This window comes from Prunus dulcis, chromosome 4 (genome assembly GCF_902201215.1).
Source record: "Prunus dulcis chromosome 4, ALMONDv2, whole genome shotgun sequence".
NCBI classification, from domain to species: Eukaryota; Viridiplantae; Streptophyta; class Magnoliopsida; order Rosales; family Rosaceae; genus Prunus; species Prunus dulcis.
Genome location: NC_047653.1, coordinates 22957792 through 23029880, shown reverse-complemented (window position 1 = coordinate 23029880; position 72089 = coordinate 22957792). Strand labels below are relative to the sequence as shown.

The 72089-nt window shown below is 37.6% G+C and overlaps 2 protein-coding genes and 1 non-coding gene across 7 annotated transcripts in view; all 3 read right to left on the bottom strand.

Annotated features, from left to right (window-relative positions):
* Nucleotides 1–3926, bottom strand: part of LOC117624302 (cyclin-dependent kinase E-1) — a 9882-nt gene extending 5956 nt beyond the window's left edge. For 3 of the 4 annotated variants that reach the window (XM_034355457.1, XM_034355458.1, XM_034355459.1), the window contains exons 1-10: nucleotides 3447–3883; nucleotides 3079–3189; nucleotides 2881–2984; nucleotides 2747–2789; nucleotides 2542–2640; nucleotides 1295–1364; nucleotides 899–993; nucleotides 721–754; nucleotides 552–636; nucleotides 337–414 (exon numbers count right to left, since the gene is read on the bottom strand). In XM_034355457.1, coding sequence (XP_034211348.1) covers nucleotides 337–414; nucleotides 552–636; nucleotides 721–754; nucleotides 899–993; nucleotides 1295–1364; nucleotides 2542–2640; nucleotides 2747–2789; nucleotides 2881–2984; nucleotides 3079–3189; nucleotides 3447–3701 — 974 coding nt within the window. In that variant the 5' untranslated portion in view covers nucleotides 3702–3883. Of the gene's footprint in view, nucleotides 1–336; nucleotides 415–551; nucleotides 637–720; nucleotides 755–898; nucleotides 994–1294; nucleotides 1365–2541; nucleotides 2641–2746; nucleotides 2790–2880; nucleotides 2985–3078; nucleotides 3190–3446 lie in introns of all 4 variants that reach the window. The other variant, XM_034355456.1, reaches the window with a different exon arrangement.
* Nucleotides 3927–30147: 26221 nt separating this feature from the next.
* On the bottom strand, nucleotides 30148–43420 carry LOC117623791 (zinc finger CCCH domain-containing protein 13). 2 transcript variants are annotated; one of them, XM_034354772.1, is made up of 12 exons: nucleotides 43231–43420; nucleotides 41498–42942; nucleotides 40662–40669; nucleotides 38474–38646; nucleotides 37759–37819; nucleotides 37529–37627; nucleotides 36148–36242; nucleotides 35779–35892; nucleotides 33336–33403; nucleotides 32176–32286; nucleotides 30917–31148; nucleotides 30148–30440 (listed from the first exon to the last, which is right to left on the bottom strand). In XM_034354772.1, exons 2-12 carry the CDS (start codon nucleotides 42832–42834, stop codon nucleotides 30330–30332), a joined length of 2409 nt encoding a protein of 802 aa, XP_034210663.1. In that variant the 5' UTR covers nucleotides 42835–42942; nucleotides 43231–43420; the 3' UTR covers nucleotides 30148–30329. The 2 variants fall into 2 exon arrangements, with proteins under 2 accessions (XP_034210663.1, XP_034210661.1); XM_034354770.1 differs by having other exon boundaries at nucleotides 41498–43420.
* A 15752-nt stretch (nucleotides 43421–59172) lies between these two features.
* Nucleotides 59173–59279, bottom strand: LOC117626823. The gene has a single exon (XR_004585643.1). It is a non-coding gene; the product is annotated as a small nucleolar RNA R71 (small nucleolar RNA).
* Between the last annotated feature and the right edge of the window lie 12810 nt (nucleotides 59280–72089).

Here is a 72089-nt window from a genome sequence, read left to right as displayed (position 1 = left end):
AAAATAAGGGCACAATGGGAATTATAAGTTCAAATTTAACAGAAAATAAAATATAAATATCCATGGCCAGAGACCATCAAAGTAGCCATGACATAGCTAATGGTCATAGATTGGTACGATGGTAAGAGATGTACAGGAAAGAAAGGGAATGATGGTGAGAGCGCGAGAGAGAGTTTAATTCTTCTGTTTCAAATTGGAAAAATAAGGGCACAATGGGAATTATAAGTTTTTCGTTTATGGATAAAATTAGCCTTGAAATTAACATATCTCATTCTCTCCCATTTTGCTCAACAATAACAAAATGAAATTTATGTAAATTCAAAAGGCACCACTTACTCGAGCATCTTAGATAGGAGGTCATATGCAGGACTTTTTGGAGACAGGTGAACTACACTATACAGTGCAGTATTATCACTGTCAAAAGCATAGACCGAGAAAAAGAACTGGTTAGTTTGTTCATGGGGAAAAAAAACCAAAAAATGAAAAACGAAAATGAAACCACACATTGGAGAAATTAGACAAAAGTAATTCCTTCAGATGAGAAAACTTACTACTTATGCCCTTGAATGTGTTGAACGTCTTGTTGCCAGTGTGGAAGGTTTGCAAGTGTTGGCCACTTTTCTAGTGTAGGATGGCCTGATGTGATATATGGAATGTAAGCTAGCTCCATGGAGTATATAAAAGACAAATGGCCTCAAAAAGTAAAACAAAACAAAGTACCTAGGACCTTGAATATCTTGTCAAGTTGATCAAGCTGCAGAATTGACATTATTTGTTTTAAGACATAATAGGATCAGAAAAATATATTAAAGCTGCTGGTAATAAAAGTGTAAGAAAATGTAAAGACAGTTGAGGAAAATAGTTGTGAAAGAACATATTATACACAACGTTCCACAACCTGGAAAGGATTTGGTATAGCTTTGACTTCTGCCCCTTGAAATAGTGGCTTCAAAGTCAAAAGCTCGGCAAAGATGCATCCAACGGCCCACATATCTAAATTACATTTTAAGGAAACATTGGTTTCTAAATCAAATACAAAGCTTAATAGTTTTCTCAAAGGATTTAACCCACAACGAATGAGCACGTGTATGCTCGTAAACCAGCCTGCTGTCTGCTTGCACCGCATGCAATCAGTATTTTAAATTGAAGCAGTATCATAGATTTACAATTAAAGCAGGAAACTATTTGCACCCAAAAAAGCAACCAAAAAAAAACTCATGTATCTATGAATATGTGCTCATGACCGTAATCACATTGCTACAAATAGAATGAAAAACTTGGTGTCAAAGGATACCAACAGCACTTGTGTAGTGCTTAGCCCCAAGGAGCAATTCTGGTGCACGGTACCATATGGTTACCACAACCTGCAAGTAATATAGTTAACACAGTACACACTTAGTAATATTGGTTCAATGGAAGTGGATAATAGTGTTCAAGTAGGGGTTGGGGGCAAGGTTTGTTACTCAAAAACATAACAAAAGGCATTGGCCAAGTACACAAAATTTAACAAGAAAAAGCAGAAAATTTAAGAGATCTAACAATTCAATAATGGAAGAAAATGAGAAACAATTCACATAAAAATATACGAATGACAGAGATCTAACAACAAAGCAGCTTAACCACTGAATACTCAATATCTTTGAAAAATTCTTGCATTTTACTTGCTCTCAGATGCATCACACTGTCACAAATACAATCACATTTGATATCACCCAATTATTGTCTCAACCAAAGCGGCCTTTCAAGCAAGCAAAAGGATCAACAAGAGACATTTTGTAGCTTATCCCATATAAAGAAAACACAGGATTACAATTCCATGGAAAAATAAAATGCCAATCTTTAGGGATTTTCAATTTGCATAGAAATTCTTTTCCTCTTGGAAGTTATGGTTGTTGTGGAGATACAAATGCATTAGTTCCAAAAGGCATATAATTCAAGTAGGAGAATCAAAAAGGAGTGGAGAGAATCCAAGATTCGTATGATAAAAGTAACTAAAAAGATTAAAGCTCTAGATAGGATTGAATTCTAAATGGTACTCACTTCACGCCAAAAACACAAGCAGGAAATCAAAACAAATTTCATTTCTATCACTGTTCACTTACTTTCCAAAGCTTATAAAGTAGCTTTTTTATAAGGGCACATGCATCATTGAAGACCCAAAATGAATATACTTAGGGAATCTAGAAGACATAATTCATGACAATTTAGACTTCGATAATGTATTTGAAGAGAGTAAGGATACGACTATAAAATGCAGACTTAAAATACATGTACAGATTGCATTATCTAAATGAAAATTACAAAGAATCTCAATCAGGTGGTGCTTGTTACTTAAATGGACTAATTTATGAAACTTTGAACTTAGCTCCTGTATCAACTCAGTTATTTCGTATACCTTATGGGTACCGCTATTTAGCCTTTTTATTGTTATAAATTAGAAAATATTTTATATAAATACATGAGAAGTTAGAGAACATCACATACACTCTTAAAAAAACGATGGCAGCTAAAGAACAAACTAATAAAAACATGCTTCCTTACCCCGTTTTCAGACAGCGACTTAAGGGGAGCCTGATATATTCTTGCAAGTCCAAAATCTGCAATTTTAACAACTCCTTGTTCCTCTCCATCGCCCATAACCTAGCAACAAAAATTTGGGTAACATAGCAGCAACTTTTTGTCGGGAAAGCGAGTTTGTACAATAAAGGGGTATTCATCACATGAGATGAGAGAATGAAAATTATACCAAGATATTAGATGGCTTTAGATCGCGATGAATGATCCAATTACTGCAAGGAAGGTTCCACACAAGCATTCCAACAAGTAAGATACAGCAATTGAACTACACATGAGCAGAACAAAAATAAAAGCCATATATACCTGTGGAGATAATTCAGTCCATTGAGCAGCTGCCAGAGCAATGTCTTAATAGTGTACTGATTGATGGCATGACTAACTTTGTCTCTGTGGTGTCTAATAATTTCCTGTCAATACCATGTAAAGAACCCAGATAATGCTTTGCTCAATCAATCACATTTGGCCTTTCAAAGAAGAAATGGGAAAATACCATATACTCACATAAAGGTCATGTTCGGCGTAATCAAAAGCCAGATAGAGCGACATGTCTGCGTGGTTGATGTGAACATTCACAAGCTTCACCACATTCTCGTGCGATATTTCTCGCAGCAACTGAACCATCCAAAATATCTCATTTTTGTTAATACTTTCGAAATTTTCGTTAATGGGAAAATTCAAAATTAAGAGAATTAAACAAAAATAAAAAAGTGGGTGCTTGGCTTAAGCGGAGCCAGAACAAAATAGAAACGGAAAGAAACTTTGATGCCCCAAAAAGGCAATTTTTTTTTTCTAATCAAATTTCCCTGCTTAAATTTCGAACATTAACGTCTAGAATTCAAAAACAACACGGAAATTAAGAAGAACAAGACCATGATTTCGCGGATGGCGGTGGGGGAGACGCCATCCCCGTCCTTGGACTGCTTGAATTTCTTGATGGCGATGGATTTGCCGCGGTTGTTAGGAGGAGACTTGGTCCTGGCAAGGAAGACGAGGCCGTACGTGCCCTCTCCGATCTTCCCTATCAGATCGTACTGTTGCAGCCACTCGGGCTTATTACTATGACCACTATGGCTGTTGTGGTTGTTGTTATGGCCTCTGTTGCCGCTTGCGCTGCCATCACCCATGCTCTGTGCTTTCCACTGCCACTCCACCACCAATAACCAGTCACACAGATAGATATCTCTGCTCTCTCGCGCGCTCTCTCTCTCTCTCTCTCTCTCTCTCTCTCTCTCTCTTCACCTCCTCCTTCCCCGACTCTCCCTTTCCAAATTTTATTTTTCAATTTTCATCCAATTTTCCTTTCATTATTTTCTTTCCACTGTTTCCGGCGGGACCCAATGAATTTGGTTTAATTAAACTTTTTTTTTGGGTTACATTTTTCAAGTGAATGATTTCTGTATAAAACAAAGGGAGTGTCTTAGGGAAACCCGAGACTCTCATGACGACTTAAAGATTTTTTAAATTTGATTGTGTTTATTATAATTATTATGTTTGTCAAATGACTTTTCTATCCCCGCGTAAATATAGTGAAATATGAGGATGAAGTTGCTCTCATGTTGATTAGGGAAATTGGAAATAACGGACAAATATCTCGCAACATAATCTCACTACTATTCAGATATGGGTCATTATTTAGCCGCAGTTTGTGGGCTGAAGTGGGTAGTCCGAGGTTTAATGGGTTAAAACTTAATATGGCTCGATGGTTAGGTCCATTAGGTTCGTCCCATTCTAAGGTTGGGTAGGGCTTGAACTTAGGTTTTGAAACGTCCGACTCGCCCTCGTCGAGGCCTGAGTAAGCCCGCTCATTGCCTCCTTGTATTTTTTTTTTTTTTTTGATAAAACTTATTGTTTTTTATTTCCCCTTATATTGCCTTATTTTTATTCTAAACATTTAAATAAATGTCTTGTCTTTTTACTTTAATTTATTTTTATATTACTGCATTTACTTAAGCTTATAATGTAAATAAGAAAGTACCTCCATTTGGATTCAATAAAAAAATACTAGAAAATCAAATTCCCAACAAATCAAAATATAAAAATCCAGTTATAGTATAAGATACATTTTATACCAATATTGATACCTTAATAAGTCAATGTATACATTATATTAAAATCTCATAACAATTGTGTTTGATTATTTAAGATATAAGGATAATAAACCGCCAAAAATATCATTGAAAACATTAGTATTTCAAAAGTTCATTTTTCATACTTAGTCAAATTCTGATAGAAAACATTTTTTCAAGTATGATATGTAGTAATTGTATGTTATTTACAATTTTCCTTAACAAAATAGTATGAAGTTGCTCTCATGTAAATCACGGAAAAATATCTCGTACCATAATTTCACTACTTTTCTTTTCCTTTTTCAAATCCACTATTATTTAGAAGAATAAAATGTTTTATTAAGGCAAAAAGTCACTTTTGGTCCCTGTGGTTTGTTATTTTTATTATTAAGGTCCTTATGGTTTTGATTTGGTCCATTTCGTCCCTATGGTTTTCAATTCCAAGCAATTTGAAGACAATATCCAATTTATGTCAAAATCCTCTAACATCCGTTATTTATTAGACATGTGCCCCTCACGTGAAGGGCCGTTTCGGTCTAAGCTAACTAACTCTCACCCTCCCCCCTTCCCTCCCTCCTCTCCCCCTCTCTTTTCTCAAAATTAATTGTTCAATCTCTCTTTCTGCTCCCACAAAACCAAGCACCCCTTCAGCCATCACCACCACCAACCACCCCTCTCTCTTCCAAATCCCCATCCAAACCACCACATCCACATCCAAATCTCCCCCCTCCCCTCTCTCTCTCTCTCTCTCTCTCTCTCTCTCTCTCTCTCTCTCTCTCTCTCTCCCCTGATTCACCTTGCACACAACCAAAGACGGATCCATGAATTTTCCTTGCAGGGGTCAACATCTAAAAGGATAAAAAATATATATACAAAAATAAACTCATAAAAATGAAATGGTAATTTACAATTCGTAATTAATATAAAAAACCACATTACAATTGTCCACCATGAGTTTTCATATTCTGAAAACATCGCATTATAGTTTCATTATCAATACGAGCAAATACATCTTTCTCAATATAAACAAGTAAGCTATTACTCAACCATTGATCTTCCATTGGGTTGCGAAATGGACCTTTCACAACATTCATAGCAAAAAATGCTCTATCCACAAAAGCAGTTACAACCGATAAATTTAAAGCTAATTCCGCAAGTTGCTACTCAATTATTTAAATAAAGATGTCCACACGATAATGATGGATTTGTGTTATTCTAGGAGCTCTACGATGTGATCTCCATTGAGCTACATATGCATCATCCATGTTTGGAACTTCAATATTATGTTTGCCACAAAAGAAAGATACTTGATCAAGAAAGGCTTCAAACCCATTATCTCCCATGTTTTGTAGTTCGTCCTTGCAATCTTTGACTAAAGACATTGCATTCCCAATATCTTGGTATTTTCTTTGTAATGCTTGTGACAAATCATTTGTGGCTCCTAATAAAGATCTCATAAAAAATAGGTAAAATACAAAGTAAAAAGATTGTATTTCTCCTAATGACCTATTTGCTTCAAATGGAGCCATCCAAACTAGAAGTAGTTGATAACTTTCTCTTAAAGTATTGTTCCAAAAACTATATTGGTAGAAATAATCAATAAAGCATGAACAACCAATCCAACAATTGAACGGACAAAAATAAATCCAATTTGCCAAGAATATACAAGCATACAAACTAACAAATACAATCTATTAAAAAAATTCCTAATTTATTCAAACTAACCAAAAAAAAATCCTAACAACTAATAAAATAAAAATATATAAGAATCTTCGTTAATTAACAAACACTAAAACTAATCCAATTTACCAAGATATAATCTAAGCATATACAAATTAATCACAAAACCTAATTTATTAATACTAACTAACCAAAATAAAAACCCAACAAAACAGTTAATCAAGAGAAACAAAAACAAATAAGAATCTTTATTAATTAATTAAAGCATAAAGAGATTAGAAATTAGGATAACATACTTTCAAATTTAGGGACAATATCCGCCTTTGAAATCAAAATGAATTTACTTTTTTATTTTGTTGTTGTCGCCACTATGAGGATGTCGCTGTCGGCGCCGAATTGGGTGAAAGTTGGTTTGTAGGATTTGGGGATTTAGGGTTTGACATATAAAGAAATGAGCTAAAACTCATTTGGGGGAAGGGAGGAGATTATCGGGATGCCTGCCTCTATTAAAACAGAGGCTGTTCTCTTTTTATTTTTTTTTTAAACTTGAGCCAAAACGACGTCGTTTGATTAAACCTGAGCCCCATCCCTAGCTCTACCACCTTGACAGGACCCGATCCTAATTCCACTTTGGAATTCGGGCCGGACCCTGTGCGTGGCCGACACCTGGCGAATGTCGGGCACAATTGACCTTTTTACCCTTCCTGTTACAACTACGAATAAAACTTTCCTTAGACTCCTGCCGAAAATTCGGCAGAGTCTCCTCTGTAATTAGTCCAAACCCAAAACTTTTCACCTGTTAAACAAACAAATATTTTCACACCAACTGCCAGAATAACTCAAATAACCATTCACCAGTTCTGGTTTCCAAACCAACCAGATATCAGAGCAAATACTAAATATTTACAAGACTTTAAGTAGTTTACAACAAAATCCTACGTTTGGTGGGTGGCGCGGGAGCTAGGAGTGGCCCGTGGTGGATTTCTTTGCACTTCTACAGCCTGGGGGCGAAAAACAATTTGAAAGTGTGAGTGGACAAAAATAACGTTCGCAAATCAGTTTATAAACATAGTAACCCCCGGAGTAAAAATAAATAGGTATGTAAATCTAAAGTTCGTCTGTATTCAAATATAAAGCATTCAAATCAACATGTATATGTATACGTATCTCTGCAGATATGAAACAGGCACGAATATCGAGATAAAATGACTGAAAACAATAATTACATAAAAGCACTGAAATTCCTTTAAAACTACCACCTAGGTGTACCCCTGTAAATCCGTCAATTCCCCTGGCAGGTCTCGGCGACACACAGTCTATCCGAGCCGCAAACTGGCAGGATTCAGGGGACTATAGTCAGCCTGATCCGCCGGCAGGTCTCGGTAACACAAAGTCAACTCGAGCTGCTCTGGCAGGATTCAGGGGACCGTAGTCAGCCTGATCCGCAATCCTGGCAAGTCTCGGGGACACGAAGTTAGCCGAGCCGCAAATCCTGGCAGGTCTCGGGACACTAAGTCTGCCGAGCCGCAAATCCTGGCACTCACGGTCTGAGCGTCCCCGAAACTCGTGAGGCAATGTCAAGTGCACTGACTGAACTGAAAATAGACTGGATGTCGACATCTGTCCAACTGAGGGTAATCACCATAACTGGGTACGTGGTGGTTTAAAAAAATAAACTATTTAGAGAAGTCTGAAAAATAACTGAAATCTAAAATTATGCTGCTATCTTATCTGATACAAGCCTCAAACAGTGCTTTCTATAACTTTTTAACATGTGCAACTAAGCAGCATAGGATTATAGAAATATTACTGCACTAATCAAGCTCGGAAAACATTCACTAAAACTTATTCAAGATCAAATATGAAATTTAATTATAAAAACCGTTTAGAAAAGAAAAGTCCACTCACTGTTGGTCCGAGCTAGCTGGACCTTTTGAAGGTCCCTCATGTGGCTCAGTCTGGCCTCTGGTGCCTGATTAACCATAAATAATAAATTAATAAAACTGCTCAATAAAAGAATTCAATTAAAACTCTGACCCCCGGCTCCTAGAAGTGCGTGCACTCATTCTCAAGTCAATCTTATGCCCACTTTAACTTTTCAGACAATTACAACGGCCTTAAAAGATCTGAAGCTTTACTAAGCGATAAACTGCCAGACCGGCCGATCCGGAACCCCTTGGGGTCCACGATCTCCGATGGCCATTCTGGGATTCTCTAGAGGTTCCTCACAAAGAAAGACCCAAGTCCTGCGAGTTTGGTCCAAAATGGATGGTCGGATTAGCCAAAATCGCGTTATCGCTTAAAATCCAAACCCTAGACCCAGGGTTCGCGATTTCGGAGTATCCGGGACTCCGATTTGCGATCTGTTGGATCCTACACGATCCTGAAATCACGTAGAATGACATATCCAAAGTTGAGTGCGATCCAATGGCTCGACGATACTGCACCCAGGAATCGCGCAATATGGAAAATCCGTTCGGTGTTCAAACGGACTCCAAATTGAGATCCGCAAAATCCTACGCGCTCGTGACAACACAAGGATCGCAAAAATACACAGAGTCACTTCACTATCCTCACCCACGCGCTGCCACACGCGCCGGCAGTTTGGGTGTCCAAAGCGATAACGGCTCGCCGGAAAAACTCAAAACCGAGACTCCAAACTCCTATCCTAGGTAAAACACCCCATTTGGAGTCACTTTTGTTATTGGACATACCCGAAAAAGTGGCCAAAAATGGCCGATCACGGAGGCCGAAGTTCGACCGATTTTTAATTCGAAAATCGAGTGTCTACAGCTAAAATCGATCAAAACCCATCCACCCATCAGCTAGGGCACGAAAAATAGGTGAGAATCCATACCTTACTTGAACGATTTGGTTGAGAAACGAAGGAGAACGGAAAGCTTGAAAATCGGGTGAAAACCGGTCGGTTTTCGCCTGATTCCGGCGAGCTCCGGTCGGTGCAGGGGCTGAGACCGGTCGGGAAAGGACGGCGGTGGTGAGACGAAGCCGACCGTACCAGTGCCGAAGGTCGCCGTGCCCTGTGGCGGCGGCTGTGTTGAACGGAAGGGGAGGGGTGGCGACGGTTTCGCGCTCGGGACGTGGAGAGAGAGAGGAGAGAGAACTGAAGAGAGAGAGAGAGAGAGAGAGAGAGAGAGAGAGAGAGAGAGAGAGAGAGGAAAAGGGATAAAAATCTGACTTTTTTCCAAATTACCGTTTTGCCCTTCACGGTATTTTGACCGTATTTTCTTCGTTACAACTCCGATTCGAGTCTACTCCGTGTCTACGGACTCGTTTCGTCGTGCTCTACACAACGGTGTAAGCGGAATTGCCAAATTCCTTCTCGATAAAAAAATCAATTTTTTCCCTATTAAATAATGCGAGGGCAAAATCATCTTTCTTCTAGAATAAATTAATACTAATTTTTGGATATTTTGTTTTGGGTTATTACACTACCACCTTCACAATCTTCCCTACCATCACCTCCACCACCCTCACCACCATCACCACCACTACCCTCACAACCACTGCAACTACGACAACCCCCACCACCATCGAGACCACCACCACGCCTGAGTTGTTATTGTTAAAAGTTAATGCACACTTGTGTGATAAAACTAGAAAAATTTACAACAATTGAGAGAAGTTCACAAGTTAAAGTCATCTGATCTTTACAATAACCATCCTAATAATTATCTAATGTAATTGTAAGTTTAGCTAGCCCATAAATATGCATGCAGCCCACTTAGAGCATCTGTAATGGCTGCTCAACAGTTTATTTAAGTTCGGTTCAATAGTTCAATTTATTGAATTTTTTTAGCAGCCCACTTAGAGCATCTGTATTTGCAACTATTAGTAAATAAGGTCAAATGTTTCAATTCCGTCAGTTTCATTAATTTAAAAATATTAAACTAAATATAATTACTCTAAACCCTTAAAAAATGCAAACGCTGGCGACAGAGAACAACCCCAATCTCCTTGGTGTCTTTTGCACACGTCCAAGGTTCATGAGAATTGAGGGTTTTGAATATGTTCACTAAAATATACAACGATTTAGGATTTTCAACTTTGATTTTGGTGAAAAATCGACTCATTCTAAGTTTTCCAATTTATATATTGGTGAGGAAGATGGCATAGAGACGAATAGAACTTGGTAGAGGCTCAAACAACCCAAGTGAGAAACGACTTGGAATTTGAGTGTTTTTAAAGTTGGGCTGTCATTCATAGAGTTAATGAGATCAAAACTTTACTTATTAAAACTTATAATGGCACCGATGATTCAAAGGAGGGTGCAGATTTACCAATACAAAGGAGGCTACATTTGAGAGAAGAACCCCAAGCGCTCTTCTCTGTCCCGAGCATTTGGGTTTTTATTTTATTTTTTCAAGAGAGCTTGGATAAATTGACACTTCAAAGCTGTTTCTTCTCTTAACGGTTGAGCTGCTGGGAAAGCGATGAGCTTTGAATTAAGAGATTAAAGAAGAAGAGAAAGGGATTGATGGGTTGATGAGGCAAATTAGGTAGAGATAAAAGACTTGGTTGTTGGTCTACTTTTGCTGCAATCATGGTGATGATGAAATTGAAGGCAACATCAACTACTAATACAAGTTTTACAATTTGTAATGGAAAGTAAGGATATGATGGGTTTTGAGATGGAGCCCTCCATTGAAGTGAGGGTATCCGCACCGAGGATGAAGATGACGACACTTGCTACTGGAGCAGGATTTTTTTATACCAGAAATACCTCCACAGGTTCTTGACGGAAGTCCGCACACTTCCTTGGTTGAAAGAAACTCCAGATTACGTTTTCCGAGAATGAATGATGGAAATGCAGGGAGTATTTGTAAAAGCCACTCGAACGCTCAAGTCAATATTTGTGCAGTGAACTCTTAGTGATCAATTGAATTTCTTGTACCTTTGGTTAAGGCTCCATTGGGCTTTTATAATGTTCCAAAGCTTCACCTCCCTAGGTTTGCATATCATGTCTTCTATTTCACAATCATAGGAACTTGATCGGGTTACGCCTTCCTTGCTCCCACTTTTCTAGGGCGAGGGAGGTCCAACTGACCCACGTCTTCACTAGCTTGTAATCCTGACATGTTATTTGGGCGTTGTTAGGTCGCCATGAGTGGGGCTCCTACCATAACATAATCGGCAGATCCAAGATGTACTCTTACAAGTAAAGGGGGTTCATATAGATATTGGTTGTGTTTGAAGGGTTATGAATCGATTGACAAGTCCAATACCAATATCTTGATTTCTAACGGCAATGCATCGTGGGCCTATATATATATATATCGTCTGCTAATACATGGCCACGTGGGATATCATTTTTGGCCCCTATACTGCCCCTTTTTTTTCCCTCGATACACTAGTAGAGAGAGGGAAAAATAATTTTACTTAGATTTATTCTTTTGGAATAAAACCGTAGCTTTGATTTTTTCTTTTTATGTTTTTACTCTAGCCGATCCGGTGGAGCCTAATTAGTATTTGCACTTCAGCTGACCCCGTGAACCCCAACACCTTCAGTTTTTTTTCTTGCTCTTAAGCTGACCCGGTGGGCCCCAAGAGGTTTTGCAAGAGCCGTTGTTGACATCGCAACCCAACCCATGCAAGGTGGCCCCTATTGAATTTTTCGTTTTCTCACTCTAGCCAATCCGGTGGAACCCAAAGAATGTTGCACTTCAGCTGACCTCGTGGACCCTAGCGCCTTTGGCTTCTCTTCCTGCACTTAAGCTGACTTGGTGGGCCCCACGAGGTTTTACATGAGCCATGTTTGACATCTCATCCGAAACCCACATAAGGTGGTCCTTCTCTCCTTCCTTTGGACAATTATGGGGACATAACTCAGCCCAAATTGCATCCCATATTTTGAGATGATAAAAGACCACTTGCCCCCATTTTGTCATTATTCAATGACATGTTGTGGTCTCATGTACTGAACTAAACAATATGATTCCACAAGAATGAAATAAAACTACATGCCAATCTCTATAAATTTCAAAGACATTGAAGAATGGATTGTAAGGTGGAGCCCAAGTGAATTTTGGATTTCTTCCTTTGTTATTTTGCTCTTCAACTGATACCGAGTGGGCCTAGCTTTTGGGTCTTCTTTGTGCTAGCTGATCCCAAATAGACACCAAGTGAGCTTTGTGTCTTAGCCGATCCCGTGAACCTCAATTGAGTTTTGTGCCTCAGCTAATCCCTTAGACCCTAGGTGAGTTTTGCGCCTCAGCCAATCCTATAGGCCCCAGCTTGCTGTGGACTTTCTCTTCTCATTTCAGCTAATTCCACGCAAGCGGACTCTAGCTTTTTGGGTTCGTCTTCTCACTTCAACCGATAACAAGTAGACCCCAGCATCCTTAATTTTTATCTCAATGCCTCTTTGAATGCACTTCAACTAATCCCATGTGACCTCAGCCAGCTCACCTTAGTATGTGACAAATAGCAATCCCATGGCCATAGTGTTATGCTTTGGCTTACAACATGCACTTTGCAATTCCAAGTGTTGCAATTCCAAACTTCACAATCCAGTGGGCCATTGAAGTTTTGCATTTTGTCTTATACTGTTTTGGGTTTGTTGGCATGGCTTATACCATGCACTTTGGCTTTTTTAATTTGCCCTTCAGTCGATATGAAGTGGCCCACAGGCTTGGGTATTTTTTGTTTTTCTCTACTTTCTTTTGTTGATCCCAAGTGGTCCACCCCTACAGTTCCACCTGCTGATTCTATGTGATGGACCAAGGTGCTCCAAAACTCAGTCTTCGCGTGAGAAAGGGAATCAGCCTAGCTCTGTAGATGGTACTCATTATTTGGCATTATTTATTGCTTAAACCTGTTGCATTCTTTCGCCTTTTTGTCTGGCTAAGAAGTGCATGTAGCTTTCTATCAGAGAGCCCATGCGATGGGTAAAATAGCATTGATTGGTCATATCAGACCAGGCCTTTATCGCGCAAGCTTAAGGTGAATATCTGATAAATTTGATTTGCCCATATCAAGTCTCTTCCTTTCTTTTTGAAAAGAACTTCTCCTCGTGATTCTTTTGTTATATATTTTCCTCTGAAGCTTGCGCCTTCTGCTATAAAAGGTTAGGCAGTCAAAATATCTTTCATTCTCCAAAACCATTCATAGTTTGCTTTTGTTCCACAGATAAGCTCAAGGCATGAAGGGAAGGGAAAGCATTTTGTGCATCCGAAATTTTGTAGAGGTATGAAAAATCGTATGACTCTTTCGTTTCTTTATGCGAGTTCATGTGCATGCTTTCTCTTTCACTTTACTCATGTCTTCATTCTTCTGAATACACGTGTCAAGATCATACGAGGGCTCTCGTTATTGCTATTATCCAGTAAGTATTATTTCCATCTTACTATTTTCATGTCGATGCATGAGATTTGGCCTAAGTCAAATGGTACCCCACTGGGCTATGAGATGCTCAAGGCTCGCACCAAAGGATGTGTTCCCGACACGTGGGGATCGATCCTCTTCCTTTGGGGTCAGACATGTATACTGGTACCAGTATCCCTGAGGGCTCCTTAATTCTTTGCCGACCTATTTAGAGTACATTAGGTTTCTGCTTCACCCCATTTTTCATGTGCTTTTGTTCTACTTGGGTCTTCACCATATGCAATTGAACCCAAATTCTTATCTCCTCATATCCCTTTTTTGGTCGTCGGGTTGAAGTGGGGTGTGTCTCTTAGCTTTAAAGATTTCATCTACCTCCACGACTTAGCTTGTGTCAGGGGTGAAAGTCACTTTTTTTTTTTACGCATGTGTCTGGTAAAAAGATATTTTCTTGTAAACCAACTTCCACCAAGTATTGGAAAACCCAAACTCTCTTAATTATTGGGGAGTGGAGGCGCTTGAGATGTCTCACATGCTTATCCCATTGATGTTTGGCTCGAAACCTAGTATAATGATTTATGCTTGTATTTTTGAATATAATTTATTATGATTTCGCTAGTTAACTAACCTTTTCTCTTGGCAATGCTTTCTCTAGATAAGAGGTATATCATTCTTGAGGACCGGGTCGCTTGGTTGGAGGAGAACTTGGCAGGTCAAGGGTGGGACATTACTCGCTTCGTGGACCCTGCGACTCTTATCCGTATCTCCACTGCACGTTGCACAAAGATTTATTACCTTTTCATTCTAGCCAATTTGAACCAGCATGGAGTAGACTTGTTCAAGAACATTTGTTTTGTTGACTTCGAGCTTTGTCACACTGAGGATTCGACGTCCCTTATCCAGGCCAGTTTTCAAGAAAGGGATGCTTAGTTAGCTTAGCATAGCAGCTCCGAGGACTGTGCATTTGAGTTCGAGTCTAATCATTTAGATATGTTGGCCCCACGTTCAATATCAGTCATGGCCGGTAGGGAAAATAGATCGAGTCATCCGAGTTCAAAAGAAGTCCCGCCATGCTCCGTAGGTCGTCTAGGGTTTGAGTTCGCCCAATGCAGCATCTGCCTCGAGTACTGCTTTCTATCAACCTCAGCAAGTCCCTTGTGTTCCTCTTCTTGTTATCTCACTTGGTGAGAATGACTTCATGGCCATGACTGACGAGTGCGGTATGCTAATGTTTAGGGTTTGTGCGGATGTTGTTTAGTTGTCATGTCCTGTTATAGCTATCTAATGCTTATTTTCTTATGTCTCACAGATGGTTGGAATTTGCAACGCTTAAATGGAAGGGTTCCAGGCTATGAGCCATAGGATATGCGAAAAGACGGCGACCTTCGAGCTTAGCGGGAAGCACATGAAGGAATATGAAACCGAGCTTGTAGACTAGTAGGGAGAGCTGCAGAACTTGAGAAGTGGCCAAAGCACTACACTGATCGCCTTAAGCAGGAACTGGTGAATGCTTCACGCAATAGGGACATGGAGTATCAGGCCAACAATAAGCAAATCAAGGTCGAGATGGCCAGGCAATTCAGATACAGTTGGGTCCAAGGTTAGCAGCTCCCTAAGCACCAATTCGGGGGAGGGGGAGGGATCCAGATGATTATGATGATGAGTTGGGATTTGATCCCGTTAAGTATGAACTATTTCATCGTAGGACTCCACCAGCAGCTTTTCCTAGATCGACGTCCCCCTTTTAGGTTAGTTTTGATCGATGTCCTTGGCGCCGCTCCTAATGCTGCATTCTCCATTGCCAGCATTAACCCCGTCCTTAGATTCACACACCTCACATCACCTGCTAGACTTTCTACCTACGCTGGGCCTACCTTGGAGGCTATTCCTGATTTGCTTGATGATGCATCCAAGGTGGCTTATTTTTGTTCAATACTTGTTGTACTTTTCTCTCAGCTTTATCTTTGTTTTTTGTGTTCTTAATTATCGCGGGTGCGCTCCCAAAATTTCAAACTCACTTTACTAGACATTATGAGTTATTCTTCTCATTTAAATTTTACCTCAAAGATAATTACTCGAGACTAGCGCTATGGTTTTTCAAACCTGGCTAAGGGATAAAGCCTTCCAAACATACTCAAGGTCTTTTTAAGGAGAATTGCTATTTTCAAATTCAAAAATAAGGGATTGGATATCCTATCATCCCCGTATTAAGGCCTTAGCAGGCATTCCTCATTTAGCTACATATCTGGGTAAGTCACCATATAAAGGGTCATTTGATTTAAACCACACATGGCTCGAGGCGCAAGCTAAAACTCCACCTTACCTTTGTGCTAATGTTCCAAAAAAAGAACATTCTTCGAGAATGAGGTCATCGTCTTCGTCGAGGAGGGAGTCCCCGAAGAGAGATCCCAAGGGCCCAAACTGAGTCATTGAGATATGCTCTTGGCATTCTTCTTTCGATTCCCTGGCGAATGTTTCAGACTATTCAAAGGTCCATGATTCATTCCGTGGGTCCAGGTCCTAAACGAGGTCACCCTTGCTTTGTTGGAGGGGTGTGGGATGAAGCTCATCCATCTCATGTCCCTTGCTACTCTTGTCGTTTAAATCATAACATGTCGTTGGAGAAGCGCGACCTACTCAAGGAGGAGCTAGCATGTGTCAGTGCCTAAGCAACCTGCCTCCAAAGTTATCTTGCTGTTGCAGATCGCGTTGTGTCAACCACTCATTCTGATGGCATATGCGATAGATTTAGGCAGGGTATCCACCACTACCGTGCCAAGGCCAAAATGGTTTATCCTTCCGTGGATTAGAATCGTCTCCCATTGCCATTAGACTAGCCAATGTTACTTATGGTTATGGGTTCATTCCAGACTCTGTAGAGTCAGTAGTTTTTATGTATTTCCCAACTTTGAATAATTTTAAGGATCTTCCTCCTGTGAACATTTCATGTTTTTCCTTTTATGGCCATAAAAGCCCAATTTTATTGTTAAGTTTGATCATGCGGTCTTCGACCTTATCACATGCATGTTCCTATCTTGTTGCTTCATCTCTAATCATGTTGTGATCTCGGATAACGTCTTTATGCACGATCTCCAATCACGTCTTTCTGCGTGACATCTGATCATTTCTTTATTGTGATCTTCAATCACACCTTTTAGCCGCTTGCGGCAGACTTTGATTTTGGTCAAGCACATTTTGTGCCGTGGATTAGTACATGTATTTTATTATATACAAGGTCTTTGACCACATTTATTTCAAGGGATATAATTGAAACAAACACGGTCCCCGACCAAATAGTTTGAGTGCCAAGAAAATATGTGTTCCATTAAGAGTTCATTGAACTATGGACAATTTAAGGAAAAATTCCAAAATGAGTGAAAATACGAAATCAGCAAGTAACAAAGAAATGAAAAACTATAAAATCAAATGTAATACTTCCTCATATGAGTCACATTCCAAGGGTGTGGTAAATACTGACCACTCTCGATATGCCTCAGCATATAGGCCCCTTTTCCGTAGGCTTCCTTTACCTCGTACGGTCCTTCTCATGTTCGTCCAAATTTTCCTGCGTTCAAATCCTTGGTGTTCTCCATGACCTTCCTGAGCACCCACTCCCCTACTTTGAATCTTCTTTGCCGGACTCGTTTATTAAATTATTGGCAGCCTAGTTATGGTAGTTTGCAAGTCATAATGTCGCAGCTTCTTGCTGTTCTTAAGCATATCAAAGTTGTGAGCTAGCTACTGCTCATTATCACTGCTCTTCACCACCAATGTCCTGACTGTGGGTAGTCCAATTTATGTGGGGATGACGACTTCAGTTCCATAAGCCAAGGAAAAAGGGCTTTCACAAGTTGGTTTCGATTTGGTAATGCAATATGCCCATAATACATTTGACAGCTCCTCCGACCATTTTCCCTTGCGTTGTTCCAACCTTCTCTTTAAGTAATCAAAGATCATGCGATTAGTTTTCTCAGCTTCCCTATTTCTTTGAAGGTAATTTCGAGACGAGAATTGTTGAATGATCCATTTTTTTCACACAGTAACTTCTGAATTTGCGATTGTCACAATGGCTCTCGGTATCCCAAATCGGCATATTATGTTGTACCATATGAATCTTACCACATCTGTTTGGGTCACCATCCTATAAGCCTCAGCTTCCACCCACTTAGTGAAGAAATTAGTGGCCAAAAGGATGAACTTCTTGCTCCTACTACAGTTGGCAATGGCCCCACAATATTCATCCCCCAGCAGGAAAAACGCCAGGGTCCCACAATAAGGTTAAGCTCCTCAGCTGGCTATCTGATAAAGGGTGCATGCCTTTGACATTTGTCATATTTTCGTGAAAATTGTTCAACATTGCAAGCCATGTAAGGCCAAAAATATCCTTAGGTTATCACTTCGTGGGCTAAGCTCCTCCCACCAGTGTGGCTCTCACATATCCCTTGGTGTATTTCCTTTAGCACCCATTCACCTTCAGGCGAATCGAGGCATCTAAGATACGGCCCTAAAAAGGATTTACGAAAGAGCATGTCATCTATAATGGCATACCTTGTACCCTTTATTCGCAACTTCCTCGCCTCGATGGGGTTATTGAGTTGGGTTCCCTTCGTGAGATAGTTTATGACTGGAATTATCCTTGTTTCTTTTTCGATATCAATCTGCATAACTCCAGGTTCGATTGGTATGCTGGGATTTGATAAAAGTTCCATCGGGGTCACCCTCATGTCCTCAATCAATGTCGATGCGACGTAAGCCAAGTGATTTGTCTGACCGTTCATCTCTCTTGGTATTCGTTTCAACTCTATCTTTTCAAATTCTTTGGTTAAATCCTTTACTAGTCGTTGATAAGCCCCCATTCTTTCATCCTTAATCGTGTATTCCTTGGTTGTCTGGGCGACTATGTGGCGAGAGTTGCTATGAACAACTAAGCATCTCGACAAGTTGGAGTCCTAGCACTAGGGCATCGTCTTCTGCCACATTGTTCAAAGTTAGGAAATCCAATCGAGCCGAGTACTCCAGGTCCACTCCCTCAAGCGACGAGAGGACGACTCCCACTCCGGCTCCTACCTGATTAGACGATTCGTTTACATCAAACTCCCATTGAGCCTTGTCTGGTTTGGAGCTTCCTTGATTTCGGTGACAGCCATGTATATGTACAAGGGTTCCCCTCGCTTCGGAATAGTCGGGGTTAGGAATTGGCAAGGAATTTCTTCAGTTACTCAAAGGCTTCTCTTTGTTCCAATCCCCATATGTAGGGGTGGACATCGGGACCGAAAAACTGGAACATCGAACCGAATCAAATAGAAAAAACCGAGAAAAAAATCGATTGACTAAAAGAGTCAACAAATTGACACAAAACCGGACCGATTTGAACCTATTCTGGTTTCGATTTGAACCTATTTTGGTTTCGATTTGACATTTTACAAGACAGGACAGGACCGAACCAGATCGGCTGTATTAATTTTTTATTTTTTTATTTTAAAATATCCCATACTTAAGCCCAATTCTCCTTAACCCACATAAAAAGCCAAACGTAAAGCCCATATACCTTTTATTTTCAAAGCCCATTCCATAACCCTACTTCACCTCTCTTTTCTATTTTTCCCTTTTTCTGAAGCTAGTCTCTTTTCAGTCTTTCTTTTTCGTTTTATCCCTCTCTTTTTTTTTTCTCTCTCTCCCCACCTTCCCCTTTTCTTTTCTTTTCTTCATTCTTCTTCTCTGTGACTTCTCTCTTTCTCTCCCCTCCTTTTCCTTTCTTTTCCTTTCCCTTTTCTTTTCTTCTTTCTTCTTCTTCTATGTGACTTCTCTTTGTCCCCCCGTTTCTTTTTTTCTTCTTCTTCTTCTTTGTCTTCTCTGCGACTTCACTCTCTCTTTCTCTATGCCTTTTTTTTTTTTCTTCTTCTCTGCAACTTCTCTCTCTCTCTCTCTCTCTCTCTCTCTCTCTCTGATCTGATGAAGAGGATGAAAGGGGTTCTTGCCATGGAGCCTTCTTCATTTACTGGTAACGAAGATCCTATGACTAGATTCAAGCATCAGAGTCTCATGCAAGGAGAAATCTGGTGTTGTATTCAATTTTTTTTTTTTGTTGATTTCATTAGATCTGGTGTGTTGTAATTTTTTTTTTGGCTTTTGTTTATGATTTCTGGTTTACTTAGCATTGGATTGTTTAGGGTTATTTTGCTGCCGAGCGATCTGAGAATGAATGCAAAAATCAAATATTTTGGATCAATTTTTTTTGGGTTTTAGAGAAGTAAAAATTGCTTAACTAGATTTAAGTTTTTATTTTTTAATTTTTCCTTATTCTCTATTGATCTCCCTCTTTCTTTTGTTACTGTGTATGCGACTTGCCAAAGAACCGGCTTAAACCGAAAAACCAAACCTGAAATAGCCAGTTCGGCTTGATCCGGTTTCTCTCCTGTTTTTCTCAAAAATCGGACTAGACCAGATCAAATGAATAGTACCAATTTCGATTTCAGTGTGAGCTGCAAACTGGACCGTACCCACCCCTACCCATATGTCTCCTTTCTTTTTTGTCTGGAAAAATAGCTTGCAGTCATCGGAAGATACCGAAATGAATTGGCTAAAGGTTGCTATTCGTCCAATTAGAACCTGCACATCCCTAGGTGTTCTTAGATCAGGTATATTCTGCAATGCCTCCACCTTCGATGGGTTTGGGCTCGATCCCTCGCTTGTTCACTACTTGCCCCAAGAACTGTCCTAACGAAACACCAAACACTTGCTTCTTCAAGTTAAGCCGCATTCGATATTTTCTCAATATGTCGAAGACTTCTTGTAGAGGTTTGACATGCTGGGATCTTTCCTGGCTCTTGACGACCATGTCATCAATGTAGGCCTTCATCGTTTTGCCAATCTGGTATTTGAACATTCCATTCACTAATCTTTGATATGTCGACCCTGTGTTTTTCAACACAAATGGCATCATCGTGTAACAATACAAGCCCTTTTCAGTGATGAAGGCTGTTTTTTCCTAGTCCTCAATTGCCATTGGGATTTCGTTATACCCTGAATAAGCATCTAGGAATCAAAGAAGCTCATATCCAGCTGTAGCATCTACCATATGATTGATCTTTGGTATCAGATGGCAATCTTTTGGGCACGCCTTGTTCAAGTTGATGTAATCTACTCACACACGCCATCTCCCATCCCTTTACTTACCACGACCACATTCGAGACCTAGATCGAACACCACACATCTCAAATGAATCTCACCTTGACTAGTCGGTCTACTTCTTTGCTAATAATTTGGTTCCCCTGAGGCGTGAACCTCCTCTACCTCTACTGGTACGGACGGGTGGTTTGGATCGACGTTAAACCGATGACATGCCACCTCTGGGTCGATCCCTAGCATGTTTGAGTGTGACCATACAAATACGTCCATATTCTCTCTTAATAACTTCAGTAGTTGTTTTACCTCGTCTCTAGGTAGGAGGGAGCCCACCAACACTTTTCTATCGGGATAAGAAGGATCTAGAACTTCCTCTTTGAGCGGTTCGATCGTTGGAAGTTCTGAATAATCCTCATCTTCTTACTTTGGTGGGTCCTCCGTTAATTACTATAAACCCTCACTTTGCTGTGGAGTTGTAGCCTTAAGACTTGTTGCTATGTTGTAGCATCTTCTGGCCTCCACTTGATCCCCCTTGATATCAACAGTGGTTTTCCCATCTTCGGATAGGCACCAAATCACTTGGCAGCGTGTCGATGCTTCTCCATCCATTCGGTGAATCCAATTTATTCCCATTATAGCATTATACGCACTCGGTGCATCCATAAATACGAAATTAAGAAATAGGGTCTTACCTACGACAATGAAGGGTAGAGTCACGTCTCCGATTGGTTATGCTTTTGTCCCCTCAAATGCGTAGATCGGCGTTGGATTTGGTTGGATCTCTTTCTCATCCAACTACATTCTTCCAAAATAACACGTCTGCACTACTTCCCTCGTTAATCATTACTTTTTTTACTCTCGAATTGGCAACGTGGAGTGTCACCACTAATGCATCGTTGTGAGGGAACTCAATTTCTTCTATGTATTTCTGCACAAATGAGATGACCTTAACATTTTCCAAGGCTTTGGCAGATTCGGAGGTTGATACAATCCTATTTATGCGTCTCAGCTTTTTTGCTTGTCTTCTTTCATACCATGATTAGGCCTCTTTTCCTTATGCGGGATTTGGTCTATCGTGAATGGTGTTGATATCCAGCAGTTCTTCATTCGTGATATTCCTGGTCATTGTTTATGATCCACCTTCTTCACTTGCCATGTTCTCAAGTTCAGCGCAGTACTGGGATAACATTCCATTTCACAGCATTACCTTCACCTAATACATGAGGCTTCGGCATTCATCGGCAGTGTGCCCAAAGTCGTTGTGATGGGCGCACATCTTGTTTCCGTTTCACTTTTCTAGGGATTCGCAGATCGTCGGTGGTATTCAAAATATACATTTTCCCTTATTCTCTTGAAAACGTTTGGCCAGACTCGCCATGAGTTTGGTGAAGGGTCAGTTTCACTTAGATCCATTACTAGCTTTCTCTCTCGAAAAATATCATTTCATTTCTACTTATGTTTCGGTGGAGGCTTCGGGACCGCAATGGTTGAAGTGGAGCACTTTGACAGGGTGAATTCCTCTTCTCCTAGTTTGATGATTCCATATGCCCTAGCCATCACTTCCCTCATATCCACTGGTAGGATGTTGACTAAAGATCAATGCATTTTTGTCCCAGGTATTACCCCCTCAAGAAACGCCAGCGAAGCAGTATAAGAATCGCATTCCTCAAATAGTCTTTAAGGCTTTCTCCATTACTTCGCTTCGTGCTGAATAGGATCATGACATTCTTCCTCCTCTTATGATTGCAAATGTAATGGGATATGAACATTTCACATAGTTGGGTGAAACAGCAGATAGACCTTGGTTTTAGCTGTCTAAACCAAATTAGGGCTGATCTCGACAAGCTTGAAGGTAACAACTTACATACAAGGCCTCATCATCTCTTTCGAGCACCATTTGCTATTGAAAATGATAGATATGTTCAATGGAATCGATGGTGCCCTCAAATAGGTTGAATTTAGGTTGACTAAACTTGGCAAGCTTTTTTGCTTTCAGGATGTCCTCTGTGAATGGTGACTTGCAGATTCCGTTCACTACTTCTAAGGCAAGTTCCTCGAATATTTGTGGTTTATACCCTCTGACAATCTTCTCTATGTGGCCGCACAAATTAATATCCTTCGCCCTTTTCGCATTTTTCTGTAGGTAAAGATCTCTGTCTTGATCTTCTGTCGTGGCCTTTTGCAACTGCTTGAATGCATGCTGTTGGAGGAGTCTCCCACAAAGACCTCATGTCTCTACTTCCTCTTGCCTTCTTTAGAGCCTTCATGGCAAGCCATGTTCTACACCTTTCTAGTCTCACGCGATTCTTTCATGATTTTCTTCAACTGGGTAACTGCAAGGTTTGGTTCTCCACCCTGAGCGCTAGACCTTGTGCTTCAGGGTTAAGGATTGGACATTGCATTTTCCGGGATGGATGTGTTTGGAGTTCCTTGTATGGGTTCAGTCATTCTTTAGGATCGATTTTACGAGATTCTCATAGACGGCGGCAACTATTGGAGCAGGATTTCTTTCAAGAAGTAATACCTACACAGGTTCTTGACTGAAGTCTGCACACTTCCTTGGTTGAAAGGAACTTCAGATTGCGTTTCAGAGATTGAACGATGGAAATTGGGAGAATACATGCAAAAGCCACTCCGACACTCAAGTCAATGTTTGTGCAGCGAACTCTTAGTGCTCAATTGAATTTCTCGTACCTTTGGTTGAGTCTCTGTTGGGTTTTTATAGCGCTCCAAAGCTTCACCTCCCTAGGTTTGCTTATCTCGTCCTCCATTTCACAATCATAAAGAGCTTGAACAGGTTACACCTTCCTTGCTCCATACTTTTCTAGTGCGCGGGAGGTCCAACTAACCCACATCTTCACTGCCTTGTAATCATGACATGTTAGTTGGGCCTTTTACGTGGGATATGATTTTTGGCCCCCACACTTGCATTCTTATAAGCTCTGAATTTTCTCGGGGCATAGAGAGAGAGAGAGAGAGAGAGATGGGAAGGTTTTGGTTTGCTTTCAGTGGAATAGGCCCTATTGAGAGCGAAGAGGTGGGTTGGTTGAGCTAGGTGGGGAAGAAGGGTTGATCGGGGAATTGAGAACTTGGGATTTTTTATTTTTATTTTAATGAGATATTGAATTTTATATTCAAGTAATAATATTTAATTTAATATTTAATATATTTTCATTAATGAAATTGACGGAATTCAAACATTTGACTTGATTTGTTAACAGTTGTAAATACGGTGACCAAAATCAGAAATTTGAAATTTTGGTGACCAAATTTAAATTCGACCCTAACCCTAGTGACAAAAAATGTAATTACCTCTTTTTAAAATATCTTTCTAAATGATTAAATAAAATAATATGAAAAAAGTTAATTACAATGAGAATTATACAATAAAATGGTTTTAAAGAGATCTTTAAAAAGAGACCAATTTTGAATATATATATATATATATATAATTAATAACAAAATTTTCTTTAGTTGGTGAGAATATTATATTAACACTTTTTTTTTATGAAGATTGGAAGTTGAGATTAAAGGGGAACACGTCATAGCACCTCTTCATCAGGTTATTGCATAACAAAACTGAATATGAATAAGTCATTTGTGTATTTATAGGTAAGTAACTAGCCATTTTTAAAGGGAACTAGCCATTTGGGTTTTTTTAAAGTGAAATAAATTAGTAATGAGTAGTATTTATAATTAGCTATCCTTCTTTTGAAAAGTGAAACAAATCAATAATGACTAATATATATATTAACTAGATGTTTGTTTTTTTTTTTAATGACTGAAATGGTCCCCCAACTATTGCTCCAGTATCATTTTGGTCCACCAACTAAAATTTTCATTTGAACTGTCCTTCAACTCTTTATTTGGTATCAAGATGGTCCTACTGTCAAAGTCTCTGTATTATTCCGTGAAATCGAGGGACAAAACCGTATTTTTAGGTGATTACCCATGTTCTCAAATTTTCTTGAATTGGGGTTATTTAAATAACTGGAGGAAGCATATAACTTAATATTCCACTGAGTATAAACAAATTAAAAGCCATTCCATTCTTGACCACACAGGCTATTTGCAAAGTGAAAATCCATATAAACATTCCAATTACAGAGTTTGAGCCCTTCAAAATCAAAACCAGTTAGACAAAGTACATAAAATTCACCTGCCTAGAAAAGTACATAACCCAAAATAGACAACCAATTACACAATTTGAGCCATTCTAGCTCAAAACCAATTCAAAGTACACAAAATCCTCCTGCCTAGAAAAGTACACAACCCAAAATAGACAACCAATTACACAGTTTTAGCCTTTCAAACTCAAAATCAATTACACAATCTAAACTTAGAATCAGAACCAATTACACAAAATCTCCCTGCCCATAAAAGTACATATCCAAAACAGACAACATATGACACCCTTGGCAATAATTTCCCCTATTTTCAGGCCATGTTATTATTATGGGAAGTGTTGTCCATATCTGTTCCTCCATGTGACAGGACCCGACCCAAATTCCACTTTGGAATCCAAGTTGAACCCTGTGTGTCCGACACCTGGCGGTTGCAGGACACAATTCACCAAATTTCCCTTCTAACCAAAATTCAATGAAATTCAAGTACGACTTCTGCCGAAAATTCGGCATAGTCTCCCCTGTAAATTGAACATTTCCCAAAAAATCCCACCTATAAAACAAGCATATATGTTTATATATAACCCAACTGCAAGCATGTATCGAATTATATCCAAAAATCAAGCATCATATTATTCTGGCCTCCAACTCAATAAATCGAATAAATCATTCTGCTAACAACATTCAATTCAATTTCTTATAACATCCCTAGAACAGTGTTAGATTTCATAATAACTTAACTGGACTACCTTTTATTACTTGACCTCGTGGCTGCACCTTGTAACATTAGGCTGCCTACGTACCTTTACTGAGGGATCAAGCCACACGTAGTTCTTTCCCTTTAATAATGTAATTGAACATCTTATTCACAACTCTACAACAATACTTTGCAACTTACCAATACTCGTAACAGTCATATACTGATTATAAATAAGCCATACACTGAACTATCTCTATTTTAGTTTAAGAACATCTCAAAACTGAAATTCTTTCCACCTAGGCATACCCCCATTCCTAATCCATCAATTCCATCCTCGCATGCCTCGGAGACACCAAGTCTACTTGAACCGCAATCCTCGCAGGCCTCAGAGACACCACTTTTATCCTAGCCGCAATCGTCTAAGGCCTTGGAGATACCATTTCTATCCGAGCTGAAATCCTCGCAGGCCGTGCTGCAATCCTCCCTAGCCAAGCAGCATTCCTCGCTCCGTACGGTTTAGGAGTTCCCAAAACACGTGGGGCATTATTCATAAATGACACTATTTCAAAGCAACTAGGAGTACCCTTGTGGTGGGTTTGGAAAACCATATCCCAAACTTATATCAATACCTAGAGTGCACATTCCATTGGTAGCTACAAAATTGAAACAACAATATGTTAATTTAAAGTCATAGTTTTGTTGTTAATGCTAAGGACAACAATTACTGAGTTGGGTGTGAAGTAGACAACCAGGGGACCACAGACATTTAAAAAAAACCCCATATTCTGCAGTCAATGTAACAAAAGACAAACCCACATATAGGAAAACAATCCCTTTACCCTTACTTTAAACATAAAACAACCAAAAAGCCGAACACAAACACTGAAAAATGAATCTTTTACACATAAAGAAACCACTTATAGACAAGGACAACTCATCTATTTGCAGACAAAAGCAATATAAAATGCATTACAGAAGCCCATACCGTATTTAGGAGTCTTTCCACCCGAAAGGAATTCAAACTCCATTATTAGCAAGTAGTGAATTTCCCAAAATCAAACCCTAATCCAAACTCCCAAATTCGAACTCCAAAATTAACACTGAAATTACGCACTAACTTGACCAATTCAGCGACTCGCACACTACTAGAGTATCGACCAATTCAGCAACTCACATAAGAATCCTTTTCAGTCCACGGTAATCTTCTAAAATAAGAGAAACATGGACCAAACTGCAGGTATTTTGCTTTTAAAGGATAGAGCTTCTCAAAAAGTCGCATATACCCTTCAAAACTCAGTCACGTGGCTATCGCGTGATCAGAAGTGACGGAATCTATTAGGGTAGGACCATCTTGATACCAAATAAAGAGTTGAAGGACGGTTGAAATGAAAATTTTAGTTGGTGGACCAAAATGATACTGGAGCAATAGTTGGGGGACCATTTCAGTCATTAACCCATCAAGAATGACTAGTTGCTTTGAAAAAAAAAAATTACAGCTAGTTTACACTAATTAAATATAACGAAAAATTTAAAAAGTAATGTTGTCCACGGAAGAGAGAGGCTGTAGAGTTACGGCTCATTTAGGAGTGCTTTTGGAGCAGCGAAAAGTGCTTCTAAATGGGTGAAAGCGCTTCTGTTTTTTAAAAATGGTGTTTGGCAAAAATTGCATAAGCACTTTGAGTGAGATCCAAAAGCACGTGGAGTGGTTTTGGAAGAAGCACTTGAGAGGAGCTTCTTCTTAAAAGCACTGCAGGACAAAAACACGGGAAGCACTTGACTCCTCTTAATGAAACTTTTAAAATGCCGAGAATACCCATATTTAATTTTTTTAATGCCAAAATACTCTCTCTCTCTCTCTCTCTCTCTCTCTCCCTCCTATTAAAATGCCAAGATGAATTGATTCTCTTGTTCTTTGCTCTCAGTATAGGGTCCGGATATTCCACGATTTTTAGAGGCATCTCAAATTCAACATCAGCAACTATATTCAAACCATCACAAAATCAAATAGGAACAAACCAAACAAATAAGAACAAGCTTTTTCTTCTTCATTATTAATATTTTTGGTAGCAATTATTGGAGTTTGGCTCACCAGTGGCCACTTTGTCTTCTTTGACTGAGAAGTCTCGTTTGGCCTGAGCGTGGACCAGAGTCGACTGGTTCATGGTGGATACTAGCCGGACGATTGAGGAGAAACGAGTAAGCCTGTGGAAGATAGCGGGAAAAGTCGGTCGGCTACAGAGAGTTAGAAAGAGAGCGTGGGATGAGGACAATGATTGGAGCCAAGCCGCACAAGCCATGCCCAAGGGTTGAGTAAAACGACTGATTTTCGATATCATCTAAGGGTGAGCAATATCATCTTCTTGGTTTCGACATGGAAGTCAACCACTCAACAAAATATCAAAAGTGCTTTACTGTGTTAGCCAACCACTCAACAAAATATTAAAAGTGCTTTTATGTACTGTAAAAGCATTTTTAAATGTGACATCCAAACGACAAACTGCTTCTTTGTAGAAGCACTACTGGCATAAGTGCTTCCGTAAGAATCACTCCTAAACAAGCCCTTATTATGGTAGGCCAGCTTATTGAAATGAATTCAGAGTTCATTTTATTGACCTATGAAATGAACTATTGATTCCTGAAATGAAATATTGGTCTCTGAAATGAACCAAACTTTACAACTGCAAGTCAAAAGTTCAATTATTGAAATAAAATTGAAATGACCCTCACCATTGCGGATGCTCTTAAGCTGAAAAACAACTATTGTCTATCCATCTAAGTCCAAGTCCTTTTAATTCCTAATACACCAGCACTAACCAACTATTCCTAACCTCTTCACACTTGAACTAACACTTATATTTATATAAAAAGCATATTTACTTTTTTTCTTGTTTTTTTTCCTTTTTTAATATTGACACCAGAAACGTTTTCATTATTTTTGGTTCTCAGAAAAACATTTGTAGAATTACAATACCAAACACATTTTTAGATCCACAACATTTTTTTTTTTCAAAAACAGTGATTTCCAATTTTGCGAAGAGTTACATGCTATGTTGCAACTTAACAAAGTACAGACACTTTTTCATATCTTTTTTTTAGTTTTTAGGAACAATTTAGCCATATTATTGTGGTAATTTTTTTTCTTAATTCATTATAAATATATTTCCAAAATAATTGTATGGATAGAATGCTTTATTTAATATCTATTTATTGTTTATATTATTAAATATACTGCAAGTAAATAATCAAAATTATAAGAAAATATTTTTAAATATATCATGTATCATAAATATTATTGTGGGAGCATATATTTTCGTCTCCAATCAGGACACGCCACGTGGAAAAGAAGATTATCTCTTAAATTAATTAATTAAACCAATTTATCTGGCTAATTAATTAATTGGGATAAACATCTTAATTAATATGATATTATCTTTTTTTAAAGAGATAATATCATTAATTCAGACATTGTCCTAATAAAGAGAAGATAATATCATTTAATTCAGATATTATCTTCTTAAAAAGAGGTAATATCATTAATTCGTATATTATCAAGTACGAATCGATCCCTACGAAACCCTAGCCAAACCTACTCCTAATACCCGAGAAAAATACCCGAAGCTCTCTCTCCCTCTCCACTCTCCATATTTTCTCCACACGGCTCCGCCCACCCGGTTTACACCATACATACAACTCCGTACCCTTTGCTTAGCTATTATTTTCCTACAAACACTCGAACTAACTTAGGCATTAGAGGGTCTTTGGCCAACACCCCCGAGTGTGGTCTATTTACTCCAATCTTTTTTACAGGAATCGAGGAAGAGAGAGAAAGAAGATCGAAGGTTGAAGGATCTAGAAGCGAATATTCTCCCGTGAGATTATTTGCACAAACAATTATCAAAGAGAGTAATCTACCCCTTGAAGATTTTTATTTAAGTTTATTTTATACAAGTGATATTATACTTTAACATAATCTAAATTATGGGAACGAGATTCGAATCTGTGTACAGAGTGAAGAACATATCTACTTCAACCTCTAGCCACTAGCCAACTTGACTAAAGCCCATATCTACACCACTTGAAGATTTGAACCTTCAAGTTGTAAGTAAAATATAATTCCTTTTGTAGTCAAACTAGTTTTCGTATTCAATTCTTGACAATATAGACAATTTAATAGGAGTTATTTACATTTTCATTTTGAATCCAAACAATTTAATAAAAGTACCTTGGAGTTACTCATGGTCGCTGTGACTAATGTTATTAATTAGTAAACATGTCGTCAGTCTTTTGGGGAGCAACAAATGAATTAAACCTCATTGACGACATTTCCCAGTTGATTTTCTGTAATGGTAATATTGTTATGTACATGAGACATTAGGAAAAGTTCCGACTTCTCTTCTTTGTAACTGAATTATTATGTTCAGAGAAACAGAAACAGCCTGATGAAAGCTTGAATGCTTCTCCAAGAAATTTTGATCAAATCCCTATAGTGCTGTAAATTATTTTCTATTTTTCCCAAAATGGAATCAGAGAACATAGTTACACGGGAAAATGCTTATAATTACAAAGAACGGGGAATAAATAGTAATATATATAACTGTATAAGCGTCATCATTGAGTAAAATATATTATACCAAACCCATACATTAAATCAGGATGGCAAGAAAAGAAGTCAAGAAACATTGTTGTTCGAACAAATTGAGAAAAATATAAAACATAGGTTAATTTGTCGACAGAAAATGCACCCGAGCAAGTGTATATTCTTTCCCAGCAATCCAGACACCAGTCTGTGACCATTGGACATCCTCCCAATCAAGATTCTCCTCCAACACCTAACCAGGAAGAAAGCTCAATAAAACTATGACGAGTAACAATATATTAAGGGTGAAATTTGTCAACAAAATAACTAGCAGCAACATGCATCTAAAAGCGTGTATCAGAATTCTAGTTCACATATAACCCATCAAGAGGCACCAAACCAAGCAGCATAGCCAATACCTTCTCTCATAAAGTAGATGATCTCAAATTGTTGATTCTGTTTTAGCACAGATTCGAAGGAAGAAGGCTTGCGCACTCGTGTATGTGTGTGTGTGTGTGTGTGTGTGTGTGTGACATTGATAAAAATAGCAACTTGTCTCTCTGCAGTTATTATGCATATTCACCTAAAGACTTCAACATGCAAGATTGGATGGCACTAAATAAAGATTTTCAACATCCCCACATCATACAGTGAAGCAAGAAAACAAAATCACAGAATTTCAGTATAAAGATTATCCGCTTTTGAAACATTATTAAATTTTGGTAGTACCTCCACATATTCAAGGGGCAGTGGGATCCCAACTGACCGTGTGACCTTCTGGGGAAGAGGTGTTTTACATCGAGACCATCGAAAGACATCAATCATAATGTTATCAGAATCATTTCTTTCACCATTGGTGGAATGAGATACATGATTTTGACTTTTCTCTGTCTCACCTTCATGCATCTGTGATAGCTGTGTAGCTTTGACCATCTTCTCTCCGGTAAAACAAAGCTCATACCTTCAGATAATAAAATACAACACACTTAAAGAATAATGTTTTGCTCACAACATTCTACATAATTTTCTGTAAGGCACCTTTTTTATTTTTTTGGTAGAACAGATGGGCGAAAATGATTCAAGTAGAAACTGCTTCAGACAGTAAAATGCTGTAAACTAATGTTGATTTCAAATGCTTGCCCATGGTCATTTATAACAAGGGATCAAGGAATTAGACCAATTCCAGTTTCTTGCATACTAGAAATGGTAAGCCAACAATTCCAATCAGACCATTGGACATAATGATCTTCTACAAGCCCCAGAGACCCCAGCTTCTGAAACTCTTGTTATCACAATTCTCCATCCAGATATGGCCCCAAAAAAAAAAAAAAAATTCCCGTACTTTCTGAAAAGTTTATCTTGAAAGTTATTACGAGCAACAAGACATTTCCTAATCCATGCGATGCATCCTACATCACTTTCTGTATAAACTCAATTAATTCTTCTGATTCTTTGTATTGCAGCATCTTGAGAATCCTCACCCACCACCAAGATACAGTTTCTGCTTTATCTTTTTCCCTAACTAAATGTTTATAACTCACTTATGACCAAGAACCATACCGGAATTGGATGAGGGAAAATAAACAAGAACCACCAGTTAAAAGGTACAAATTCAATATTAACAAAAGAGGAAACCATATCACAGATGCATATTGCCAAATCCCAAAGGAACATATGATCATGAAACCAAACAAGATCAGGGAAAATAAGAAGAAACGTAAAAAGGGGGAAAGACAAAGAATAAAGACAGAAGTCCGTATTTTATAAGCAAGCAAACTCTCCTCGGTTATGTTGTTTAGCTAAACAAACTAGAAATAGGAAGGAAAATGTCAATGTTCCCTCATTTACAAGTAACTCATCTCCTATGTTACGTAACATTCAGTAGCCAAAACAAATGAAGAAAAATATGTGATAATCAAATATTAGTCCTTAAAACAGATCATGGTCAAATCCCAGATACATAGTACAATATATAATTAGCATTATACCTGCATGAATGTGTTTCTAAATAAAGAACTTCTCCCTTCTTCAAACGCGCAGAAGTATAAAGGGTTTTCTTCAAACCCTTGTCAGCAACAATGCTTATACTGTACTTAATCCTGAAGAAATTTGGAAGAACGAACTTAGGAAGGTGCAATAAACATTAATGGATAGGTAAACAAGAAAGAAAAAATGAGCAGCAAAACACATAAGATGAAGTAAAAAGAAAAAATATTTCTGTGAAAGTTTAAATTTTGAGAAGACTACAATAACAAAATTCAAAATCAGGTAACATCATAAGCTGCGTCCCATTGGATTAGAGTGTTTGGTCCAGCTCTTTCTTATTGTAATTTGGCTGTGGCTTTCTCATGAGCGTATTGTGCATAGTCTTTAATAATCTTTTCCGAAAAAGGAAAAAAAATAGTTGCCTTCCTGCACACAATATGTTTGAGTGAAGCAATTAACATGCATTCCTAGGTTGAGCTGTTACAGACAGCACAAGATGCAATTTTGAAAAGATAAGAAGTTTCTCCTACAAGAGCACTAACACTGAGATTCAAGGATTATTCATTAGATGCCTTGAATGTCTGTGGCCTTGAAAATCAAGAGTTTTTTTTTTATTCTAAAAAAGAAAAGAAAACTTATATCGGATCCAAACAGAAACGAGTTTCATTGAGGTTCATATTTAGTGGAAAGAAACCTCGTTTAACGTATACGAGGGATAGAGTTCAAGAAAAACCAAAAGAATATCTCCACAAACGAACAAATGAGTATCAACCTAGTGTAATATAATTAACCAAAAAAAGTATTATGAATGCATAAAACATTAGTCTGTATTGTAAAATGAACATATAACAAGGTGAGTCATCAACAAATTAAAAGTGGACAATTATTTTCAAAGAATCTGACAGCTGCCCAAGAGAACTGAGGGGGTTAAGGCATGAGATGCAAACATGATAAACACCGTTAAGCACTCGGATGAACCGCTATAATATAAAAGATATTATTTGATAGTTATACAGGCAGAGAATGTCATTGCTTGGGTTAAAATATAGCACACGTCTCAAATTCATTCCACATAACGAAAGAGAATGCAAGTTTGTAGTTAATACAAGCATCTGAAAACCAAGGCTCAACAGAATTAAAGGGTAAGAAAGATGTGGTGTACCAAGGCTCATTGCAGAGGTTGTACTGTATTGTAACTTCTCGTACAAATCTTTGTTGCCGCAATGCATTCTGAAGAATAAAGCCATTATGTAAGCTGGGAAATAGTGATGATTGTTGAAAGGTCATGAGTTTTTATAAGATTAAAATCATATGACAATACACAGATATACAATCCAAGTATGAAACTATATCACTGCAGTAATGACTGGAAATCTAAACATAAGCACAAATAAAAAATCATCTGATGAATGTCTTTGCAAATGACCCACTAGTGTAGTGGTTTGGAGTATTTACTCCATCAGGCAAGGTCCTGGGTTCGAGTCCTAGCATTCGTGTTGTGTGTTTGAGTTTAATATGCTATCGCCCCTTTCAATAGAAAAGGTCAAAAAAAAAAAAAAAAAAAAATTCATCTGATGAAATTTAACAAACGAATTTTTTTTTTCAATAGTACATGCATATGCATGTAAACTTTAAATTGGTTACTGTGGCGCTGCCTAACCATGGTTATACTGTTTACAAATTACAATTAACTTAAGTGATAGCACCTTTTGGATTAACTTGAAAAAAATGTTGAAAGCAGTTGAGAAAAACTTGACATGCACATTCAAATAAATCATACATCGGTCAAAACGGACATTAGAAGTTGAGTTCTTACCTTAGCAAGATTTAATCAAGAAAAGATAGCAAAGTTAGAGGGATAAGCCCATCGTAGCAAACAAAGAAAAATGTAAGGCGAGGTGGCATTGTTTAACAAGTATATGTGTTCACCCCAAATAAAGCTTAAGGTTGTTTGCTCTTGCCACCCAGTCTCATAGAGGCCTTTCATACTTCCATTGCCAATGAACGTTGAAGGCTAGAGAAAATTACAAACTTAAAGGCAGAACACAGACAAAAACTGAAAAACAACAGGGTAGACCATCAGACCAAAGAAAAAAACAGGGTATAGTCTTTTATTGCCCAAGAATACAAGCACCTCAGAACATTATAATTAGCCTCCAAAGCAGAAAGTTCTAAACCCTCAAAAGGAAGGAAATTCAACTTAAGTCGCATAAATCATAAGGACCAGAATAAGATGTATTGGATCTCAGAAGACAACCAATAACAAAATTCAACCTCAAACAACTCTTCTAGAGAAACTCCACCTCATCTCACATCTCCAACCCCTCAAACTCTAGTTCCATAAACAACTTTTTAAAATGACGAAACATTCCCAAATACCCTCCAAATAATCACAAACCCGGCATTCTTGCCTGTTGCCAACTCAAAACAAAACACGAGGGCAAAGCTTAAGGCCCGACCTACCAGATCAAACCTGTCTTAAAGCTGTATAACTGCAATGTTGAAGGCTACTAAATGCAAGACCAAAGAAGTTCAAGACATAATTACTATAATAGATCTACATGCCAACCCACTAACAAAAAGGGCACATTATCAAGAATGTCTAGAGCTGAACCTTCCTTTGAGGTAAACAACGTGATGTGCAAATACAATTAATAATAACAAAGCAAAAACATTGAAAGAAAGTTTCACACATTTGGGAAAATCTATTGCTGATTGATTTCCAGTGTAAACTACTCTGAACATCGTTCAAATTCATTTTCCATACATCTACACTTTATAATACAAAATGCAAAAGGCCTCATGGATTGCTAGAAGGCCCACACCAATTCTGCGTCAAAATTAGTTGCAAGATCTTCAACACAACACATAAATTGCCAGCAGTTTACCAAAAGTTGTATTGGGAGCAATACGTATGGATGAAATCATTGTGAACTCTGCTTCATAAAGATTTCTAAACTAAAATATTGGTCTCACACAAATGCAGCAGATAATATTGTAAATCATTTGAAACATATAAATGCAGCGGCCATATTCAGTTACTATTTGATATCCTTCATTGAGTCACTCTTATTGCATAAGATTGCATTTCCAAAGTTTCCAACAACTTATGGGTAAATTCTACAACAATAATTTTCCTAACCCAAGTACATATTTGTGTGCAGAAATCCTGTTCTGGGTTTGTTCAATAACACACCACATTTTACTGTTCAAAAGAATCAACTCTTTTGTCTGAGTGTAAATTCCAGATCACTGCCTTATTCTATCACAGTATTTTATGTGTCAGGAAAGGGTTTCACAAGATGTTGAATACTTGAGAATATGTAAATCCCCAAACCACTTACATGTTTTGAAGATTTAAACTAATCAGCTGCTGCAGATAACGGCAAATGAAATAGGACATATAATCCAAAAGACAAGTTTCTATTACAAATAAATAAATAAAACTTCCTTAAGCAGTGGTTTGCATGTTTCAAAAATTAAAACTTAAAAAGTGGCTGCAATAATGGAAAATGGACTAGGGGACATATTCCAAAAGGAAGAAAATTTTCAACTAAAATAGAAATAAAAAAACATTTGCTGAGTAGAGGATGTCAGAATAATACCGAAGCTGCAGCCCTTGTGGTCATTGTACGCTCAACAATCACTGGAGCAAGGGTAGGCTCCACTGTAGAAGTGTGCGTAAGACAAGGCTCAAGATCAATGGTTCCTCCTGCCTTCTGAAAACCAGATAATTAGGAAGAAGCATCAGTGCTATAAGCCCAGAAGAATCATTACAAACGACTAGTTTCCAGTTGATGCTAACAAATTATTAAATCCAAGTCCCTAAATATGTACTTAGCATCTGCAAAATCATATGAAGCACTACATAATTTAGCCATTACATAGAAAGTGTTAAAAAAAAAAAAAAAAAACACACACACACACACACACGCTTAAAAAGGATAAATAAATTGGCTTTAAGTTCTTATCACCTTCACGATGCAACAGCGCTCAACACGGTAGCTACAACCAATTGCAGCTCCCCAGGCTCGAGATCGAACATTGTTTCTCAGAGTAGAAATGTAACCTAATAAAATGTTAGAATTAAAAGTAAACAAAGCATTAATTTACTCTTTGGGGTGTGTGTAAATGAAAAAGAACTAGCTTAGGTTTTTTAATTGAATAACTGGCGGACTGCCATTAAATTGGAACAAACTACATGGGCATTTCATTACTATATAATATAGGGAATGCTATCTTTTCTTGACTTAGAATTATAATTCGGCAAGCGCAACCCTTTAAATAGACAATAAACCTATCAACCAAAGACCCAAATTTCAGCCATTTTTATTATTAACTAACAGATGGAAGGCTTCCAAGATTACCAGTTCGCTGACATCAATACACCCATAAGCCCTTCTAATACCCTCAAAAACCCTAGACATGTACCACCAGATTCGGACCTCACAAATATTTACCCTTTCATGAACAAGTGCACCTTGGGAGGCACTTTGGCCTTCCATATCGTAAGGAATGGGGAGAAGTTGTAATGCATAACAAAAGAATCAAGAAATGACTCGCAAGAAAACAAACCTAAAGACAAAGCAAACTCTCCATCAGCTCTAAAGGATGAAAGTGAGAAGTTCTCAATCAAGGAGAGCAGGGAGAACAGGAGGGGAAAAGCACTTCAATTCCCACCCAAGTAATCCTCCCAAAATTGAGTTTTATCCCCCTCCAAACAGAAAGGCCTTCACAAATGCTTTGCAAAGCACTGACTCATGCCTCAATCCCAGTTCTTTGCATGTAAGCCATATTTTACTCCGGATGACCAAGTGCCACAAAGAATTGAATTGACCTCAACGGGAAATCTCTCTAGTCATTCCCTAAAACCATCAAGGATGGGACACCACATTCTAACTCACTAACTGATCCTTTAATTAATGATAGCTAATTACTTATTTATATTTCTTTACCTATTTCTCTCTTCTTCTTTGATGTTATTTTAATTAATTTTTTTTAATAAATATTTTAAATTGAAATTAAGCAATTTGCTTGATAAATATATGAATGAAAAAGTGCTTATATGTATTAACCATTAACATACTTATTGTATTAACCATTAACATACTTATTGTATTAATTGTTGGGTAAGCAAATGAATGAATGATTAATGATATTCGTATTTAGGAACTCTAAGTAGTCCTGAGTTGTTCATCTAATTCAACATCACAAGTACAACGAATAAACAATTGCTTTAAATCATTTTAAATCAAAATTCGAGGTATATTCAATTAAATTTCCATGTCCATATTCTTTGTAAGTAACAGACATTGACAGCGGCACCTATTCACACTAAGCAAGAAATACACTTACAGTCTTGTGGAGGTAGTACTCGAACTGTAGCACGCAACTCCTGGATTGCAGGAGGTGGGGGAGACGCTGTTGGTCGGCAATATCCTGTGTGCATGAGAACTGGAAAGCAACACTGAACCATTAATACTCACTTTCATACATGACCAGGTCATATGGCATATAGACTCACTACTAACTGAAACCAACCATCTGAACAAAGAAAAACTTAAACCAACCCTAAAACCACATACCAGCGACGAGATCTGAATCATCTGTGTATATATCTGTCCCCCACAGCTGGCCACCTCTAACCTGCATGTAATGGAATTAAAAACATAAAATTAAAACAAATCAAAAGAACAAATGAAGAATAGACAAAAGCAAACATTAATGTTTTCCACAACCTAAACACTGATAAGAATGAGAATTGAACAATAAACTTTCAAAACAAATTGGTTCAGAAGGGCAAACAAATGTACAACCAACCCATAAAGGCAGTTAATTAATTTGGAAAGAAAAAATGACTACACTCTAAAAAGCACCTAGTAACAGAAAAGTGTTTTAAAATAAAATAAAATAATTTAAAATTTAAAATTTAAAAAAACCATATATGAAGACTAGATCAGCTGCTAATATCAAATACCTACAGAATTCTGTTCACATCTGACATACAACATATGAAGCAAAGGAATACACAAACAATGAGCAATACTTGTGGAAACCATAAACAGAAATATACCAAAAAGTTTGAACACAAGAGCACTAGAAAATTATCACAACGAAAATGCAAGAAAACAAGTACATTCAAAGGAATACACAAACAATGAGCAATACTCTCTGAGGAAACCATAAACAGAATATACCAAAAAGTTTGAACACAGGATCACTAGAAAATTATCACGACGAAAATGCAAGAAAACAAGTACATTGTAGCCCAATTTCGTACGAACATAATTTAGATCTTACTTGGCGATTTGTTGCGGTAACATGCTCAGCTGGGATCCGAATTTCAAGAGTTGGACCAGTTAGACAGCTTTCATTTTTTTCACCTTGAGATACTTCATATTCCTTCCACAACTTTATCAGTTCTTGCATGCATTCACCAACTTTATAAACAACAGAGGATACTTCATTTTTACCTGAAACAATAGCGGTGTTAGCACACAACCAATGTGCAACAATAACCATGCAATACAGAATACTGATGTTGACTATTACAGAAAAGCTAAGAAAACTTTTTACTACATGACTAGAAAACAGTCTAACTCTCTCCTGCTCAGTTTGAGTGTGTTGCATGTTTGCATCTGTTTAAAAAAATTAACTAGAACGGAACCTATTTTCAAAGAATTTAGAAGCTAAGAATGTAGATGTTTTATCATGCAGTGTTCTATAACAATGTAACATACATTGACCCAAGAAAAATAATATCCCCCCTAGTCCACCTATCCAAAAGAAGGCTGTGAAATCATTGACAATTTTTCCTCCCTAGGAAAATGCTTATTTATGGATATCTGTCTCTTTAGATTCAATGAATCATGTGACTCTACAAGCAATTGTTCTTATTGCTTCTTACTTTCCGAATTCCAACAAGGTCAGAGCTCCCTTCTTTCAAACCAGACTACTTCACCATGAGGGTAGGGGGGCTGCTCCTTTCTTTCAGACCTTAATTCACCATGGGGGTAGAGAGAAGAATTTTTAAATTATGAATGAGGCTAATTTTTGGGCACGAAAGACAACCCTTAACCAACCAGCATCAACCATAGCAAACATTGTCCACACTGAAACCACCAGAATGAGAGGGTAAGCATGGGATAAAATTGAGAGAAGGACATGAGATTTGGGCATGTCATTTAGGGTTCTTTTCCTTAGTGTTGATCAGTAAATGATTCATCAAACTGGCGAGAAGTTGGGGTCAACAGAGTAGTTTTCTTCTCCCCTTCATTTCAAATGGGATTGCGCAGCAATTTTCCATCCACATGCTCTGTCACTATCATCTAATGCTTGTTTGTTTGAGGTTCTACTAATATTACATGCCAAACAAAGTCAAACTTCAGGGGATGTTTGTGTAATTAACTCAAACAGAATTTCCAAGGAATTACAGAAAATATGCTTTCCAATCTGACAAAATAACAGAGTAAACTCCACCTCCTAACATGGTATTTTAACCAACCAAATCGTGCAAGGATTAAAATTGGGGAGAGGTGGCTAATCTATCAACCTACTATAACAAGATTTACATGCAAAGTTCCCACAGGACCAAGTTTCCAAAATCTTATATCCAGTCTACCAAAATGAAAGGATGCATTTACAAGTGAAGAAAATAGAGAGACAGCTCCACAATCTCCAAACCAGTCAGATTTCTGTGAAGATTAAAATTCAAGCCATGTTGGAAATGGAATAATTTGAGAGTCGGAAAGCCTACAGAGTCGAGGGAGATATGCACAATAATGGAGGTAGACTCGAAAAAGCTGTTCTAAATCTCATTCCCCACCACAATCTCCAAACCAGTCAGATTTCTGTGAAGATTAAAATTCCAGCCATGTTGGAAATGGAATAATTTGAGAGTCGGAAAGCCTACAAAGTCAAGGGAGATATGCACAACAATGGAGGCAGACTCGAAAAAGCTGTTCTAAATCTCATTCCCCACCACCACAAATGAAGGTAAGGATAGAAAAAGCTAAAACCCTGAGAAATGTTTTCCAGTGACATATACTCAAACCTTTAATCATGAGATATTGAAATCCCACCCATTAGGATTAAGCCTATACATTAATTGTAGATGATATAATTGCGATCATCAAAAGCAGCACATTGAATTCCAGAAAGATGAATATATGTACCACAATAGCCTCAATCACATCAAGTCTGAAGCTTCATTTAGACAAACACCTCTGGTTTTTGTATATATAATCAAAACAGCAGTGACCACAGTAAAACTATAAGTGCAGACTTATGTGTGTATAAATTAATGTGTACAAGAATGGAAGAAATTATTTATGAACAAGGGATATGGTTGGGATGTTGTACATATACATGTATGCATTTATTGGAGGGTAAAGTGAAGAGCACAAACAAAATAAATTTCTGCTGACATCTACAGAACTTCACCAACAAAAAAATTATTGTTCCAAGAAAATGGAATACAAGGGCGCACCTTGGGATCTGCAAAATACAAGAACACATAAACAAAATTAAATTGTGTATGAAATGAGGGACACCATTTCCATCACAAGACAAATGAATATCCATTAACTTCAACATGAAACCAAATTTGACTGTATGCTGACGAATGACATTTTGCTGAAGAAAACAAGGATAGCTGTACGTTGATATTTCAACGCTTTAAGGAAAAGTATACTTTTCATTTAAACTTGATTCTTGAATTTATAATGGTATTATAAGATTTTTGCTTTACCAAGCAATTACCTTGGGCTGCCATTACATTTAGCAAATGACTTATGATAACAAATAAAGTGATGGCAGTAACAAATATGTTTATCATTTATAATTCGCACCACCAAATTACAAATTGAATCAGTAAAAACAAAATTAAAAGATAAACCTTTCAGCGAATGACTTACGATAGCTATACTAAAATTAATTTCAATAAACAAATGTCATATAAAGAAGTGGAGAGATAACTGCCACTTTATTTTCACACCAATTATGCTTTTAAAATGTGCAGACAGTATATCATTGTCTACACTGCAAAAGTTGATCTTCCACTTCCAAAGAATTTTGCATATACCTAGAAAATATATTGCTTGTAGCCATTGCACAGATTACTACAGACTAATAGCTTTTCTGAATCCATATGCAAAACAAACACAATTATCAATCTACTAAATTTAGGTTCAAAATTAGTAGTTTATCTATGCAATATCAAAATGCTAGAGCATATTTTCACATACTTTTTTGAATATGTGAAATCGGTAACCCATCATACTTGCAATAAAATCGGAAACGGAAAAGGAAAATATTTAAACACACCCTTCATTGTCTTGAGTGCGGGACCTAAAGCGCAGCTCACGATTTGCCACCTGAGGGCTACCCCTTGACCGTTGCATCCTTTTACGCTGCTGAACTCCATAATTACAAACTTCCTTATCTCGGTCTGTGGCCCCTTCACAATCTGCACATCCATCATCTGATTCTTTGTCATAGCCCCTACTGCGCTTTTCAGTTCTATCTCCTTCAACATCAACATCTCTTTCTTTCCTCCTGTCTCTGGATTCCCTATCAACATTTCTCCAACTATCAAAATCTTTCTGTTTCTTCTGCTCTGCTGGCAGAATTTCCTGTTCTGACACTCTAATAGACCCGTCCCCCACTTCCTTCTCATTATTTGAACCATCTTTCTCTACTCCATTCCATGGGTCTTTCTTGGTGTGATCCCTTTCCCTCTCTCTTAGTCTTTCCTTGTCTTTGCCGGTGTCCCTCCTCTCCCTCTCCCACCTCTCTGCATCTCTTTCTTCTTTTGCTGGTTCTTTGCACTCACTACTGCTGTTAGCTACTGGAATAGTGCTCCTACGATCACTTCTTTCCTTATCCCTGTCTCCCCATTCCCGGTACTTCATATCTTTCCTTTTTCTATCCTTATCTTTGAATTTATCCTCACCTTTAGAATCAAATTTATTTTCCCCAACAGCCTCATGTGCCTCTACATGATCCCGCTCCTCAGTAGCAGGGACTTCCTTTCCCAGCTCAACGTGGCCTTGTGTACTACTGCGATGCCAGGCATCTGTACTTCCAGCTGGGGCATCAGAATACCGTTTTCCTCTATGGTATTCTTTTGAGTCTTTCCAATTCAAGTGACTACTGGCCACAACATAACCTTCCATTTTCAGGTCAGCCTTCACATCATTAAAATTCTCCCTTTCATATTTCGTCTCCTTATTGTCATCCCCTCGACTGTCATACCTCACATCCTTTTCACCCTTAGCATTCTGTGTATCCCTTCTTGACTCACTGTACAAGTCCCTCGTCTCCGTCTTTGTGTCTCGGTTCTCAAACCGAAGATCTCTAGTATCCTTGGAATCTCTGGACTCCAATCTGTTTTCAGAAGCAGCAGGCTGATCTACATGCAAATCATTTGATGTTGATGGCATTCGATATATTGAATGAATGGGGGATCTTCTATCCAGGTCACGGGATTCTGTACGGGGTATCTTCGGCAAGCGAGAATCTTGAGCCATCTCATAGGGAGGATGGTACTCATTGGAAACCGATGATGACAGCTTCGGGTAAGCTCCTGAATCATCATGTGGGTATTTTGAAGAGGAGGAATGACCACTCTCTTCGTGAGGTCTTTTAGGTGCACCGCTCATGCTCAACTTCCTACAATGTTAAGTACCCTACTTGGTCTGAAAAACAAAAATGATAACAGCAGCAGCTTCTCTTGTCCTTCTTATAACTGGAGCAATGGACGTTGCAAACTGCATAAACAGGTGTTGAAACAAACATTTGAAAGTGAACACATCTAATTTGTAGCCCAAAGCATTCAGACTGCAAAGATATTATTATTCACAGAACCCAGACAACGAGAACTGTAAACTACGCACTTCACATAGAGGTAATAAGTGAGAAATCACTAAAATTTAGTCCATAGTTGCCTAATTCGCTCACCCCCCTACGAATTTCGATCTGGATCGAGCGTACTCGCGGTCCGGTATCGATCTGGAACGAAAGATTTAACGACTCAGTTCCAGAGGAGAGAACAGTACCTGATAGACGACGTCGCTGCTACAGAACAGTACCTGACCGCCGACAGCACACGCGCAATCGAGGGCACGAGAGAGAGTGCTATAGCTGATGAGCCCACGTTTGATTCTTGGTCTCTTGGCATAAGGGGAAGGAAGATGTAGGGTTCGGAGAGGAATTTTTTGGACGAAATAGATTCCAAGAGGTGGGATGGGTGATAAATCGAGAGTTGTTCTATAATAAGGTCCGTATTTATATGGTCTTTAAGTGACATAGTTTCAGCCGTTGGATTATTTGATGTTGTCAAATTCTTTCAATATCAATTACACTTTTTGGAATATGTGTATGTGTTGTTGAGATGTGTGGTCCGTTTCTAAGGTCCATATATGGAGGACTTATTACAGAATTTCGCGATAAATGGATAGCGTAGAATTTTGCAATAAATGAATAGGCGTAAGAGTAATTCCGGCGTACAAACTAGCCCAGGCAAAAGGCCTCCGGTCTCCCAAAATCAGCTCCAACAGTGACATCCAGTCCGGATAAGGCCCAAGACAAGATAGGCACTGACCTCAGCAAAGAAAAACGGGTTAATTACATTTTTTGTCACTGAATTTTGGCTCGAAATCAAATTTGGTCATCGTAATTTCAATTTTTTCAATTTTGTCACCCTAATTGCAGCAGTCAATCAGTTTGCTTAATTAAAAAAATATTTAATATTTAATAAATAAAATAAATAAATCAAAAGAAAATTATCACTACCTCTCTCTCCTTCTATCCCCCCACGGATCGACTGCCTCCTCCCACATGAGAACATCTCAATATCTCCTTCTCTCTTATCTCTTCCTCATCAAACACTCTCAGAAAATACACACTTTGGAGTGCAAAATAATTGATTATGTTGTATACATTTCTTTAAATGGAGGAACTATGAGAAATCCAAAATCTATTTGTTAACATTTTGATGGGTTACAGAGATAAAGTTTGTGTTTTGTCCACTCTCATCCATCAAATTCAGGAATTACTCATAGCCATAGACATCCAAAACTCTTATAAATTTTTGGGTCTGGTAATAGCCACAATTTCACAAACATCCAGAGTATGAGATTTTGGACTTGTTAACTGCTGCAATTACGATGACGAAATTAGGAAAATTGAAATCACAATGACCAAATTTGATTTCGACCCAAACTCCTATGACTAAAAATATAATTAACACAAGAAAAAAATATTTTTTTAAAAAAATTCTGAAAAATTATCAAAAAATTATCAAATATTTTATACTTACCTATCAAATTTTTATTTATTAATTTCATACATATAAATAAATTTAATCCTATGTAATAGAATTGCCTTTAGGTTGTCATGGCAATGGGTGGAAAAGCACAAAAAAAAAATTGCTAGGTCATATACTATTGATGGGAGTCTCAAATTACATTTTTTAAAATATTATTTTGGAGACTTAATTATATAAATTTGGCTTAATAAAGATAATTTCACTTGCTATTACATTTCATTCTCACTAATTGGATTTATGAATTTTCTGTATTAATTTGGTGAACTTATTAGGTGAATTTATCTTTTGTAGGAAGTTAGAAAGCCAAAATATGAAGATATATATTTGTCCAAGTTCAAGCCATGTGAAGAGAATTGCTGGCGGATTTTATTGAAGAATTGATTGTGGGATTATTGTGGTTATGAAGAGAAGTAAAAAGGGAGAAGAGAAACAAAACTGTTGAAGCTAAATGGCCTATTTCATGTCATTCATAGTCATTTAATGCCGACAACCTCACCGTTATTTCTTTTCCGCTAACTCTCCATCATCAACACATGTTTAATCCAATTAATCCCTCACTTAAACCTGTCATTACCCACCATGAATGTATTAACTTTCCACTCACCTCATTGACTATAAATCACCCATCAACTTACTTGGCAAAGGACTACAACAGATTTCTTTATCCATTTAATTAAAAAATCAGTCATGTTTTTCTTTGTAATGAGTTGGTAGAACTCTAGCTAAGGCTAAAGGGAATGTCCTTTGAGTAAGTTTGTGAATTGTTCTTTAATCCAATATACAGTATGAATTGCTAAATTCTTTTATTTTTGGTTGTTCAATATTTTCATATCCTTTTATTTTGATTGATGTTAAGTGCTACTATCTTTTCACGAGTTCAATTATATTTTTCTCATTGTTAAAGAACTGACTTAGCATGCTTTTAAATTAAAAGATTAGATATTAAGCAATTTTTTTTTTTTGGGGAACAATCATTAATAAAAGATAACATTGAAAAATTAAATTAATTTTAATTTCTTTATATTACGATTAAAGTTTCTCAATGATAATTTTAATAGACTTATAATTTGGATTAAATAGCATGAAACATATTTTGCTTAAAGAATTAAAGAATTGAACCTTGATGCTTTAGCTTTTTCATTATTGATATTTCATTTTTAAACTCAATCTCTACAACACTCAAATCAAATTGCTTCTCACTTTTATTTTGGTTCTTTTATTATTTCTTTGTGTGTAGACATTTACCTTCCTGCTCCTTGAGGATACGATACTTGGACTTCCAAGATATTACTATGTGCGACTACTTGCACTTGGGTAGACGCAACAACTATTCAAGTAAATTTAACCGCTCTTACTTGCCCTTACCCTTTGCCATGGCAAATGGGTGGAAGTGCTCTAAGGGGAACATATAAGAGATTGGGTGGGTGGATGAGTCCATATAGTAAAAGTATTGCTTCTAGTTTCAACAATTTAGTATTTTTCTCCTGGACCCTATGGTCCAAGGAAGTTGTGGTTACCTACTATTAGATTGACAGGACGCGATCCCAATTACGCTTTGGAATTCTAGCCAAGTCCTGTGCGTGTCCGACACCTGGCAATTGTCGAGCACAAATGACCTTTTTACCCTTCTCGTTACAATTACTTTTCAAACTCCCCTTAGACTCCTGCCGAAAATTCGACAGAGTCTCCCTTGTATTTTGTCTAAACCCAAAATCTTCCACCTATTAAACAAACAAATAAAGTCCACACCAACTGCCAGAATAACTCAAACAAACACTTTTCAACTCTGGTTCTCAGTTTCAACCAGATATCAGAGCATTTTCTACAAATTTACAGAACTTTAAGTGATTTACAACGAAATCCTACATTTGGTGGTGGTGCGGAGGCTGGAAGAATGGCCCGGGGTGGATTCCTTCGCACTTCTACGGCCTGGGGACGAAAAACAAGTTTGAAAATGTGAGTGGACAAAAGTAGTGTTCTTGAAACAGTTTATAATCATAATAACCCCCAGTATAAAATAAATAGGGTTATAAATCTATAGTTCGTCTGTAATCAAATAATAAGCATTCAATTCATTATGTATGTGTATACGTATCGATACAGATGTAAAAATATACAAGAATATCATAAAACTGGTGTAAAATGACTGAAAACAATAATTTTATGAAAGTACTGAAATTCCTTTAAAACTACCACCTAAGTGTACCCCTGTAAAATCCGTCAACTCCCCTGGCAGGTCTCGGCGACACATAGTCTATCCGAGCCGCAAACTGGCAGGATTCAGGGAACTATGGTCAGCCTGATCCGCCGGCAGGTCTCGATGACACCAAGTCGATTCGAGCCGCTCTGGCAGGATTCAGGGGACCGTAGTCAGCCTGACTCGCAATCCTAGCAGGTCTCGGGGACACGAAGTAGGCCGAGCCGCAAATCCTGGCAGGTCTCGGGATACCAAGTCTGCCGAGCCGCAAATCCTGGCACTCACGGTCCGAGCTTCCCCGAAACTCGTAAGGCAATGTCAAGTGCACTGACAGAACTGTAAAACATAGTGGATGTCCGTAGACATCGGTCCATCTAAGGGTAATCACCAAATAAAAAGCGGGTACATGGTGGTTTTAAAAATAAACTATTTTTAGAAAAGTCTGATCAATAACTGGAGTCTAAAATCATACTACTATCTCATCTGACATAAGCCTCAAACTCTGATTTCTATATCTGTTTAGCATGTGCAAGCAAGCAGCATAGGATTTTAGAAATATTCTGTTCTAATCATGCTCGAAAACATTTAATAAAACTTATTCAAGATCAAATAAGAAATTTAATTATAAATATCATTTAGAAAAGAAAAGTCTACTTACTGCTGGTCCGAGCTAGCTGGACCTTTTGAAGGTCCCTCCTGTGGCTCAGTCGAGCCTTTGGTGCCTGATTAACCAAGAATAATAAATTAATAAACTGCTCAATAAAAGAATTAAATTAAACACCCTGCCCCCGATTCCTAGAAATGCGTGCACTCATTTTAAAGTCGATCATATGCCCACTTCAGCTTTCCAGACAATTAGAACGGTCTTAAAAGACCCGAAGCTTTACTAAGCGATAAACTACTAGACCAGCCGGTCCGGAACTCCGTGGGGTCCACGATCTCCGATGGCCAATATGGGATTTTCTAAAGGTTCCTTACAGAGAAAGAACCACATCCTGCGAGTTTGGTCCGAAACGGACGGTCGGATTAACCAAAATCGCGTTATCGCTTAAAATCCAAACCCAAGCCCCAGGGTTCGCGATTTCGGAGTATCCGGGACTCCGATTCGCAATCCGTCGAATCCTACACGATCCTGAAATCATGTAGAACGACATATTTGAATTTGGGTGCGATCTGACGGCTCGACGACACTGCACCCAGGGATCGCGCAATATAGAAAATTCGTTCAGGGCTCAAACGGACTCCAAATCGACATCTGCGAAATCCTACGCGCTCGTGACAACATGAGGATCACAAAACTACACAGAATTGCTACTGTACTCTCACCCACACGCTGCCACACGCGCCGGCAACTTGGGTGTCTAAAGCGATACCGAGTTGCAGGAAAAACTCGAAACCAAGACTCCAAACTCTTATCCTAGGTAAAACACCCCATTTGGAGTCACTTTTGTTATTGGGCATACCCCAAAAAGTGGCCGAAAATGGCCGATCAAGACGGCCGAAGTTCGGCCGATTTCCAATTCGAAAATCGAGTGATCTAGAGGTAAAATCGATCAAAACCCAGCCAACCATCAGTTAGAGCACGAAACATAGCTGAGAATCCATACCTTACTCGAACGATTTGGTTGAAAATTGAGGGAGATTGAAGAGCTTGAAGTTTCGACAGAAAACCGGCGGTTTTCGCCAGTTTCCGGCGAACTCCGGGCGAGCCAAGGGCGGCCACGGGTCGGGGAAGGACGGCGGGTTTGTGGCGGTTCCGTTGGTACACTTGCCGTAGATCTGCTCGGGCTGTGGCGTCGGCTGGAGGAGCTAGAAGGGGCGGAGGTCGCGGGCGCACAGGAGGAGAGAGAGAGAGAGGAGAGAGAAGGGAGAAAGGGATAAAAATCTGACTTTTTGTCCAAATTACCGTTTTGCCTTTCGCGGTATTTTGATCGTATTTTCTTTGTTACAACTCCGATTCAAGTCTACTCCGTGTCTACGGACTCGTTTCGCCGTGCTCTACGCAACGGCATAAGCGGAATTACTAAATTCCTTCTCGGTCAAAAAGTCAACTTCCCCTATTAAATAATGCGAGGGCAAAATCATCTTTTTGGTAGAATAAATAATTCCTTATTTTTAGATATTTTGGTTTGGGTTATTACAATCTACCCCCCTTAAGAAAATTTCGTCCTCGAAATTTACGTACCTGTTACTCGAAGAGATACGGGTACTGTTCCCGCATCTGGTCCTCAGGTTCCCATGTGGCCTCTTCCACAGTATGACTCCTCCATAGGACCTTCACGAGTAGGATCTCCCTTGAGCGTAAAACTTGCATCTTTCGGTCCAAAATATGAACTGGTTGCTCAACGTAAGTCAAATCTTCTTGTAGCTCTATCGGTTGCTCCTCTAGCACATGAGATGGGTTCGAAATGTACTTCCGGAACATCGAGACATAGAACACGTCGTGCAACCGAGATAAATCTGGAGGTAAAGCAAGTCTGTAGGCTACTGGGGCTACCCGCTCCACAATCTCGTAAGGTCCAATATAGCGAGGACTTAGTTTCCCTCGCCTTCCGAACCTTACTACGCCCTTCCAAGGCGATAGCTTCAGGAACACCCAATCTCCAGCTTCAAACTGGAGGTCTTTCCTTCTGTTATATCTGCATAGCTCTTTTGTCTGTCCTGGGCCATTTTCAGCCGTTCTCGGATTATCTTCACCTGTTCCTTCGTCCGTTCGACGTCATCTGCCACTTCCAATCGGTTCTCACCTACTTCATTTATTTTTAGGCGTTTTCAGCCGTTCTCGGATTATGTCATCATTTATTTTTTATTTTTATTTTTATTTTTATTACATTAAAATAAAAGATGACATAGATAACCAATAGGAATTAGAGTGAATCTTAAACGACACGTATTCTTGATTTTCATTTGCAACACCAGAGTTGAAGGTAGTTGTGAACGACAATGGAGGAAGAACATGGTCTTGGTTTTCTGAGAGAGAGCGAGTTGTAGTGATTTTTTCTTTTTCTGAGCTTTTGTTTTTGTTTAAGTTAAATTAATATTTTGTATACTAAAAGTAATAAAATAATGACATATTGATATTTAAATAAGTTTTTTCCCAGCCCTTATATTAGATCCAAGGGTGAGTGACCAAAACTTACTTAGATCTTGGGGTCCAGAAGAACGGGACTATTCAAGAATTGCTAAGAAAGAAGGAAAGTCACAGTTCTTTTAATACATTAAACAAATAAAATACATAACTTATTAAATAAATAAAAAACCATTTATTCGTAAAATAAATAAGTTCATAATTAAAATTTGCACGTAGGAACATAAATTAAAGTTTATTGTTGAAACTTCAAGCCAAACAAAATGGAAATTGAGAATACTGAAAATTAAAAAATAGCAACTTTAGCCAACTGATCATTTTCCCTTCGCTTTTGCACTAGTCCTTGTGCTTGAGCTCCCTCCAAGAGAAAAGTGACTGGGCATAGAGGACGGTGAGGATGATGCTTGGCTGTGAATACTTGCATAATCGCCCTCAAACCCTTTCCATCTCATTTCCTCCAATTTTATAGCAGTTATCTAAAAAAGAGGATTCTAGATCAATATCTCATTTCTTGAAAGGCCCATCTTTGTAGCTCTCACTGAAACGTGATTGGAGACAAATACTGGAATGGATATCAACCAATTGATTAGCTATTGCAAAATTCTGCTAGTTTCTCTTAACATTATGGATGTAAGCATAAGTGCTCCAAATTCTTTCCACATATGAACTTGATATCGGTTGAGCCAACACCTTTATCATTTGTTAATATATATATATATATATATAATTATTTAAGATAAAAAATAATAATTAAAAAATATTGAAATTAAATTTATACCTTTTTAGCAACCTTTGATAATTCTATTGTTTATGCACTATATGTTGACCACCAATCAATGAGATCCATAACCACATCATCTGTTTGAGCCTCTAGTGAACCATAAAAACCTTCTTGTTCATAGAAGCGAGTGAATTGTTCTCGCAGCAAACAAACCTAAGCTTTAGTTCATGATTTGTCATCACTTATATGCCTTCATTAGAGCTTGTGGGGGCTTTTTTTGTTCTGGCATTTATTTGTGGGCTTGGACTGCCATAAAGAAAGAGTGCCCCTTGTATGAGTTCAAGAATCAAACCCCAAAACACTCCGAAAGAATGTACTACTCAGGGAATGCTCTAATTTCTTCTCACCAAGCCGATAATGATTGTTGTGAACTTAGATTTTGGCTTGCTTGAGAAGCTTGTGGCATAGGGAGCTAATCTACATGAGTTTAACAAGAGAGCGTCTACTTGAGTTGAAACAGGGTATTGAATAAAGAATATTTTAGGGCTTAACTAGTTTAGGGATGAAGCAAGGACAAGACGATTTTAAGAAGACGATGGTTGCTTGAAGAAAGAAGAGGATGAAGGGGCTTGAGTGTTTCCAGCAGTGAGACTATGGTTTGCTCGTATTGCCGTGTTGGTTCCTTTGGGTTACCATTGCTTCCTTTTATAGCCATTGGAGCTCAATCAAGCAATGAATGAGTGGCTCAGTCCCTAGGCAGAAGTTAGCGACACAAGAAATTAGTTTAAGATGTTTGACTGAGGTTTGAGTGATAGGCAGTTGGGGGTTGGGTAGTAGGCGCTGGATTAAGGCGCTCATAGCACAATAAGTATGACCATAGTTTTAGTGCTGGAAGGTAGGAAATTGGATGTTGGGTAATAAATGCTAAAAGAAAACGCCATCTCTGCTTACCCACTCAATTGGCTTAATAGAAATGGGCATGGGTTTTGGTGTTCCTAGTTAAATTCAGAGAGACGGACCAGTGGCTCACTACTAGCAACACCAACATTGTCCCCAACTTAACCACCTACAAGCCCAGTAGATACGAGGTTTTATCACAAAAGGTCTCGATATTATTAGGAATGGAACCAGTTATTATAAGTTGTAGTTTATTTAGTCAAGTTTCTGATGTGAGACTTTATATTCTTCAACATGCCCCCTCACGTGGGACCACCACATAGTGGACCACACGTGGAGCCAAATCCATATTTAAGTTAATCATCTGGGTCTATGTTCATAGGTTATAGTCTGAGTCGAAGTCGGTCGGGTTGATGGCAACACCCAGTCAAGGTGTGGCCGATCGGTCAGGTCGATGGCTATTGAATACTGAATTTTTTTGGAATAGAATTATCATTTCGAATTTTTTTTATTGGAATTGGAATCCCCTCATTCCTATTTGATCCATCCACAAATCAGCCATAAACTTGCCTTATTTTAAAAATTAACTCAGGTCTGCAGTAGATTTTCAAAGCCGATTGGACCTGGCTTCCCAAAGCTACTATGAAAAAAATATAAAAGCTGGTTCTTTTAATGAATATTTCATTTTTCCCATAACACCTCGAAAAAGAATATCTCATATGAGCTCCTTGCATGCTCTTGCTTATTTATTTATTAATTTCTCAGATTAAATTGGTTGTTTTTAATTGGTTTTGTGAGATTTGTGAAGGAATTGTGAAATAGGAGAAAGTGTGCTAAAAAAGGCAAGAAGATGAAGATCAATTAAAAAGAAGCCAAGTCATTCCTTTTGTTGCAAGGAATGTTGTCAAATTTCCTAGTTCAAGATGGTGCAAGTCTTATCAAGTCAAATAAGGAGAAATAAAGAAGACCTTATTTTAGAAGGAATCCTATTTTTATAACAATTGTAATTATTCCTTAGGTAGGATTTCTAGGAGTTTTATAAATAGGGAGTTTAGGTCATTGTTGAAAGGATCCATTACCCATCATCTTTTTCCACCATCGTCTTCTCTACCATATTTTTCCACCAACTTTTATTCAACTAGAGAAATATCAGAGAGAGCCAAGAATTTGCTGCTGCTTTATTTGAGGAGCTTTTGAAGGTGTTCCTGTGAAGATTTTGAAGATCAAGTCCATCGGCCAAATTGGTTTTATGACAATAATTCTCTTGTTTATATTTTCTGCTGTCATGAACTAATTTCCCTTGCTAGGGCTACGATGTAGCCTAACCTTGAATACTTAATTTCTATTGTTATATTAATTTCTGATTATTATCTCATGTTGAGTATTTGTTACTGTTCTTAATGATTTAAATATCTAGCTAATATTTAATTGATGATCCAAGCGGAGACCGAGAGGAGATGTTTGGTGTTTGCTTCTTGTAACAAATACCATGACTTGAATGAGTGCCCGAGAGGGACTAACATGACTCATGCAGTTTTCTTGTAGGTTCTCATAGAACTTAATGGGTTCTTGGTTTTCTAAATCCGTTGCTCGAGAGAGAATGGGTTGTTAATTGAGAATACTTTTGGTTGAGCCCGAGAGGGGATATCAAATGAATTAGGAGAAACCAACTGTCAACATGGATAGTAATTAGGGTTAATTGGCTATAAGAATTAAGTAGAATTGGTTATGGTGAAGTCGGATGCTCTAGTGTCTCATCATCTTAATTTTCTATCGTTAATTAAATTGTTATTTTTCATAATTGTTTTAGTTTTCTTAAAATTAATCAATCTTCTTAATGAACAGTTCAAATAAACTTATGCATTAATCATAATTGGTAATTAATAGGAAATTACAATCTTCGTGGGAACGATACTCTACTTATTTCTATATTACTTGTACGGATTGTGCGCTTGCAATAATTTCACAACAGGTACCCTATGATTTTTTTTTTCAACGATCCAAACCATCTATTTTTTAAGTCTATATTTATAGATCATCCTTGCAAAAAATTAGACAAATCGGAAACCGTTTCAACATCCAATTGTGTCCTACAAAATCAATGAACAGGGTGCTTCAAGAAAGTATTAACATTTCAAGAACTCAATTGAGTGGTCAAATTATATCAGATTCAAATGATTTTTTTATATTTTTTTTTATAGAAATGATCTTTGAATGATTATATAAAAAATAGATAGTTTGGATTAGTGGAATACAATGTGGAGTGGGGCCCTACAAGAGTGTTCCTCAAATAAGGATTGATTAAAGTTTTATGAAAAGGTTTTTAGAAAACACGGGGTTAGTATGTTCATTATACAATGTTCAAAACTTTATTTTGTTTGATTTGCGCCCCTAGGATGAGCAAAGACAAGGTCGAGCTTTTAGCCTCTCAAAAATTCCAGAAATACGCTCACAATATTAATTGCACGGTCCTATTTGAGGTACATTGAATTTTATTCACAAGTAAATACGACTATTATATTGGAGAATAAATTACTTCAGACAAATTTGAAGTTAGAATTTTGGTGTCTTAACTTCATATCAAAATAGAAGACGTCTTTATGAGCATGTGGTATTTTTCATAACTCGGAAGTAATTTTGGTGAATTTTTGAAATTGGAAAATAAGAAAATTTAAAATATCTACTGCAATGTGTCATCGTATGATTGGCTGGTCCAAACCAATCATTGAGTTAAGACTTTGACTCAGATTTTTTTTTAAAGATACAACTAGGTTCTATGATACTATTTCGTGAACTCATTTAATCTTGACCAGTGATCTATTATAGGATTAGATCAGGACCGTGGATCAAATCAAAGACTTATGATTTGATCTGGGCCATTAGATAGGTAATTGGGAATGCATCTGGACCATCAATCTTTAAGATCAAGTCAAAGACTCATCTTTTAATTCAGGCATTTGAATTAAATATTCGAATTAATTCGAACCGTTCGAGTTTTTTTTATAAATACCTATTTCCTCCTCCCATTTTCTTCACAATAATATATTCTCAAAAATCTTCCTCCATCTTCCTCTCCTCCTCACAATCACCATTCCGATATTCTTCGAAGTTACTATTCACATTCACTACTCACCCAAGTTACTATTCATCTAAAGCCACTATTCATGCCCAAAATCGCTCGTCGTGCCTACTATTCATCGTTTTGTGTCATGTTCACTTCGGCAAAATAGTGAGATGAATAGTACCCCCTGGGTCAAAATGACACGAAGCAATGAATAGTAAGCACGACGAATGACTTCAGATATGAATAATTTTTTATGATGAATATTGACTATGAATAATAACTCCGAAGAATATCGAATAGTGACTTTAATGGAGGAGGAAGAAGGGGATGAAGGTTTTTGAGAATGTTTTGGTGTGAAGAAAATGAGGGGAGGAAAGGGGTATTTATAGAAAACTCGAACGGTTTAGATTAATTCATATATCAAAGGCCCACATTAAAAGAAGAGGTCTTGATCAAGTATGGAAGGTGCATGATAGTTTAAAGATGGATGGTCCAGATGCATTACCAATTGCCTATCTAATAGCCCAGATCAAATCAGAAGTCTTTGATTTGATCCACGATCTTGATCAAATCCTAGAATAGATCAAAAGTCTAGATTAAACGAGTTCACAAAATAGTATCATATAACCTAGTTGTATCTAAACAAAATCTAAGTCAAAGTCTAACTCAATGCTTTGTTTGGACCAGCCAATCGTACAATGACATGTGGGAGAATATATTTTAAATTGGGTTAATTACATTTTTGGTCACTTGAGTTTGACTCAAAATCACATTTAGTCATCGTGATTTCAATTTTACAGATTTCATCACTGTAGTTGTAGCAGTTAACAAATCCAGTCCAATCACTCAATTCCGTCAGTTTGGTTGATTCAAATAATATTTAATATGAAATTAAAAAATATTTATATTTATATATAAAAAAAACATTTTCTTCCCTTCACCTCCCATCTGTCCACCCTAAACCCAACCCACCACCCTACCATCCACAGCTGCCACCCACCTCTACCCCACCTGATCGTCGTCGTCCAAATTTAAAAAACGCAATTAATCTTCATTGCAATCAATTATCATTTCCCCAACTGAAAAAATTCAAAACCCTAAGTACTAAATCTCACCCTCTGTTGTTTCCTTCGTGTCCTCATTCAAAGAATTCAATTAAATTAAGAATTGTTTGGATGTGGTCTCAAAATCCAAGCCAAGTTAAGTGGTCTTAATTCCAAACCAAGTCAAGTAGTCCCAATCTCAAACCAAGTCAAGTGGAAACCAAAAGGCCTAGTCAAAACAAAGATATTGTTATTTATAATAGCAATAACCAAATAATAAATAAATTAAATGGCAAAACCCACAAGCTTGGCTTGGGGTTAGCCAAAGGGTTTAAGAGGATGTAGGATTCTCACCACCAAAAAATCAGCCGGAGGTTCTCTAGCTAGATCGGAGGTCTTCCTTGAGCGGTTTAAGGTTTGATTCCAAAAGAATTTTGAGGCAGCAGATGCAACAGTTGAACGGTTTCCTTCAATAACAATGGCAGTTGCAATAGTGAAAGGAAAATGAGTTATCTGAACTGAGCTTTTACCAAAAGCGTTGTTGAGTTTCCATAAGTAACCAATCAACTGGAGTTTTGGATAGTGAGAGCTGTGGGCATACTTAGGAATCTTAAACAGTGCATAAGACCACAAAAGATCTTTTTGGTAGGAAGATGTTATGACCTTGTGTAATATCAAGGAGGCCAAGGTTGACCCACACGTTGATGCTCGGTTTTGAGTTGAATAGTTGGCTATTCAAATAGCCAACTTTTATGTTGATCAGTTTCGTGAATAACCATTGGTCAATTCCTATATATACATATATATATATATATATTAGTATAAACCAAAATGACGTTTTGAACTTGGCTGAAGAAATGGCTTTTTTAAAATTTAGCTGGGAGAACAGATGAGTTGATTGTGAGGATGGCCAAATAGTTGGCTGAAACCAAGTCAAGGACTTGGCTGGAAGAGTTGTCAAGTTAGACCCATGTGGGTGACTTTGACAATTCCAAGGTGGGCTAGAGTTTGAAAGCCAAAGATGGTCCTTGGTTTTGGGTGATGGTTTTGTGACTTGAGAATGCTCTAAATTCAAAATGATAGACGTAGTGTCCAAGACCCACCTTAGGAAAATAATTCGAAAGTTCTTTGTAGCCTAGTAACTCGCCTTAGCAAAAAACAATGGCCAAATTGGATGGCCAAGTTGGATGATTATCATATCAAGATACGTTATACATATATATATGGCATGGGTGCTATTAGTAAGTCTTTCATGGCTTACATATATAATTATTAATTATTATATATATAGTTTTATCAAAATTGGTATATTAAGTGTTTTCTTAATTCAAATATTTTGTGGGCTCATCACGAGTTGGTCATACATTCGCGCAACTCATTGGCCTTCCATGCCACCCTAACACTGGTGAATTTCTTTTAGTCACTGATAAGCCTAAATTTTATATATATTTTATGTCTCCTTTACTTATTTATTTGTTAATTTCTTTGGATTAAATTGGTTGTTTTAATTTGTTTTGTGAGATTTGTGAAGGAATTGTGAAATATGAGAAATTGAGGTAAAAAGGGGCAAGAAAATGAAGATTGTAGATTAATTAAAAAGAAGCCAAGTCATTCCCTTTGTCGCAAGGAGTGTTGTCAAATTTTCTAATTCAAGATCGTTCAAGTCTTACCAAGTCAAACGAGAAGAAATAAAGAAGACCTTATATTAGAAGAAATCCTATTTTTATAACAATTGTAATTATACCTTAGATAGGTAGGATTTCTAGGAGTATTATACATAGAGAGTTTCGGTCATTGATCAAAGGATCCTCCATCATCTACCATCAAATTCCTACATATTCATACTCATAGCCGAAACACTCAAATGAGAATATGAAGAGAGCTTGCGCAACCTTGGTGTTCTACTTGGAGAATTCGATGCCTTCCATGTCTTCATCAACCACCATGATTCTCAATAAGTCTTTGATGAACTAATTTCTTTTACTAGGGCTACGATGTAGCCTAGCTATGAATACTCAAATTATGTGATATTGTTAATTTTATTTATCTATACATGTTGAGTGCTTGTTACCGTTCTTAATGCTTTCAATTAATTGGCCACTAATTACATGACTGGAAGAATTAGGTTGAGACCGGAAGGAGATTCCTAATAAATAGCTTCTTGTAACAAGTACCATAAATTACACAAATCTTAATGGGTTCTTAGCTATCTAAATCCATAACTAGGAATAGAGTGGGTTGATGGTTAGGAATACAACTAATATAAATTGGAAGAGAATATTGGTGAGGTAAGGGAAAACAATTATCAACATGTTAGGTAGTTAGGATAAACAAGCTAGAAGGATTTGAGTGGGATTAGCTAGGTGAAATCGGTGCCCTAGTGCTTCATTATCTTCATTTTCATCTTTTAAATTATTTACTTAATCTCAATTTATTTTACTTGCTTAATTAGATTTTAATAATCATAATTCCCTTATTGTTTAATTCAAATATTAGTATTTAATAGATTAACTTGATCCTTATTAGAACGATACTCTATTTACTAATATACTAATTTGAGTAATATTGTCCACTTGCAATTAATCACATCAAATTTTGGGGCCGTTACCGGGGATCGACTTAGTCTGTTAATATTAGTGCGCTTTATTTTCTAGTTGTACTTTGAATATATAATTAGTTTAGTTTTTTTTAGGTACTTCTTCAGTTCCATTTGATTTTGTCTATAAAAAAAAAGAAGCAAAAAAAAGAGAGGAGAGATCGTGAGAAGCTTCGGACCACAAACAACAAAAGCAGAAGAAAGATAGCCCAGCGAAAAAGAAAGGAGAAAAAGGAAAGAAAGAAAGAAGAAAAAAAAGAAGAAGAAGAGGAAACAACAACGTGTAAAAGAAAGAAGAAAGAAGGTTCATGCAGCAATTCCAAGTTTGCTACTTGGATTTTTAACCTATTATGTCTAGATTTTAGTTTGCTATAAATACCCCCATGTAGTTCTTTAAAATGCACATTTGGATACTGAGTAAACCTTCTCTTAAAATTAAAGTTTCTTTCCTTAATTGTGTTTAGGTTTTGATTCCTTCTTTAATTCTATTTTCTTCTCCTTATTTAAACAATCTTTTGTCCTTGTTTGCAAGTACAACAACTTTGTTTTTTTAGCACACAGTGAATGACTGGTACCACCTCTTCAATTGACCAACTAGTTGAATTGGAACCTGAGATTGAACAAAAGCTTCGAGCAATTCATAGGAGACAAAGACAAGACAGAGAAAAAAAGAATCAACAAGGAGAAGAAGAGATGGCTCTCGTCCCAAATGAAATAGTGGGAGACCTTGATATCCCAACAATTCCGACGTCACTCTCAAGCATTATTCTCCTTGCAGCCAGGAATTATGAATTGAAAAATATCCACTTCAATATGATGTCATTTTTCCACGGATTAAGTTCTGAAGATCCTTTAGCTCATATTAGAGATATTTTAAACATGGTTTCTAACATGGCTTTGACAGGTGGAGTCACCGAAGAACATCTCAGGATGAAAGTCTTTCCCCACACAGTGAAAGATAAAGCAAAGACATGGCTAAACTCCTTAAGGCCTGGATTATTGACTAGCTGGATGGAGGTTCAGAACAAGTTCTTAGAGAAGTTCTTTTTGATTCAGAAAACTGATGCACTAAGGGATAAAATCATGCAATTCAGTCAACAGGTAGATGAGTCATTTTCAGAAGCTTGGGAACGATTCAATAATTTTTTAATACAGTGTCCATACCATGGTTTGTCTACACTACTTCTCGTGCGAATTTTTTATAAGGTAATAACCGTTTCGAGTAAGGCTACAGTGAATAACTATGCAGGTGGATCTATTATGTAACAACCCTGACCCAATTTAATTGATTTAATCCAATTTAATTTTTTGTGAAATTACAATTTTGCCCTTGGGGTAGGGTCACGTTGGTCACTTTTCGATCTGTAAGGATTTTTGGCATTCGCGTGGCACTGTTGCATAGAGCTCACTCTCACGAGTTCGCAGACACGTAGTGGACCCGAATCAGAGTTTTAATTAATAAGTTGTGGTCAACGAAAGTGTAGTAGCACAACAGTAAATTTTTGAAAGTTGGATTTTAAAAATCCGATTTGCTCTCCCTCTCCCAAGCTCATTCTCTCTCTCTCTCTCTCTCTCTCTCTCTCTCTCTCTCTCTCCCTCCCTCCCCCGACTCTCTCTCTCCTCCCTCGTGACGAACCCAGAAGCCGGCACATTTGACCGTCTCTGGTCACGGGACCACCACCAAAAGGACCTAGCTTCCTCTTTTTGTCCCTCCTCTTTTTGAAAAAGGGCCAGTTTTCTCTGAAGTTTCAGACATTGTTTTCGGTGACCCCGGTGACGGAATTTATGGATCCAGGTATGCTTTCTCACCCTCTCAATGAGCTTTAGCTATCTATTCATGTGGTTTGGGTCAATTTTGGGTTTTTGAAGCTCGATCTAGAACCTAAGTTTTGTCTGGTTTTGAGTTGTTTTTTCTGCAGGCTTCGGCCACCTTTTGGCTGGGGTCCAAGACCAAAAGTGACTCCCCTCGTTGTGGTGGTTCTATAGGTTTAGATATTGTCTGGTATTTCGAGAAATTTTCATCTCAAGACATCCAAGTCACCTACTGTGTTGCCATCCATTATGTTCTAAAATGTTTCCCTTATCGTCCCGACTGCGACGGTATGCTGGGATTTGAATTTGGTTACTGTATGACAGTCGAACGAATATTATGCCCAATAGGCGATATCTGGGTTCGATGGGTTTGGACCGTTGGATCGGTTCCAACTTCAAATATGTCGTTCCTCATGTCTCTAAGATCGTGTAAGAATTCGCGGATCTAGTATCAAAATCCCAAATACTTTGAATATTTGAGTCTAGGGTTAGGCGAAACAATCGCGTTCGATCGTGCGATTGGTTTAAATCCGATCATTCGATCAAGACTAAACTTCCAGGACATGTTCAGTTGACCTTGTTGGACTTCTAGGAACTTTCGGATTTGAAACCGAAGGTCGTGGGTGTAATAACCCAAACCTTAATTAATAGTTAATTAGTAATTTATTAAGAGGAAAAGACAATTTTGCCCTTGGAATAATTTATTAAAGAAAAGTTGACTTTTTGACCAAGAAGGAATTTGACAATTTCACACACACCGTTGCGTAGAGCATGACGAAATGAGTCCGTAGACACGAAGTGGGCTCGAATCTGAGCATAACGAAGGAAATACGGTTAAAATATTACGAGGGGCAAAACTGTAATTTGGAAAAATAAGATTTCAAACCTCATTCTTTGTCTTCTCCCTCAGTCTCTCTCTCTCTTCCTCCCTTCGACATTTGTTCCAGCCATCACCTTCCAACAGCCAGAGCTTCCGCCACCGACCACTCTTGCCCCTGCCGTCGGTGCCAAAAGCACCAGCTCGGTCCTGTCTTCAAGCCCCGACCATTTGCCGCTGCCAGCCGCCGTGAAATAGCCGGAAAAATCGAAAGGAAGTCGCCGGGTTTGATAGAACTTCCTACCCTTCGATCTTTGTCATTCGGCCACCAAATCGGACGGGTGAGGTATGGTTTTCTAGCTATTTTCCATGCTCTAGCTGATGGTTGGGTAGGATGGCATCGATTTTGAACGTAGGTAGCTTGATTTTCGAATTGGAATTCGGTCAGTTTTCGGCCTCCGAGTTCGGCCACTTCCGGTCAGTTTTTGGGGTAGGTCCAAGAACAAAAGTGGCTCCAAATAGGATGTTATACCTAGGATAGGAGTTTGGAGCCGTGGTTTTGAGATTTTCCGGAGAAGCGTAATCGCTTTAGACACCCAGCGTTGCCGGTGCATGTGGCGGCTCGTGGGTGAGGGTAGTGAAGTGGCACTGTGTCTCGATGAGATCCTTCAGTTGTCACGAGCGCGTAGGAATTCGCAGATATCAATTTGGATACCGTTTGAGCCTCGAACGGATTGTTGCATATTGTGCGATTTTCGGGTTCAATATGGTTGAGCCGTTGGATCGTAATCTTTTTCAGATACTCTAGACACTATCAGAATCGTGTAGGATTTGACGGATCGTGAATCGGAGTCCCGGATACTCCGAAATCGCGAACCCTAGGGCTAGGATTTAGAAATCGTGCGATTGTACGATCGTGATAAATCCGGCCGTTCGATCGAGATCAAACCCTCAGGACATGTGCCCTAGATATATTGGACCTTTTAGTGGCTTCCGGATCATAATTGTGAGGTCATGAACCCACGAGGCCCCAGGTTGACTTTTTGGGACTTCAGCGTTTTTTGAGTTCCAAGATACTTCTAAACTATCCCAAGTGGAAGGAAAGCTTTTATGGCCATAGGACAACTTTAATCTGACGCACGTACTTCTAGGAGCCGGGAGTCAGGGTTTTTGAATTAATACTATATTGTATTAATAGAATATTATAGTCATTGAATTAGGTACCCGGGCACCAGTTGACCTGCAAGCGGGACCTTCAAGAGGTCCAGCGAGCACGGACTACCTGTGAGTAGACTCTTTGTTTTTATACATGAATTTAAGCAGTTTAGTTTCAGTTACAGTATTTGATCTTGAATAAGTTTTATTCAAAGAATAGCGTTTTATAAGCTGTTATATGGTTTTGAATATTTTGTTTTGCATGCTGCCAAGTGAAATCTCCTTTAAAGGTTATAGGAAAAAAAGTTCTAGTTAATTATCAGATAAATGGCAGCAGAATTTTAGAGGTTACAGAAATTCAGTTATTCAACAGATTCTTTTTAGAAACTTTGTATTTTCCTAAACCAGTTTGTACCCAGATATACAAATGTTGCCTTCAGTAAATAAGTTGCCTTCCGATTAAATGTTGCCTTCGGATTGTATTGATTGCATTCAGTTTAGTCAGCATGCTTGACAGTTGCCCCACGAGTTCTTTGGTACTCGAACTCGTGTGGAGCGAGTAATACAGATTAGTCTAACTACGGTCCCCTGAATCCTGCGAGTTGCGGCTCGGATTGACCTTGTGTCACTGAGACCAACGAGTACGTATCACCCATGGTGATGCAAGGAATTGACGGATATTAGGAATTGACGGAAATAAGGGGTACACCTAGGTGGTAGTTTTAAACTGTTTTCAATGCCTTAAGAAATTAATGTTGACCATGAGTATGTTTGGCTTATATACATGTATAATTATATGAGTGCCTTGATTTCAGAAATAAAGAGAATAATTTAGTTTGTATAACTATTTTTACAGTGGGGTTAGTATGTTCATATGCTATTTTCTAAACTTTGTTTTTGGGTCCACTCACCCTTTTTAATGTTTTGCGCCCCCAGGCAGTATGCGTGCACAGTGATCCACCACCGGGCCGTTTTCCACCTCCCGCGCCTTTCTTTTGATGTAGGACTTTTTGTTTTGTAAAAGAATTGACTCCTTGTAAATTCTTAGTAGTCTCTCTGATATTTTGCCCTAGACTTAGAATTTAACTATTGGAATGTATATATACGTATACTGGCAGTTGGTTGTATATATATATATACTTGTTTGGCATGTGTAAATGTCTTGGTATTGATCCAGTTACAAGGGAGACTCTGCCGATTTTCGGTAGAAGTCAACCTTGTTATTTTATCGTGCTTGTATAGAAGGGCAATTAGGTCATTCGTACCCGACATCCACCAGATGTTGGACACGCACAATGTCCGGCTCGGATTCCAAAGCGGAATTTGGGTCGGGTCTTGTCAATGGGCCCCGAGCTCTGTTGACCAAAAAGGAAAAGTTTGACCAAACCCTTGACCACGGGACTTTTGAGACCATCCCATCTTTTGGAAAGTAGTAGAATAACCTTAGGACTTTTCTAAGGTGGTGGTTTCACATTAAGCCCAGGGAACTAGGATTGGATTTTAAATGCGCGGTTGAGGCCGTTTAACAAGTTTTGGTAGTGTTTAGGCATTTGATTTTTAGTGGGCATTACTCTCTGAACATTTGAAAGGTACGATTATAGTGCTTTTATTTTGAGATTCTACCATTGTTTAATTATGGTTTTTGGCTGTTATTGATATAAATGAAGCTTTGAGGATGATGTGAATTGATGCATGATTTGATGTTGAATGACGATGATTTCTGTGTGATGAATGGACTTTTATTCTAAAATTGGCTTTTGTGCTATTGAATTAAGTAAAATATTTACGGATGATGTAATTGTCAATTTTACTTCAAAGCAAGTTGTTTTTACATACTTTTTTTTTTTCCCAATTATGACTTGGGATGATTTTAAATGTGTGTGCATGTTTAAAATTGATGGCTAGTTTGATAAGTGTGAACTGTTTCACGAATGAATAAAAAGAAGGTTTATTAACGGTTTAGGATGAGGGATTACAGTAATGGGTTATTAAGAATTGGTTTGTTTATTATTTTATTCTCTAGTTTGCTGTTTGATTATTTGTTGTACTGCTTTTATGAAAATGAGGAATTATGTATATTCGTTTCTTTATTCATTGAATTATGAATACCAGATTTCTAAATGGTCTACTATGCAAATTCATATTTTAGTTTGAGAACGTTTTGAAGGATTATACACGGTCAAATCAAGTTAATGAGTTTTCGGATTGGTTTCGATTTTTATAGTGTGACATGAGGATTTCAGAGAGTATGTAGTCAATATTATTATCGGTATTACTATTATGAATACCAAATTTCTAAACGGTCTACTATGCATATTAATATTTTAGTTTGGGAACGTTTTGAAGGATTATACACAGTCAAATCAAGTTAATGAGTTTTCGGATTGGTTTCGATTTTTATAGTGTGACATGAGGATTTCAGAGAGTATATAGTCAATATTACTATCGGTATTACTATTATCGACACTCCAATTATTTTAGGCTGCCCATTCCTCATTACAGGAAGAATGATAATTGAAGTTGAAAAAGGTTCTTTGATCCTATGAGAAGCCGAACAAGAGGTGGAATTCAAAGTTTTTGATGCAACCATGTACCCCATTGATTCATAGTATTGTTTTTGTTTAGACGCAGTAAATCATGTTGTTCGACCACAATTCAAGCGGATTACCCAAAAGATCCACTAAAAGCAAGTTTGGTTCATGACATAGAGATAGGAAAGGAGCCACACGTGCATGAAATGGTGAACTCGTTGAAAACCAAGGCCATCCCAAGCACCATTGCCGCGCCAACCCTCACTTTGAATGGATACTTGGAAGCAAATTTCAATCAACAAAAGAGACTTTCGCTCTCCATGATCCTGAGTAATAATCATTCCAAAAGTTAGGCTGAGGACTATAAACCAAGTGCTTGTTGGGAGGCAACCCAACTAGGTACCTTCGTTCCTTTCTTTTCAAGTTTTTTTCATTTTTGTTTCTTTATTTTCCATCCCTCTATGCCTTTACTAATCATTACATGCATCTACTTTAAATATTGAGGACAATGCTTAGTTTAGGTTTGGGGGTGTGGAATTTTGTTGATTTTGTTATTATTTGAGTTTTGAGTCATAAAGAAATTTTAAAAAAGGCTTTTTATCACAAAACGTTCCTGAGGTTTGCGAAATTATCAGGTTGCATCCTTTATGTTTTTTTTTTCTTCTGTCATTTGTGGTCCTTAAGGTTAATACGTGTACTCACAAATAGTCCTTGCCGTCATGTTCTGTCCAAAAATCTGTTAAATTGACGACATGGCATCATATCATTGGATATATGAGACATACATGTGTGACACATCATCAATTTAACAGATTTTTCGACGGAACTAATGGCAAGGACTATTTGTGAGCACATGTATTAACCTGAAGGACCATAAATGACACAAAAAAACATAAATGATGCAATCTGATAGTTTCGCAAACCTCAGGGATGTTTTGTGATAAAAAGTCTAAAAATATATTTTAAAAAAACAGATTTTATGTTCCAAAGAAAGATTTTGTGTTTCAAAGAACATTTCTCAATTTTTTTTTATGGCTCCAAGATGATTGCAACATGTTACAAATCTATTACATAAGTTGTTTTGGTCATTAAAGGATTTTAAAACCCAGAAAATATCAAAAGAGGTTATTATGTTCTTATTTTGGTCAAAATCAAAATTTTTGCCTCTTTTCTTTTTTGATAATTTTCAGGTAAAGTTGAAGCCACAACATGTTTGGAATGGTTATTATGATGATTTGAAACAGGTCTGGGGGTCTCAAATGGTTTACATGACGTTTTAGGAAGATTTGAAGCAAAAAAAGTGGCCTAAAACCCAAAAAAGCCAAGCGGATGTTCGCCAGAAAATTGAAGATTTTTCATCACAAAAGGACTTTAGCGATGACTGTTCACAAGATATGTCGTAGCTAAAGGTCAATCCAGAATTTTTTGATTTCATTCCAAATCATTTCAGATCCATTCCATTTGCGATCAGAGATTTCGAGGAGCTATTCCAGGTGTGTCCCCTTCTTTTTGATGAAATTTCTTTATTCTTAAGCAATTAGGACTCATAAATTCATGCATATTTGTTTGCAAAATCACAAAATTCATTTAATTTTTGAAAAAAATAAAAATTTGTTAAAGCTTTTACTTTCTCTTACTAATAGTGGTGCATATGTAATGTTTGCTCATATTTCTTTAACTAAAGTGTTGCCATGAAAGTTTACGCAGCATAATTATAGCACTTCACATAGCCATGCTTCAAGTATTGTGATGGACAAGGCAGCTATACTTGGATGATTGTAGAGAAATAGTGAAGCCTACCATTGTGGGATACTTAAGCCAAATTGCCATTCCTTGAGAGAGTATTTGTGATTATTCTTGTTCATTGTTTTCTTTCTTTCTTATTTAGATTGATCTCAATTAGGCTTTTGAACTGAATACTAAGAACTAATCTCTCTTTTGTATGAATCATCTTATATTTTCACTTTTGAGTTGGATAGACTTTGCGAGACTTTGAGAGATGATGTTAGTGTAACATCCTGACCCAAATTAATTATTATTTAATTTGTAGAATTTACACTTTTGGCCTTGGGGTAAGGTCATGTTAGTCACTTTTCGATTTGTAAGGATTTTTGGGATTTGAGTGGCATCATTGCATAGAGCACGTCGATACGAGTTGGTAAACATGTAGTGGGCCCAAATTGGAGTTTTAACAAAGAAGTTACGATCAACGGAAGTGCAGTGGCACAATCGTAATTTTTTCAAAGTCGAATTTTAAAAAAACTCGGTTCAGCCTTCTCTCTCTCCTCCCTCTCATTCCGTCGTGACAGCCAGATTTTCCGGAGTCGGTTCTGGCACCGTCCGACCACCAAATTTGACGTCACAACTTGCAACCACTCATCTCCTCCTCCTCTACACGACCCACTAATTTTCTAGATCCGATTTCGAGCCGTGAAGTGACTGGAACGAGAGGAAAAATCGTGGTTTTTATGTCGTCGTTTTAGGGGATTTCGGCAATCGAATCCGACGAGTAAGGTATGCCATTCCTTGAGAGAGTATTTGGGATTATTCTTATTCACTGTTTTCTTTCTTTCTTATTTAGATTGATCTCAATTAGGCTTTTGAACTGAATACTAAGAACTAATCTCTCTTTTGTATGAATCATCTTATACTTTCACTTTTGAGTTGGATAGACTTTACGAGACTTTGAGAGATGATGTTAGTGTAACATCCTGACCCAAATTAATTATTATTTAATTTGTAGAATTTACACTTTTGGCCTTGGGTTAAGGTCATGTTAGTCACTTTTCGATTTGTAAGGATTTTTGGGATTTGAGTGGCATCATTGCGTAGAGCACGTCAATACAAGTTGGTAGACATGTAGTGGGCCCAAATTGGAGTTTTAACAAAGAAGTTACGATCAACGGAAGTGCAGTGGCACAATCATAATTTTTTCAAAGTCGAATTTTAAAAAAACTCAGTTTAGCCTTCTCTCTCTCTTTCTCTCTCTCCTCCCTCTCACTCCGTCGCGACAGCCAGATTTTCCGGAGTCTATTCTGGCACCGTCCGGCCACCAAATTTGACGTCACAACTTGCAAACACGCATCTCCTCTTCCTCTACACGACCCACTGATTTTCTAGACCCGATTTCGAGCCGTGAAGTGACTGGAATGAGAGGAAAAATCGTGGTTTTTATGTCGTCGTTTTAGGGGATTTCGGCAACGGAATCCGACGAGTAAGGTATGCTCCTTCATCCATTTTCTGTGTTCTAGTTATCTTGATAGTTAGTTTAGATCCATTTGATGCTGTGATAGTTTGATTAGGAACCTAGATTTGTCCCAACTTTGGTTGTGTTTTCCGGCCACTTCCCGGCCAAATTGGGGATCGGCCCAGTTGAATTACTTGCTATACTAGCTGTCTCGATCATGTAGGCATACATATTGTTGGGTGATTTGAGAAATTTCTGCCGCGGAAAATTTCTCAGACTACCTACGCACTTCCGGCTCGCGGGCCTTGGTGTGGAGGCCCATTGTGTCCTAAAATGTTCCACATGTCGTCCCGAGCACGACGGTATGCTTGGATTTGAATTTGGTTATCGTTTTTCAGTCGAATGGATTTACACCTATTAGGCAATATTCGGGTTCGATATGTTCGGCCCGTTGGATTGGCTCAATTTCCAAGTATGTTGTTTTCTGTACCTCTAAGATCGTGTAGGAACTACGAATCGGTTCTATCAAATAGGTCCTTTGGCACTACAAATTACTTCGGACGAAACCGCAGAGGGTTGAGTGTGCTTTAGACCATGCATGAGTGGACATTTGTTTTATAAATGATTTTTCCTGCTATGATGGTTTTATGAAATGTTTTATGAATGAATTATTTATGGCGTTTACTTTCTGAGCATTCAGTTTTGGTTGCAAATGATTTATATATGGTTTAATTGTGGTTTAGTATTTGAGGTTGATATTAAATATTTAGAAATGATTTAATTGTGGTATAATGTTTCGAATTTAGTTTGAGAACAATTTGGAAAGAATTATAAATGGTTTGAATCAAGATAGTGAAATTTTGGATTTATTAATGGTTTAAAAAGAGGTTTTTGTTTATTTAATTAAGCATGATGCATACTTGGAAATTAATTTAGTTTTGAAAGATTGGTGTATTGATAGGACCCGACTCAAATTTCGTTTTGGATTCTCCGCCAAATCCTGTGCGTGTCCGACACCTAGCAGTTGCCCTTCCAACTAAGATTCAAAATTCTTTTAAGGTTTGACTTCTGTCGAAAATTCAGCGGAGTCTCCCCTGTAAATTGTTCGTTTTCCAAAAAATTTCACCTGTACGAAAAGCAATTCATACCCACAAACGTTCAACATGCATTAGACAAGTAACTTTAAATATATAGTTTCAGACCTCTTTATATCAAATAAATCGTTCTGCCATCTGAAACTGGTCTCAATTCTTAGGACAACATGAATACGTTAACAAATTCCAGTGTAACTTAACTGAACAAATTTTCAACACTTGATCTTGTGGCTACACTCAGCAACTCTAGGTTGTCTTCGTACCCTTACTAAGGGATCAAGCCTTATGTAGTTTTTTCAATATAAATTATAAATGAACATAGGTAACTTAATCAAATAAAATAGTAAAACCTTCATAAGTAGTTCAGGTCAATCCACTGAAACTCAATCAAGGTCTTTTGAGGTTAGAACAATCTTTCACCCAATCACATATGTGCACAAACAACACAGATAAGTATGAAAACGAGAAAGTTACTAAAATAACTTTTGGTCACGTGAAACCTTAATATCGTTGTCAACAGTTTGAATAAAACATGCTTCTAACTTCCACATATAATAACAGACACATCACTTAAGAGAATAGTTATGAATTGTAGAAAATCCTTAAAACTTGGAAACCTTCAATCCTTGTCTCATAAAATCAGAAAATAGGTGTTAAAATTTTTACCCGAAAAAACCAAGATAAAATCATCAATTTGAATTTAAACATCTTAAAACCCAAATACTCTTCGCCTAGGAATACCCCCATTCATGATCTGTCAATTCCACTAATATTCCATCAATTCCAATAAACTTCCAAGTACCCTATCTATTACATCCTCGCAAAACTTGAGGGACATGTAGTCAGCCTGAGAACGCATATCCTCGCACCACAAGGTTTAGTCGTCCCCAAAACTCGTTGGACATCTTGGGGAGGGGGCCGGGGGGGAGGCGGGGGTGTGGTGGGCGGGTACTTCTGAGGTGAGTTTGAAAACTTTTGTCCGAAACTTATCATAAAATTTCTCCTTTCCAACAAATCCCCTTTTCCAAATCCCTTTTCCAATCTTTTCTCAACTTCCCAAAAATAAATCCTTAAAAAGCTAAACAAAACTTCCTTCTTAAAACAGGAGCAATTCCAACATTTCTTAAATGACTTTGACCATGCATAATCTATCAAAACTGTTTTCGTCAACATTTAAATATGTAACACATACTATCCAGTAAACTGGTATTCATGATTTATTAGTTTCAAGCCACTGAGCATATATTTAAATATAAATATATAATTAGGCATTTAATTAATTCCTTATTCATGCCAAAACTCAGTTAACCAGGCCATTCCCAACTCCACATAATTAAATGTAATATAATGTACTAGGAAACTGAAAGCGATTGCAATAATTCATAAACATTTAATAAACCTCTAATTACTATTACAAATACTAAATGGCCTCAACTGAGCCGACATAGCCCACTATCTAAGTCAACTGGGAATGTAGGGCCCACGACCTCATGAGTAAACCTATCCTAGAACTCTCATCACGATCCAACAGTCGATTTGACCCCGATCGTGGAATTTGACCAATTGGGCTTGTGGGGCACACAGCCTCCGATTCCTGATCCAAACAAATCTATAAGTCTGACAAGGTCTACTTAACATGTTCCGAGAGTTCGGTCTCAATCGAGCAGTCGGATTGCTCTCGATCGTACGATCAGACGATTACCTTTTTACGCAAATTTTAGGTCTACTTAACTTCAAGATCCATAATTTTCAGAGTTTTTAGAATGGAGGAACAAGCCCAAAATGAGTCTACTAGTTGACTGCAGTGCATTGCCATGCATAAAATATGCATGAGCTAATTGTTTTTTTTTTTGTGTGGGGAAATTAGGTAAAGTTGGTGAAGTGTGGGTAGAGGCAATACTCAATTCAGATTTTTATTTCCCTTAGGCCTATAAATAGTGAGGTTCCCCAAGCTTAAGAACACTCCCCAAAGAGGGGAGCTCTCAAACACCTCTCTAGAGCTCCTCTCTCTTCTCTCCCTCAAATTCTCTTAGTTTTCCTTTTTAGTTCTCAATGTTTGTAATAAAACCCTTTTGCTAAATTTTATTGTAATGTAATTTTTTATTTTAAGTTTTTAAGTTTGATTAGTTTCCAAGTTTCAATTACGGTTCTTGTTCTTATTCATTATGCTTATAACTTAATATGCTTGTTTGAATGATTGATCACCATTAAAACTTATATGTTAGCTATCTTGGTTTGAATTAAGAGTAGACAACACATGGTTTAATTCGAATTGAACGATGAATAGGAATAGTATGTATGTACATTCGACAATAAGGATTAGATACATGCTTAGTTGTTTAAAACATTCTTCTATGCTTAATGGATTTCTAAGGCTTAATTTTAGGTTCGACAGCAGATGATCAAATTAGGGAATTAGGAATACAATGTTAGGACCAAACACTATGGCTTAATCATACTTTAGCTAGAATCAATCCGTGAATATGAATTAAACTTGTTAACTGATTTACATGAGTTAGTTATTTTTGTCTTTTATTTACGTGTTTACTTTCGTCGTTTAAGTTTAGTTTATATTTTCCTGACCTAATCAAAACACCCAATTTCTATTTTGTATAGAGAATCGAATGAAATCAATCTTCATGGGATCTAACTCGCACTTACACATGCTATACTGCCCAACGGCTCGTGCACTTGTGAGTATCACAAGTTGAGGATGCAGCTGAATCAGTTTTGATGCAGCTGAACCAATAGTAGTGATTTTTCAAGATGCTCTATTGCTGTGTTACTAATTAGATTAAGAGTTACCTCTATACAACTAACTTCATGTTGACTAATGCTACTTACAATACTATTTTATTTTCAAATCTTCCTAAATGGTATAAATTATATTTATTTTTCTGGAATTTTTCAAAATCTTTTCTAAGAAATTCTTGTGCTTCTTGCTCACTAGGATATATTTCTTAAGTTCTAATTATTTCTTTTCCTTTTCTCCTAAAGAGTTCCATTTACTATTATCAAATGGATTTATTATACTTTTTCTTTTATGAGGATTATTTCCGAAGGATAAATTTTCTAGTTTATCAACTAATTCTTTGGGTAATGTAAAAGTAGTGCTTGATTGATTTCTACTATTTGTTCTTCTAATTGATCTACTTTTTCAACTAGATTTAAAATTAATTGGATAATTAAATTATTTTGTCTTATAGGGATATTACTACTTACAACATATGTTGTGAATTCTGTAAGACATACTTGTTCGTTATCTAGTTTACCAACTTCTTATAATGCTTTAATATATTTATTATTAATTTTAGAATATGTTATTAAACTAAAAGTCTATCTATTTTATTATGTAACTTTTCTACCTGTTCAATTAGTGTTTTTTG

Bases quoted from the DNA above. Each gene is read 5' to 3' on its own strand.
- LOC117623791 (XM_034354770.1), bottom strand. From the start codon at position 42,834: ATGAGCGGTGCACCTAAAAGACCTCACGAAGAGAGTGGTCATTCCTCC. The intron at 37,820-38,473 runs GTAAGATCTAAA...CATTACATGCAG, and splicing joins TTACCGCAACAAATCGCCAA to GTTAGAGGTGGCCAGCTGTG. The intron at 30,441-30,916 runs GTACTACCAAAA...CTTCCTGGTTAG, and splicing joins TGCCCCTTGAATATGTGGAG to GTGTTGGAGGAGAATCTTGA.